Raw genomic sequence first — 72,089 nt, forward strand, 5'->3', positions numbered from 1 at the left:
GTTGATCGTTACTTTGCAACCAAATTCTGAATCATTACTGTTGACGCTTTTAGTGTTTTCATTGTCTCGATCGATGTCTTCGATATTATCTGTAATTATATCAGAATTAGCAGGTACCGGATCAGTATTTATTACTGGAATATCAAAATGGTTTTGATGTACTGTTGTAGATAACGGTGATACGTTATGATTGTTAATAACTTTTAAATCTGTATGCATTTCTGTGTATAATATTTCTTTATGATTTGGTTGTACATTAAAATATTTTAAACTTTTAAAATTAAACCCGTAATTTTTTTCAGTTATATTTTCAAACACAAATTCGTCTTGTATTTTGTTCGAAGCTGTTTTTAACATTTCGAACGATATTGTTGATGTGATTTTATCTTTGTCATTACGGTTTATTTGTTGCATTTTTTTTGAAATATAAAATCTTGCTTTTTTTCTTATAAAATTTATTGTCAAATAATTGTATTAAATGTATAAATAAATAAACAAAATATAATATAATTACATAAAAATACAACTTAGTCCGTCGTTATAAAGTAAATTGTATTATTGTGAATTGAAATAATATTTCTATGTATAAAATTTACAGTTAATATACACAAAAAAACATAAACGTATATATATATATATATAAATTATAAAATATGCGCAGGCGCATAAACATTTATAATTATATCTTGTGTTTTATATATATATATATAAAGGCGTTTTATGTTTGTAAATAACACAGTCGGATTTAAGCACGTCTTCGGACGATTGCTATAGTCCAAATAAAAATGAGTGAATTATAAATTGTTTGTATTTATTTTATTTTTATCACATTACTTATTTTTATATTAATACTGCTATCGAAAACAACTATGTTTTAAGTCACTTTTTATTGACTTTTTCACCATGATACAACGTATATTCATATTATATATTTGGTTTGTACCAACCATATTAATTATTCTAAAATATCTAAACTATAATAAGTTGTTTTTTTTGTTTCAGAATAATAACGATTAAATAATTTAATATGAATGGATTTATTTTATACTTTACCGACAATGTATAATTTGATAGTGCGATGCCGATTCCTGAATAATTTTTTTTTTGAATTCATCTTTTCGAAGACAAGTTTGTTGTATTTTTCAATATAGTAAAATATTATTTTTAATATGTTATATTAATTATTTTAATTTTTCTAGTAAGTTCTAAACATATATACAGACACACACGGTGTTCCAGTATTCAAAACATTGTATCTTCAATTATTAGATTTATATGAAATATAAATAGCTTCACAGTTTTGTACATGAAACTTGCTACGGTATTTATAATAGTTTTTTTTTTTTAATAACTTCTTTATGATAATTTTTAATATTAATTTGATATATTTCCCAACATTTTGTCATAATCTATTGTTTTATTAAATTATAAAAAACGTAATTTTTTAAACATTTAACACATACCTGCAAATATTATTTATTGCTGTAAATGAGTATTTGATAAAATTCAATTATTATAATATTTATATTTTTGTGTTAAACGTTATTTATTCGTACACTATGTTTCTTTTTTTTTTAAAATTGTACTTCGTTACATGACAAACACATATATTGTTTTGTAAAATGAAAATCAATTTGAATTAGCATTTTAAAATGATTATTTTGAACTGATTTTGATAAAACGTAATATCAATTTAGATTATTACATATAAATATTATACTTATGATGTTGTACTAACTTTCTATGTTTTCCTATTTTTTTCAATGAATACTGTTTTTTTTTATTTATTTTAATACATTACAATATTTGTTATTATTTTAGTAGTTAAATTGTATATTAAAATTTATTTTCGTTTATAAATATTAGTATTGTGAACGTACTAAATGTTTTTTAATAGTTAATACTTTTTTGTATGAGATTTAATATATTTCTTCTGATTCTTACTTTTTTGGAACCTATTTTTCTACTTTATATTTTATAATGATTACAGTGTTTTTTTTAATTTAAATATTCAAATGCAAACATTTTTAACAATTCGAATACTTCTGATACAAAAGTATTGTAGTTTTAGTATTATTAAATTTTTAAATTGTGGAGATCTAATAAATTTCTTCTGATTTTTACTTTTTTGCAACCTATTTTTCTACTTTATATTTTATATTAACGTTTTTTTAATTTAAATATTCAAATACAAACATTTTTAGTAATTCGCATACTTCTGATACTAATATTTTTTTTTACAATCTATTTTTCTACTTTATATTTTATATTAACGTGTTCTTTTAATTTGAATATTCAGATGCAAACATTTTCAACAATTTGAATACTTCTGATATAAAAGTATTGTAGTTCTAGCATTATTCAATTTTTAATTTGTGAACCATACAACACAGTGGTCTGATAACGCAAAATAATTTTATTTTATCACGCTATTTATATGTCTCCATCACGTTTATATTTTATGTTCTTTTCATTAAAGTAAAGTTTTTAGATGTTTTTATATTTTATTATTATAATATCAAGTCTTAATGGTTGTGTTTTTTTGTTATTTTAATAATTTAATTCTTATTTTTAATTATATGTTAATTGTAATGTACCATATTTTGAGTTTTATTATTTTATAATATTTTGTGTGTAATGTTTGTAAAATGTGTAATATTATGTACAAATATATAAATTATTACAATAAATAATTTCAATATTATTTCAATATATAAAATTGTTTTTGTCGTTTGAATTTTATTTGAACTAAAGCAACACTAACCCGAGGGCTTAATTTGTTTGTCCAACACGCAACGCGTTCATTAGATAACTTTCACAAATACTGCGCGAACATGCGTATAGGTTTTGAAATAATATTGTCATAGTGAAAAACAATAGGCATTTAAAGAGTATTACAATATTTATTAATAAATACAATACAGAATAAATGAAAATATATATTATATAGAATATCACATATTATTTTCTATCCGATTGCCGTCGTCGTACAATATACAGATTAATTACAATATTAAAAATATAAAACAAAATAGTTATTAATTTTTTTTGTGAGTTGTACACTTATTTATCATAATTTTTAATGAAATTCCGACGGTATAATGTTAATATAATAATATAACTAACACATTTTGCATAAGGTTATATAAATTAAAATATTAATATAAAATGACACATTAATGTTCACGATTTAAACACATCTTGTATAAATTATACTGTTCATTGCGATTATTTAAATCTGTCGATATAAATAAACATTTTATTAAATAAATTACAGAACATCCACAGTTAAAAAGTTTGTCTAACCATAACCCGTATGAGAAAAATTGGTCTAAAACGAAATAACAATCAAAATTAAAAGTTAAAAATTTAACACCTGTAGTTTTTATTATATTTTTAAATTCGAAATAAATTTCCATTTCTTTTGCAAAACATAAATCTGTATATTTCATATCGATAAAATTTAAAAAATCTTTTACGTTACAAAATTTTATTTCGCATAACCAATATTTTATACGCTTTATTGCAGATTTAAAAATTGAATACGAACAGTATTTATATTTGTCAATAATTTTGTATACTTTTTTATAAAAATCGTAAAATATTTCATGTATTGAATATGATTTTATTTGTTGTTGTACTTCCGAATGTTGTAATTCGATTATTGATGATGACGACAATGATGATGATGATGATGATGATGATGTTGATTGAAAATTTTCAACAAGTTCTATTATCGGAACAAACGTGTCATCGTTTTGTTGTTGGTACAGATTGATTATCGGAGGCCAATTAATATCGTAATCAAGCATTGGTTGTTCAAATTGTTCAGTAATTTCTGCATCTGGTCTTTTATAAAAATAATCAATAGTCAACGTTTGAATGTTAAAAACATCGTATGCTTTGATTGATGATCTACACAAAGGGCATTTAGCTCTAGAATGATATAAGAATAAGGTTTTCAAACATTTATGACACATTACATGGTGACATTTTCTCAATTTTACTAACTCCAAATAATCGCTAGTAAAACATATTGGACAGTTTTCTATGACCATAAACCATGTTGTGGGTTTGGATTTAAATAAACTTTCAGATTTAATCATTTCTGTAATTATTTTGAAATGATTAATTATCCGTTTAGTTGACGCCATACGAGCAACATTAGATTGCGTATATGTTTTATAGTTTAAAGCATTTTGTAATTTTTGAATTTCTGTATTTATCCGATTAGTTTCAAGTTCTAATTTTTTAATATTTGTAATTCTCGACCTTAAAATAATTTCTGTGCTTCTTTGTCGCACTTGTAGATTTTGATAATAATTCTTGACATTTTGCTTGTTTGACGACATTGAAAATTTTTTAGATTCTCGATTTAATTCTATCAACTTGTCGTTATTTTTAATACATAAAAGTTTTTCGTGATCCAATTTTAGTTTCAGTAATTTTTTATTTTTTTGATTTTGATTTGCATAGTTATAATATTCTGCGGTTTTAAAATATAAAACGGGATTTGATTTGTAATGCCTGACCATAAGGTCTAAAGTATTTAGCATAAAAAAATTTGCGTCAATAATATCATTGTTATGAGTTAAATTCTTATCGACTAATTCAACAAATCTTATTGGAGACGACAATGATAGTAACGTCGGTTGATCTTGAGACGATATTATTGTTTCGGATTCAGATGTCGAAGCTGACGTAGACTGCAACGATGATGAGCAAGACATTTTTACACGATTAATACTTGTAAACAATAATAATAATAATAATCATGATGATATAAAAAAAAAATATTTTTAAATTTTTAAAATTTATTTAAATGAACAAAATGAAATGTTTTTCACACAAGTGTGTATCTCTTCTACGGTCAAGTATTAATAACACCAAACGATATAGATGTCGAGTTTTTATATACTGACATAATCCATGTGTTTAGTTTATATATATATATATATAAATTATACTTTTATGTGTGTATGCATATTTTACGCATATTTAGTAAAATTATACCTTTGATTCTTGGTATATGATAAAACGTTTGTTTTACCTATTTTGTTTTCAGTTATAATTACCATTTTATAGGATTTCTGAGAATACTGTTATGGATCGTCGGAAAAAAAAACGAGAATATTAAAATATTATTATTATCAACGTTACACTTTTATCATAAGTACATATTACATACAAGTGTAATATTTAAAATATAGTTGTTTGTGATAATGAATAATATTATATTATATTTTTATTATAATTATTATTATTATTATTATTATATAAATTATTTGTTAATGAATAAATAAATAAACCGACGACATATTATTATAATCATTAAATAACTAAAACTGACGATATATTACAAAAATTTATGATCAAAATTAAAATTTAATAGCATTAGTAGTTATACGGTTAAAATTTTTTTATATTTTATCTTGTCGTCTGAGCAAAGTGTTGTGGTTTTCAATCTGCCGGAATTTTATGTATTCTATGGCTATCGCCACATTGTATATATTTTTTATACTCCGTGTTGGTATTATTAAACCGTCGTATTCGGCACACCAATTGTACGCAGAATCGTCCACCAGTATTGCAGACGAAAATCTAACAGTTGGGCCAAAATAGTTGTACAAATGTAGTAAATTTTTACAATAATTGTTGCCGTTATTTTGATCAGCACTCAACACTAGATCAAATTTAAAATCCATTCTAGAAACATAAGTGTCTACATGTAAAGCTTCACCGTGCGACCATAATACAACATGGTTAAAATTTTCTCTAGCCGTAGACAATACACATTTATAATTTTCTAGGAAATCGTCACCTGTGTCTGTTATCAACGTTTCGTCTAAATCAAACACTATAACAGACGTGTATACACAATTTGTTACGTTGGCGTATCGGTGGGCGGCCCATTCTACAGCCGCGTTAACAGCCGTAGGTAACATTGATAAATCTCCACATCTATAAACACACGTACCGCATACTGTAAGTTCTTCAGAACCGTACCAAATAACAAATCTAGGCATTTTGTCATTTGTAGTTTGTGGGATTTGACCTGCTAAAGGTACAACGGCCGAAGTGTTGAGAGGGTCACTTAAAACTTTATTATAATATTTGTCGCTAGATTGATTATTAAAATGATAACGTTCCAAATATAGTTCGCATGATCGAACGTAAACGTCGTCAACTCTGATTACACGAGTATCGCGAAAAATTATATCGTCAGCTGTTAAAATATTATCAAACACTGTTCGTAATCGGTTTTCAAAAGAATTAAATGTACATTTTTTCATAAATATTTGAGATTTAAAAATACCGTGAACAATTAATGTCGGACGCATATTTTTTTTTAACTTTTAGTTAAATTGTATTAGGAAGTAGTACTAGTAGTACTAGTAATAGATACGTTATAATTTTGAGCCATCATACGGCCCTCGATCAGAAATAAATATACAGCTTTAATCTTTGCGTTTTTATTTTCCAAAGCTGGTTTATAATTCGGCCAAAACACGTATTGCATTAAATTGATATGATTTTCTGATAAATTTTCTGGATTTTTGAAACCTATAGGCGGTTTATTATCTAAATATACTTCTAATTTATTTGTTTTTTTTTCCATAGCAAATGCAGCGTATTCATATTCTATTTTATTGGTTAGGTTAGACCGTTTCGGTACTACAGACGGCCATAATATTTGCGCATCGTTCGGATAATTTTTGAAATAGTCGTACATTTCCGAAGCGTCTACTTTATTTATAAATATGTTTAACATAAAAATCATACGAAGTCCTGCGGGATCGGATGTTATATTGCTGTGAGGACTTTTAGATTCAAAACTAGAAAGATAATTGTTCACTGCTCCATTTGATAAATCAGTCAACCATGTTTCATAATTTATTGGATCATTTTCTTTCATACACGGAGTATTAATATTTACAAAGTTTTTAGACAAATTTAAATCATTTGGTTGGCTAGGAACAAGACTTTCAACCGTTTGTTTTACATAATTTATTTTCCAAACATAATCCGATTCGTTTTCGCACACAAATTGTTGCGTTTTCGGATTAAACGGTAAAGCGTCGGTCATAGCAACGCTCCAACGAAACGGCACCACGGCGTCCGGTTTAATAATCGAATCGTCTGGCGCATAACAATATTTACCCAACTTATCGTCTTCGATGTATATCTCTTTGGGCCACGTATGAAAATCAAATGAAAAATCGGTTCCCCACGAATAATTATATTGTCTATGCACATCGGTATTGTTGCAAAGAACCGTAACCGGTATGTCGGTTTCGTCACATGTAACCGCGCCTTTTGTATATTTTATTAAAGAATCTTCATATGTATATTTTTTTGAAAAACAATTTGGCACTTTGCAATAAATTATACCATCAGTGACGGCAACTCCATGTTCACAAGTTTCTACGGTTCCTAAATCTCCAGAACATTGGACATATTTCTTGTCGCTCAATCGTATTCGCGTGTTACCCTGATTGTAACATTCGGATTTTAAAATACAAGCTGTATGTTTTTCACTGTACACAGTGCCATCGGAGCACACGCGTACGTCGCTTTTGGATTCTTTACAGATGTAATATTGATTTTCTGGTAATCGAGGTTGCCCGTCAACTATTGTAAAATTATGCTTAAAACCGTCCAAATGATCCATACACAGATCATAAGTTTTACACGTCATTGTTTTTTCATCCAACAATTTGTTATCGGGACACGGTATCATAATGTAGCCGCCTGACGAATCAATACATTGCACTTTAAGTCTGGGATGTATTTTTTTTTCGTCCGACGTTTCTCCATATGCCGATAACGGTGTATAAAAATTGTACAACTGCAGAGCGTTAAATTGCTCCAAGGCTAACGATTTAATAATTCCTTTTTCATTGCTTGTACATATAGGCTTCAGTTTACAGTTTGGACCTTCATAGTTTTCCGGACATTTGATCGGTGTAGAACTATTTATACCGGAGACCACAAACCCGTTCGAGACTTCGGTTAAAACACCGTGTTTATTGTCTTTAGAAACATTGGTGTTGGGTGTACCTTGTTCGGTGGTCGGAAAAATTTCATAACGTGTTACAAGTTCTATCAAATCGGCGCGGTTTTGTGATTTTTTAGAATACACGTTTTTATAAGCGTTTCGTGATTTTATCCAGCCCATAGTGAAAGCTATAATCGACGGGTCATTTTTCAAAAGTTTTTTATATATAATCATTAGATCGGTAGTAGTGTGTGGTTGTTGGACCGTGTACAATAATATTAATATCGTTATACACACCAATATTAATAAGTTTAATATTACGTCCATCGATTCGACACAACCGTACGGATTCAACATTCATCTACTGTTTTATAAATATTATTGTGCGGATAAGATTTTTTTTATATTTTCGATACAACACTATATTATATCACTATGACTGAAGAAATTGCTGATCGTTTCAAATATGTAGAAAATTTATTCAACGCTGAAAAAGTGGAACTTGACATTAGTGATTGTTTGGAAACTGTAAAATTTACAAAAAAAACAGAAACTGCAGGTATGGACATTGTAAAAAAACAATTACCGGCGATAGACGAGCCAATATCGTCGTCGTATGGTTTTGATTATGTAAAACCATATTTAAAACGGAAAAAAAATAATAATAAATACGTAAACGAAAATTGGAACTTGGATGATAAACTTTACAAAAATCTTGCACCCGACGTACATCGAGCTTTTCCAATCGGAAATGAATTAGAATTTTCTACGAAATCTATTTTCAAAAATCTTAAATTTGAAAACTCAGACGTTTTTAACGTAAATTATACCAGAGAATATTATCAGTTTATGTGTAATTTAGAATTATCGACCGACTACACAGATCCAAAAACACATATATATATTAATCAAGCTTATTGGAATAATTTTTCAGACGAAAATGAAGAAATCGATTGTCACGTTTTAAAATTAAAACCCAGCGAGATAATATTACGGGTCGATCGTTCGACTGGAGGCGTGTTGTCAAAAATAATAGCAGTTACAGCTAAATTACGATTATTCCATAAAAAATATATATATCGTGATTTAATGGATATCACAGTTTCGGTGGCATTCGAAACCGAGTTCCCAACAATTGTTAACGCAGCACTTGACAACGTGCCGTTACAGAATATATTACAACATGCCAATAAAATATATCAAACGCGTTGCTATTATTTGTATTTGTTACACGAGGGCGTTACGTACACGTTTCGAATGGGTTTTCGACAAATTTTGAGATTTGTCAAAGATTCAGATTTAAATGAAGACGTTCAATCGGATCAAAATATTTTAAAAGTGTCTGATACTACAGTAGCGTACGACGATTACGAATTGGACGTGGAATGCGAAAATACTATACAAATTACTGTTTTTGCGCGTTTAGCTCTCGTATGTCAAGACTATATAGCTTATCAATACGTAAAATATAAAGGAATTATAAAAAATTTAAGTTTTTCCGGCCCAATCTGGAACGATTACATAGTAGCCGTTAAATTGGATTCCGGATTGGTACGTGTTTTTGGTACCGAACCTACAAACGAAAAATCTAAAGTTTTGCAAAATCACGTCGTCAACCAAATGTCAAAAAATAAATACGACGATTTGATTATGTACTTAGGATTGTCGAATATGGTGAAACGTTTGCCAGATTTAAAAAATACAATGACCAAACCTTTTTCTGAATTAGATTATTTTAAAAATTTTATTATTAAAAAAACATAATTTGTGTACACATAATATTTTAGTACAATGATTTTTTTTTTTTTTATATACAATGTATAATATTTTATTTTAACTCTTTAACGGACAATAGTTATAATAAAATGATCAATATTTTTTTTTTGTAAACCATTTTAAAAAACCCGACGACTAACGTTAGGTATTATACTATGTGCATTTTATTTTTAAAAATAAACGATATTATATTGATATTGAATAGTAAAACACGTAGTAATAGTATTTACAAAAACTGCTATGATAAAAAAAAAACAAATAAAAACCTCAAATTTTTTGCAAAAATCGTTTTTTTTTTAAAAAGTTAATCAGTGTTGAAAGGATTTTTCGGTTTTTGACTCAATAGCATTTTATTTGCATCTTGAAGAACTTTTGTTAGATCGTCACGAGTTTTTTGATTTTGTACATCAAAATTGAAACCTGTCACCTTTTTAACGTTAGTTTTTGGATTTTGTCTACCGTTTTTTTGTACATCATAATTTTGATCTCCAGAGATTTCCATTTTATGAAAATTAGCCCAATTTTTCGGGTAAAACGATAAATATCTATATATTGATTTGCACGGTAAATATGGCATATAACTGTCTATATTTGTTATTACGTGGTTTTTTGTATCCTTATCGGATATATCCACATTTAAGTTGATTTTTTCGTTAAATAATTCCTCTTGGAAATCGTTTTTAAATTTATTTTGTAAACTAGTAAGTTTATTTCCCGGTTTTTCTCTAAAAGTTATAGTACCGTTTATAGTTTCTAACGCTTCGTACGGACCTAATCGGTGTACTTTATGAAACGACATAATGTTTGTAAAAACAAACTATATAAACCGTATGATTATTATATTGGAGATATAAATGATATTTATAATTTTTAATTTTTTAAAATAATAACTCGCACACAAACAATATAATAATAAAATTAGGGGAGACCTGGGTAAGTTGACGAATCTAAGGTTCGGTGTATTTTTAAAATATACTACCTTTATATATATTTGTAAATTGTACACACATAGATAGAGGTACTTTTGAAGAATGTTCTAAAATTAAAAGTTAGACTTAATTTTTTTTTTAACGGGTTAAAAAAATTAAATAAAAAATAATTTGGAATTCGTCATCTTACCCATGTGCTGGGGTAAGTTGACATTTTGCCGGGTTAAGTTGACAAAGCATAATTTATATTATGTTTTAATGAGTAAATATACTTTTTATAAAATTCAGTGCATATATTTAAAAATTAAAAAATTCGAAGAGTCTTAAAAACTTAAAGACAAATAACAATAAAATAACATTTTTCTTTCAGTCTGAAAATCAAATAAAATAACATAAAATTAAATTGTAACCTTGTTCAGTCTTAATATCAAATACCTATTTAAAACAATAAAATAAAATTGTAACGTTTTCAGTCTTAATATAAAATATATTAAAATATATAAAACAATAAAATAAAATTGTAACCTTCTAAGAGCCTTAATATCAAATATCTAAAACAATAAAATTCCTTCAGTCTAAAAATAAACATTCAGTCTTCATACCTATAAAATATGAAAGTAATATGAAAATCAACTTATAAAATATGTTTTCTGCAAAACTCGCAGGTGAATGTTTTCCAACATTCAACTCCTGCACAAAGTTCGTGAATAAACGTACACGAATTAACAAAAAAATTTAATATAAAATATAATCAAATGGGATAAGTTGACGATAGTCATCTTACCCACGTCAACTTGCCCCGATCGATAATATTGTAATCATGATAATATTTTTGTTATTTTAACATACGTAATAAACATTAATTATACATAAAAATAAAGCTTAAACTATACTTTATTGATTAAAAACAATATATAATGGATTTCACTTTCCTTTTTTCGGAAAAACGTTATTTCAAAACACAAAAAATTAAAGTGTGTACGGTGATAACAGAAAATCGTAAATAAAAACACATGGTCTTTATCGTGATTATTTCTTATCGGTAAAATAGTTGTTCCTAACATTATTCCTTACATTTGTTGTAAAACATCAGCTGTTAATATAATCTACTATCAGTTATTATAAATTCGTCATCTTACCCAGCTCGTCAACTTACCCGGGTCTCCCCTATATATAATATATACATATATAAACATTATAATAATAAAATTTTTTAAAATAATGTTTTCGTCGTTGACTGAATCATCGGTTATTATAAAATTATTAATCGTAGTGTCCATTGTTTTATGTTTTTTATTATTTTATAATATTTACGAAGTTTCAATCGGTTTAGACAAGCGAAACCAAATAATTACCAAACGGATAAGCAAAGGTAAAAATATAGTCAATCTACCAACGTTAGAAGATTCCATTAAAATGTTTAAACACGACTGTAATACTGAATTGATATACAGCGCCGTAGATTATCAATGTGCAGCTTTATGTCAAGGACCTATGAAATTTTTTTCAAAACACGGAGCATGTGTACACGAAGAATTGAGAAATAAAAAATTTAATGAAACGTCCGAGACAGGATGTGATCCAAAATTAGGTTTATTATCGTATTTAGTTGGCGACACACAATTCGGTACAGTCCGTTTACAGTGTTTGAGTATAGACCCGGGTGTTCGTCCAGACAATCCGTCAAAACCAAATAACATATTAAAATATGGAACTATAAATCCCGGAATAAATTATTTGAATAAATTTCCGGATTTTTCCGAAGGGTCATGCGACGATAAAAATAATGTAATAATATCGATACCCAACACTAGAAATATTCGTCCGATCGGTGTGTGCGCAACAAAAGAATATAAACGTATGTTAACTACGTTATATTAAGAAAAACCATGTTTTATATTCTTGCTCACATTATTACACATAAAACTTAATACAATATTATACAATTGTTGACTTGGACAGTATGACATTAATAATAACTACTAATGTTTTCTGTATTATAATACATTATTCATTGACATTATAATTTAACTTAATTTCAATATAGATAGTCAAAAAATCAACTCTAACGAACAAATTACATAAAAATCTGTAATAAATATGGCTGATCAAAACTTTAAAAAAAAATAATAAATGTTCAAGATATTTGTCTACAAGATTTAAATTAAATAGCAGATCAAAAAAAGACAGATACTAAAGTCACTTAAGAAAAAAAAAGCATTCGATGTGAACGCTACGTGTTGTCCGAAAACCATTCGAAAAAAAAACAATATCGTCACCTTCTGTAAATGAAAAAAAAACTAAAAAATAATTATATTTTTCTTATTTTAAATACACATCTTGTTGTCGCGATAAAATATTACAAAAAAACGTCTGTTTTCACGTCAATACGTAAAAAAAAAATATATCATACATAATATACTGATATCATGGAGAAACATTTGAAACGTGTCGTTTTTCTCGTTTCGATAGTTTTGTAGTACAAAAAACGTCTATTCGCGCGGATTTCGACGGTTCCGACAGATTTATTATCAAACGCTCAGCCTAAACGCGTTTGTCAAAAAATATATCAAATCATTATCCTAATATAAAATAAAATTTTTTTTTCGTTTCGGGTCGTAGCAATTACACAATATTACACTCGTACGACTCATCGTGTACCCCTACCCCCCCTCTTATCCTTATACAGACGCCGTCACGTCCGCGTAACCGTCCGCTAGGACCGTATACATGGGCGGAGCTTATATCCCTCCCCTTTTCTAAGACCAATTAAAAATCACGACAGATGGCGTTGTGAATATACATATAGTTTACGAGAAAAAATATAATATAATATTATGTTTGACGATAAAAAAAAATCTAAAGTCAACAATTTATGATCCATGGTAGCCCGACGATTGGTTAATTATTGAATTATATAATATATAATCATAACAACTAACGATATTATAACCGGCGGATGAGAATGTTTGTTTTCTTCAACAATTTTTCATTGTGTTAAAACAAAAAAAAATATTGACAAAGAGACGAGAGAACGCGCACGCTGCGTCGAGTATCAATTCCGGCGCGCGCCACTCGGTCACGTGTTTTTTCTATTTTCTGCGAAACTATCGTGTACGTCCTATTTTTTGTTATTTCCAGAAACGTAATTCTCGCGGCGAACAAATAAAGACCCATACGTGAAAACATATTATTATTATAATATAATAAGTGGTAATAAGACTAATAATTAATGTTTTTCTAACAATTTATAATAATATAGTAAAATATTATTTTGAAAATCATATAATAAATATTTGTATTTCATAAAATGCGTTTAACTAGCGCTGAATTTAAAAGTTTACGTCCTGTACAATGGGTAAATCGAATGACCGACGACGGACAATTATATTATATTCCCGCAAACAGTATATCGTGTAAATTATTCAACATGGATTTGTTACGCAAAATAATAATACCTAGATTTGCTAAACAAAATATGGTTAAAGAAATTTATAATTTTGATATAACAATTCCTATACACATGAGACCAGATCTCACTTTAGAATTACCCACATTGTTTGAAACTATTGTATTTTTTTCTGAACAACAAAATGTTAATGAAAAAAAAATGACATTTTTTACAAGCTATTCGTTAAATTTTACTATAGTTTTGACATTTATAATATATTCAATTTTTATACTGATGGCTCATTTGTCAGAGAAATATCCGGTTTCCATGTTTAGAATATTTTCTCAAAAAATTATTTGAATAATTATTATTTGTAAAAATATACACTACTATACGGTATAGTAATGACAATAATTTTATAACAAAAAAAAATCTGATATAAGAGCGTTACAATTTTGTTTTGCTGCGATGTGTATATTTTTATATTTTAATAATTTTTCTTTTTACACACCCAATAGTTTTGTCGTCTTTCAGACGCGTTATAAAAGTCAATATCGATAAAATTACATTTGTATAATAAATAAAGCTTATTTGGTCTAAATCCAAAAATATTATGTTTGTAACATTTGTATTTCACATAACGACAATTCATTACAAAGCTACGGTCAGACAAATAGCTGTGACGCGTCCGGTTGGACCGATTCAAATGTTTTAACCTTAAGCCCCACCTAACCTTTTTTGTATATTGTATAAATACAAACAGACTGCGTACAATTTCTGCAGTAAGGTTTTCGATATTTTAAATAATCGTAACGGGTTACAAAAATTTATTATGAATTCAATAACGTTAACGGACCAGTCGTCGGTTTTTTGGTACGAGTTTGAAACGTTTTGTAAAAAAATACACGCACCTGAAACTTTGGACTTGAATAAAACTGTGAGTAAAAACAATATACGAGATTACAAAGATTTAGATTTGGATAATCTTCAAAAAATTTCAAACGAAATACCGACAAACAAATACATCAACGTCGACGGGATGAATGAAATTTTATCAAAAATATCAAACGATAATTATCAAAAAAAAATACAAACAGGTGGTGACATAACTGATTGTTTGTCTATAGACGATGTCGAATTATCCGTAAAAAGTGTTTTTTTTTTTGACAATTTTATAAATTGTTTTGGAAATTATTATACGATACGTGTAATTGACGATAATGTCATCTGGATCGAAGCTATTAAACTTTTTACATATTTAAAATATACAGATCCCGAAGACACGTTAAATTTAGTCATTTATAAAGACCGAAGAAAATTAAAAGAATTTCAAAAAATGTCAACTAAATTTACAATAAAAAACACGTTGCCTTCTACAGAAACATTGGACGACGGTTTGGATTTTATAAACCAACAAGCTTGTCAATATTTAGATGAAAAATATGGAAAATCCGAATTGATCAGGTTTTGGAAAAAATTCATCGAAGAATTTTCCGAAACGCGTTCAGATTCGTATAATCGTAAGCGTGTCTGTAAGCAAAACAATACCGATCAAGATATTGTAAACGATAACTGTATCGCGTTTATATGGGACCAGATCCTATCAACATATCGTATATCTTATAATATGGATGTTACATTATTTGATAAAACGTATAAATACGTGTTACGTTACGGAGACGTTTTACCCAAACATAGATTGTCTAACAATTTTATAAAACACAAAAATTCTTCAATAGTCATTGGTAAAGAATTTATTGTAAAAAATCCAAAACACGAATGGCAAATTTTCAAAAAACAAAATCCAGACATAATGTTTGGTTTAGAGATTGTAAATCATGATTTCAATGAATTTCGTATATTAGACGTGTTCAAACTGCGAGAGAAATACGAATTTTTTAAAAACATAAAAGATCGTAAACTTGTATTGAATTTATTATTCAATATGCCTACGATTGTGGAAATAATGAATGCAGAATTGTCATATTACAATCAAATGAACTTGAAAAATTTTGACGAATGTATTGCTCGGTGTTTGACAACTGACATATGGCGACTGTTTAATAATTTAAACAATCAAGTAACCTGTCCGACCGCAGTGATTTTTAAAAATAAAAAAAATATCGGCGGTTCAACTACAACAGTTTGGCAAAATTAAGAAAACTACAAATATTTTTGTAAAAATATATAATTCATAACATTTCTATTGTTATTTTTATATATATATATTGTATATTATAATATAATATTTATAAAATGTGAATAAAACTATAAAATCTATATCTATATTGATAATTCTCTAGTGTTATTTTTTTTTTTATATATATTAATATACATTATAATAAAATAATATTTATATTTTACGTAGCCTTTTTAGTTTCTCTTAACAGTTTTACTTTTTCTGCATTCAATGACCGTTTTTCGTTAGGTTTATAATGATCTTTTACAATAATTGGTAAAGATTCAGGTTTATCTTTGGTTTTTCGGTAAAACGCATGAAATACTATACCCACTGCTATGCAAATTAATATCAGAAATAAAAACGTTATAAATTTTGGCATCAATAATATTAGTAAAAAGAACGATCCTGTTAACGATACAGTCGTATAGAGTAATTCACTAAACGTAAACATATAAGTTTTTCTCGATATTGACCAAACTAATTCTGTTAGTCTATCCATAATTTGAGGAACGTTTATATATTGTTCAGTAGACGTCATTGTTGTTATAAATCTTTTATATCGTTTTCTTCAAATTGTAAAAAATCGTACCAAGTTAAAAAAACTTTATTTTTAATACACTATAGTTACATAATATATATATATTATAACACTATAATATTGCAATCTATTACACTGAACGGTTTACGATTTCTATTTTTTTATAATATTGGTCAGCGACGTGTCGTCGCATTCTGTTATCGCATACTGTTATTTTATACAATCTAGCGATTTTACAGATTTGGGCAAAAGGACCACGCATGTTGAAAACGTGTGTATATCCTTCGTAGTACAATTGTTCTATAGCCGACCGTATGGAAGTCGTACATCCAAAACTGTCACAATTGTTGACGCGAAAATGTTCATAATCTTTTTCACTGTTGAATCGTTTGATTCGAAACCCTAAATTTTTACGTTTAGGTTTTACTATTTCGTGCAACTTATACGCAATAGATATAGGACGATAATTAGAAACGAAATAATTGTATAAAAACAATTGTTTATTATATGATTCGGCGAATATGCACGAGTCATTAGATTCTAATTGTGCACGTACCGACGACGACGCATCGTCTGTTTTCGAAAATAATTTTGATGACATTGGTTCAAATGTTAAAAATTCAAGTTCAGAAATACCAATCGCGTATAATGAACAATCAAATAAAACAAGATATGTATATACGTTATCCGATACAGATTTATCATCAGATTCCAATGGTCTAGTGTGTCGTATTCAAAACGGTCTATATTTACGTAGAGAATCGCGATCCGACGAAAAAATAATATTAACCGAATCTGTCATGGTATCGATAATACGCACTGTTTTATTTATGTATATTTGGCAAAAATTTCCGCGAGAATCAATGTACGATATTGTATACAGTGGGTGTGTCACTCACGAATATACTGACAAAATTTTAGAAAATTTATCTTTAATCGATTTAGTAAAACAATTGGACAGTTTTTTTGGTAAAAACTTTTCGGCCGTTTGTCGTCGGCCCGTGAGTATTGTTTATTACGAATACCGATCGACAATAGTGTATTATAATTACGGAGGTAAAATAGCAACACCTTCGGCGCGAGATTATGTAAACGTTTATCAATTTATCAAAACTCGAATTGCAAAACTTACACCGATCACGGAGTTTATATTGTCGCGCAACAATAACGATTATAAAATACCGTTACAACAACGTGTAAAACATTGTTATTGACCTGTGACAAAAACACATGAGTTATGAGCGTATCTCTGGAATCATGGGAAGGCTTAATATCGACGGTTCAACAATTTTACACTAGAAATTTATTACCGTACTACAACGAAGAATATCTAGCCATGTGTTTAGAAATAATGGGATTATGTATTGGAAATAATATGTTTGATTATGTCTTGACAATAGTATCGTTACCGGAACCGATTTGCATAAACAATAAAATAATAGTAATATCGCTACCAATGTTACAAAACCTTTTAGATCGTAGTGTTATTTTTTCAGAACATAAATTGGAACAAGTAGATAATTTTGATATTTTTGAACAATATAATATTTTACAAAATCCCACAGCAGACGAATTAACTTGTTCGGTAAACGAATATATGATACGTTGGAATAATTATTCTATGGTAAACAGCGGTTTTGACAAAATGACAACGAGTCAGACTATTTCTATGGTTATGGTTTTTAGACTGGTATATTGTATAGCGCATTGGTCTCAACATTACAAATCAAAGACCACGTTTACTCAACATGATAGATTTGTAGATTTACAAGTTGCAGATTTAAAAAATAAAGTTTCAAAACTGTTAAATCCAAATAAAAAATTAGAAAAAGACGATGACGATACCAATGACGACGACGACGACGACGACGACAACGACGATGATAATGTTTTAACAGGTATTTTAAAATTCAAAAACAAATATAAAAAAAGAAAACTTTAAGATGATTAAAAATTAAAAAAAAAATTATATTAAATTTTTAATTTTTAAATATTTTAAAAATTGTAAACCGTTTACCCCTCTCCCACCGTACTCGTTATATTTTTTATCCATTGTTATTAAATATTATAATAATATTATATTATCAAATAATATGATATACTTATTTATATTTAAGTTTTCGTCTATTATTTGCATAAATGAATATTTTCTACAAGAAATTTTTCTTGTACGTGTTTTATTGGTAATGTTAATTCGTCGTCGTTGTTGTTGTCTTTATGTATAAATAACTTATTAAGATATACTTAACATGGATATTGCGCAATAAATTCTGTTAAACAATATTGCACCTCGTTAGTCGTTACTGAGAAAACGATTGTCGATAACGATACCGTGTCAAGCGTACGAAAACCTATAAATTTTACCATATTGCGTACAGAGTTATAGACTATTAAGTTTTAAAGGCCCACTTTCTAATTAATCATTATCGCATTACAGCAGTCAACGACCGTGTGGTTTTTACCGCCATAATACACTATTAATGTTAACATTAATTTTAATGTCTTTAAACCTTTGTATAGTAGAATATTTGTAACATAATTTCTAATATATTATGAATAATTCAAAATTAAATTAATTTTGTTTTATATTTGAAAACATTATACAATTCAGCAAATATGTAATTACAATCATTATAATATAAATAAATTCTGAACCTGATTGAAAAAAAATAATAATATTATAAGACTTATTATAAAATATCAAAATAAAAGGTCATTAATAATTATACAATTACTATTTAATATAAAATATTATACGATAAATGTCTACGATACATAATTAAACACTATTGACATATAAAAATAATTACGAATATTTTGAACATTACAATTTAAGCAATCGGACTAATCGTTTATTATTTGCTAAAATGTCAGCTCGTGTTTTTAAATATTTAAAAATTTCATTTTTATCGGTTTCATCTCTTTTTATTAAAAGCCATTTTAATTTTTCTGTCGGCATGTTAAAACTATTTGTAACATAATCCATAACTATAAAAAATTCTATTTTTGTAGACATACAAAATGGACAACAAGAATTTTTATCTAATTTACTCATACACAGAATACAACAAATATGTCCACAATCCAAATTAAATGTAAAATCTATTATTTTGTACTCATCATGGCAAATGTGACATTTACATAATTTTTCGCTTAATTCTACTAACGGATCTTCTAATAATTTGTTGATACTTGAAAGATTTGTAATTGGCAAATTTTCATCATCAAAGTCTTCCACTTCATTTCTCGGAAAACCATTATCATCGTAATATCGCTGATCGTATAGAAAAAAAAATAATAATATATATTATATTAAATCATATAGTACCATCGTCGTATCGTTGTGTGTACACAACATAAATATTACAAGTATAAAAAGTTGTTAAATATCTACAGATAAATTGTTTGTCGTGATTTATATACAATGTAATCGTATATTATGCAAATATTGTAAATCGTTTAAGAATCTTATAATTTTTAAATTACCAAATCGTAATCTGTAGGTATAGTAGCAATAGAATCAAAAACAAAAGTATTGTTTTCATTTTGTCGTTGAAAGTGTTGCTGCTGCTGCTGCTGATGTGCGTCTCGCGGCTCCAAAACAACATTTCCAGTGATATCCGTATCGATTGGCTGTAAAAAAAAATATTATATTATAAAATATTATGACAATTTTTTAGTAAATAAAACATTAAATGTCCAAATATCTATTTAGTAATTGTAGATTATGCAAATATAATATTGTAAATCATTTGGAGAAACATTTTTAAATTACCGAATCGTAATCTGTAGGTATTGTAGTAACAGGATCGGTAACAATTTCACTTTGTCGTTGAAGGTATTGCTGCGGATGTGAGTCTCGCGTCTCCAAAACAACATCTGTGATATTGTCGTTTGTCTGTAAACAAAAAAAAAAATTATCAATAAAATCCTTCTAACAATTATAAATATTATAATATATGTTTATATTTACCAAATTTTCTTCCGTTGTTACAATTATTGGTGATCCTAATAATTCTAGTCCGTTTGACATATTAATTTCTTCTATTAAAACGTTCGACGTACACGGTTGTTGTACAGTCTAAAAAAAAAAAATAAATCAACGTTTGCTATTATAATGGTTAAAAATTTATATTACTTGGGAAAATAATGTTTCATTTTCCCGTAAATAAAGCATTAAATGTCCAAATATCCATTTAGTAAAAGCTACACTTTTTTTTCGGTTTGTCATTTTATAAGCTTCGACGTAAAGTTTTGGTTCAGAGTAATAACGTTGAGATCTAAGTACCCTTGTAAATAGTACATCGTTTTGGTCTACTGAATTTCCACAAATATTGACAATATCATCTTCGAGCACTAAATATTCCCTGTATAAACCTATAACAAATTAAAATATAATTTATAATTATTTATAATAATAGCTACACAACCGCGACATTAATGACATTAACCTTTACCTTTTTTATAAATATATGTGTGTACTAAAAAAATTTCATTTTCGAAAATGAATTGATATACCGGATACATTTTTTCAAATCGAAAATGTGTATAGTGAAACAAACTAGAGACCAAAGACGTACTGAATACGTTTTATTTTCAACAAGTGTGTTTATATAACAATATAACAATAAAGAAGGAAACGGGTATTATTCTCAGCGCACCAATGAAAAACATATTTCTCCTTTTTTTTTTTAAGTTTCAATCGACTAGGCGGTACTTATTTGTAGTGCATTCAAGACAGCTGGTAATTACTTACAATAACATGTTATATGATAGTACATATTATTATATATAAATTATTGTTATGTCTTGCATTTTCTTTTTCAACAACAATAACATTATAATAACGTTAAATAGTAAATTTTGAATAAAGTATCTAGTTTTTTTGTGTGTATTAAATTATAATTCTGTAACATTACAGTAACGTACTTATTATATTTTGATAAATATATTGATTTTATAATAATTTGTGTGTAATATTTTATCTTTCTGTCTGTGTATATGAAATAATGCTTAAATTTTCGACTTGAAAATGAAATGAGAAATATTGAATTAGAAATTGAGTTTTGTACATAGGAGTAGTGTACGCACAAAATGCACAAAAAAATAAATAATGTATAGAAATTATTAGCTGTGAGCATAGGTATTATAAATGAAATAGAAAAAAACCAATATCTAATCAGAGACAGCAGTAACGAAATTGAAATAAGTTATACATTATGTAAAGTGTAGTGTCTATGGTAAGTATGTAGTATAAAGTAAGTGTAACATGAGCGAGTAAGTTAATTGTAAGTTAGTGATTAGTAAAAAATGAGTTGTGACAATGCAAATAGTGTACCTAGTGTATAACACCAACGTTTTGTCATACATTGAAGCGTAATGACGCTAGTATATGTAATTGCTGACCAACAATTATTGGGATAGAGAACCAGCACTTGACATCAATCAGAAACTTATGTAGCATAGTATATATTAAAAAGCAGTGTATGTAAAGAATTTTCCGTGTACCTACCAAGTATATCAATACTTTTAAGAGAAATTAATCTGTATCCGTAACTGAATATGAACAAAATAAAATTAACTTTTAATTTGTGACTGAACATTGTTAATATATTTAGGAAATAATGTGTTGTGATTGCGAATAAGAATTTATCTTTTTCTAGTTACTTATTAAAGTAAGTATTTGTAACTAATTGAAAATGTATGAATGCAAACAAAGTAAAAAATACACAACCAAAATGTATACCTAGTTTAAGTAGGCAGGTAAATCTACACTGTGATAAGGTTAATCAAATAGTGTAATTAATTATAACAATTGGTAATTGGAATAATGACATGCGTACTTGCTAGCCGATTTTGAGAAACTAAATGTCAATGTGAACATGATTTGTCTATAGTGTAGTGTAATGCAAATGTGAATTGTTCAGTAAAATTAATTAAATATATTACCTACTCAAAAGCCCGTGCGAATGGATTGATGTCCCGTAACAGCCCGTCTAAGTCTTCGAGTACACTTGGCAATAGACGGTGTGCGGCAGGCAGTAATTGCTGCTGGTCCCTACGAATCCGGTTTGCCTCGCCGGATTCGACGAAATACAGCTGGCAGAATCTGCGTTGGATAGGATCGTTCCCGATCAAGTCATTACGTATTGTCCAATATCCCTGCCCATGAACAGTGAACACATTCGGTCCCCGACCTGGCAAGCGCCGTGTGTTTGAGGTCGGTGGAGAAAGCAGCAAATGCCAAAGTGTTGTTATACCGGCGGATGTTATTTCGGTAGTGTCTACCTTCTACCGAATCTTCAACCAACAACCTCTGTAGTAAATGCGGTGCAGGTGTCAACACACGCGGTCCTGAAACGGCCATCAGACCGTTATTGCAGCATGTAGAAAAATGATTCGGGCTTGTTTCCTCGCACTTAAAGTGGCGGGCCCTACAATACTCCTGTCCACATTTCCGTCGGCGACAAAATGCATTCTCACTCTCCTTGGAAGCAACTGAGGATCTCTGCCGGGAGCGTTTTCTCCAGCCCACACTTCTCGCATTGTTCTGTAACAAAGTAACACGGTTTTCTGATTTATTTTACAAAATTGAAATCGATTAATCCTTGTGTAGGTACATGTTTGTAGCGCATACATTGGTGTATTGTTGATGTTCTCAGAAGTGTCAACAACAGAGTCTTATTTAATTGATGCTCACACATAATGTCAACAAAAGTAATGTGGTGGTGTAAAAAAATGAAAAAGAGTAGCATAATGCAAAATGTATTACAATGTAGAATACAAAGTGTTTTGTTTAAATACACTGAGTTGAAGTGTATTTAAGTACATAAGAAACACAAACAAAAGTAATCCGTAGAATTCATTACTCTAACTCTAGGCACGTGTGTTAGTGTTCAATTGAAATGAAATGAGAAATATTGAATTAGAAGTTGAGTTTTGTACATAGGAGTAGTGTACGCACAAAATGCACAAAAAAATAAATAATGTATAGAAATTATTAGCTGTGAGCATAGGTATTATAAATGAAATAGAAAAAAACCAATATCTAATCAGAGACAGCAGTAACGAAATTGAAATAAGTTATACATTATGTAAAGTGTAGTGTCTATGGTAAGTATGTAGTATAAAGTAAGTGTAACATGAGCGAGTAAGTTAATTGTAAGTTAGTGATTAGTAAAAAATGAGTTGTGACAATGCAAATAGTGTACCTAGTGTATAACACCAACGTTTTGTCATACATTGAAGCGTAATGACGCTAGTATATGTAATTGCTGACCAACAATTATTGGGATAGAGAACCAGCACTTGACATCAATCAGAAACTTATGTAGCATAGTATATATTAAAAAGCAGTGTATGTAAAGAATTTTCCGTGTACCTACCAAGTATATCAATACTTTTAAGAGAAATTAATCTGTATCCGTAACTGAAAATGAACAAAATAAAATTAACTTTTAATTTGTGACTGAACATTGTTAATATATTTAGGAAATAATGTGTTGTGATTGCGAATAAGAATTTATCTTTTTCTAGTTACTTATTAAAGTAAGTATTTGTAACTAATTGAAAATGTATGAATGCAAACAAAGTAAAAAATACACAACCAAAATGTATACCTAGTTTAAGTAGGCAGGTAAATCTACACTGTGATAAGGTTAATCAAATAGTGTAATTAATTATAACAATTGGTAATTGGAATAATGACATGCGTACTTGCTAGCCGATTTTGAGAAACTAAATGTCAATGTGAACATGATTTGTCTATAGTGTAGTGTAATGCAAATGTGAATTGTTCAGTAAAATTAATTAAATATATTACCTACTCAAAAGCCTGTGCGAATGGATTGATGTCCCGTAACAGCCCGTCTAAGTCTTCGAGTACACTTGGCAATAGACGGTGTGCGGCAGGCAGTAATTGCTGCTGGTCCCTACGAATCCGGTTTGCCTCGCCGGATTCGACGAAATACAGCTGGCAGAATCTGCGTTGGATAGGATCGTTCCCGATCAAGTCATTACTTATTGTCCAATATCCCTGCCCATGAACAGTGAACACATTCGGTCCCCGACCTGGCAAGCGCCGTGTGTTTGAGGTCGGTGGAGAAAGCAGCAAATGCCAAAGTGTTGTTATACCGGCGGATGTTATTTCGGTAGTGTCTACCTTCTACCGAATCTTCAACCAACAACCTCTGTAGTAAATGCGGTGCAGGTGTCAACACACGCGGTCCTGAAACGGCCATCAGACCGTTATTGCAGCATGTAGAAAAATGATTCGGGCTTGTTTCCTCGCACTTAAAGTGGCGGGCCCTACAATACTCCTGTCCACATTTCCGTCGGCGACAAAATGCATTCTCACTCTCCTTGGAAGCAACTGAGGATCTCTGCCGGGAGCGTTTTCTCCAGCCCACACTTCTCGCATTGTTCTGTAACAAAGTAACACGGTTTTCTGATTTATTTTACAAAATTGAAATCGATTAATCCTTGTGTAGGTACATGTTTGTAGCGCATACATTGGTGTATTGTTGATGTTCTCAGAAGTGTCAACAACAGAGTCTTATTTAATTGATGCTCACACATAATGTCAACAAAAGTAATGTGGTGGTGTAAAAAAATGAAAAAGAGTAGCATAATGCAAAATGTATTACAATGTAGAATACAAAGTGTTTTGTTTAAATACACTGAGTTGAAGTGTATTTAAGTACATAAGAAACACAAACAAAAGTAATCCGTAGAATTCATTACTCTAACTCTAGGCACGTGTGTTAGTGTTCAATTGAAATGAAATGAGAAATATTGAATTAGAAGTTGAGTTTTGTACATAGGAGTAGTGTACGCACAAAATGCACAAAAAAATAAATAATGTATAGAAATTATTAGCTGTGAGCATAGGTATTATAAATGAAATAGAAAAAAACCAATATCTAATCAGAGACAGCAGTAACGAAATTGAAATAAGTTATACATTATGTAAAGTGTAGTGTCTATGGTAAGTATGTAGTATAAAGTAAGTGTAACATGAGCGAGTAAGTTAATTGTAAGTTAGTGATTAGTAAAAAATGAGTTGTGACAATGCAAATAGTGTACCTAGTGTATAACACCAACGTTTTGTCATACATTGAAGCGTAATGACGCTAGTATATGTAATTGCTGACCAACAATTATTGGGATAGAGAACCAGCACTTGACATCAATCAGAAACTTATGTAGCATAGTATATATTAAAAAGCAATGTATGTAAAGAATTTTCCGTGTACCTACCAAGTATATCAATAATTTTAAGAGAAATTAATCTGTATCCGTAACTGAATATGAACAAAATAAAATTAACTTTTAATTTGTGACTGAACATTGTTAATATATTTAGGAAATAATGTGTTGTGATTGCGAATAAGAATTTATCTTTTTCTAGTTACTTATTAAAGTAAGTATTTGTAACTAATTGAAAATGTATGAATGCAAACAAAGTAAAAAATACACAACCAAAATGTATACCTAGTTTAAGTAGGCAGGTAAATCTACACTGTGATAAGGTTAATCAAATAGTGTAATTAATTATAACAATTGGTAATTGGAATAATGACATGCGTACTTGCTAGCCGATTTTGAGAAACTAAATGTCAATGTGAACATGATTTGTCTATAGTGTAGTGTAATGCAAATGTGAATTGTTCAGTAAAATTAATTAAATATATTACCTACTCAAAAGCCCGTGCGAATGGATTGATGTCCCGTAACAGCCCGTCTAAGTCTTCGAGTACACTTGGCAATAGACGGTGTGCGGCAGGCAGTAATTGCTGCTGGTCCCTACGAATCCGGTTTGCCTCGCCGGATTCGACGAAATACAGCTGGCAGAATCTGCGTTGGATAGGATCGTTCCCGATCAAGTCATTACTTATTGTCCAATATCCCTGCCCATGAACAGTGAACACATTCGGTCCCCGACCTGGCAAGCGCCGTGTGTTTGAGGTCGGTGGAGAAAGCAGCAAATGCCAAAGTGTTGTTATACCGGCGGATGTTATTTCGGTAGTGTCTACCTTCTACCGAATCTTCAACCAACAACCTCTGTAGTAAATGCGGTGCAGGTGTCAACACACGCGGTCCTGAAACGGCCATCAGACCGTTATTGCAGCATGTAGAAAAATGATTCGGGCTTGTTTCCTCGCACTTAAAGTGGCGGGCCCTACAATACTCCTGTCCACATTTCCGTCGGCGACAAAATGCATTCTCACTCTCCTTGGAAGCAACTGAGGATCTCTGCCGGGAGCGTTTTCTCCAGCCCACACTTCTCGCATTGTTCTGTAACAAAGTAACACGGTTTTCTGATTTATTTTACAAAATTGAAATCGATTAATCCTTGTGTAGGTACATGTTTGTAGCGCATACATTGGTGTATTGTTGATGTTCTCAGAAGTGTCAACAACAGAGTCTTATTTAATTGATGCTCACACATAATGTCAACAAAAGTAATGTGGTGGTGTAAAAAAATGAAAAAGAGTAGCATAATGCAAAATGTATTACAATGTAGAATACAAAGTGTTTTGTTTAAATACACTGAGTTGAAGTGTATTTAAGTACATAAGAAACACAAACAAAAGTAATCCGTAGAATTCATTACTCTAACTCTAGGCACGTGTGTTAGTGTTCAATTGAAATGAAATGAGAAATATTGAATTAGAAGTTGAGTTTTGTACATAGGAGTAGTGTACGCACAAAATGCACAAAAAAATAAATAATGTATAGAAATTATTAGCTGTGAGCATAGGTATTATAAATGAAATAGAAAAAAACCAATATCTAATCAGAGACAGCAGTAACGAAATTGAAATAAGTTATACATTATGTAAAGTGTAGTGTCTATGGTAAGTATGTAGTATAAAGTAAGTGTAACATGAGCGAGTAAGTTAATTGTAAGTTAGTGATTAGTAAAAAATGAGTTGTGACAATGCAAATAGTGTACCTAGTGTATAACACCAACGTTTTGTCATACATTGAAGCGTAATGACGCTAGTATATGTAATTGCTGACCAACAATTATTGGGATAGAGAACCAGCACTTGACATCAATCAGAAACTTATGTAGCATAGTATATATTAAAAAGCAGTGTATGTAAAGAATTTTCCGTGTACCTACCAAGTATATCAATAATTTTAAGAGAAATTAATCTGTATCCGTAACTGAATATGAACAAAATAAAATTAACTTTTAATTTGTGACTGAACATTGTTAATATATTTAGGAAATAATGTGTTGTGATTGCGAATAAGAATTTATCTTTTTCTAGTTACTTATTAAAGTAAGTATTTGTAACTAATTGAAAATGTATGAATGCAAACAAAGTAAAAAATACACAACCAAAATGTATACCTAGTTTAAGTAGGCAGGTAAATCTACACTGTGATAAGGTTAATCAAATAGTGTAATTAATTATAACAATTGGTAATTGGAATAATGACATGCGTACTTGCTAGCCGATTTTGAGAAACTAAATGTCAATGTGAACATGATTTGTCTATAGTGTAGTGTAATGCAAATGTGAATTGTTCAGTAAAATTAATTAAATATATTACCTACTCAAAAGCCCGTGCGAATGGATTGATGTCCCGTAACAGCCCGTCTAAGTCTTCGAGTACACTTGGCAATAGACGGTGTGCGGCAGGCAGTAATTGCTGCTGGTCCCTACGAATCCGGTTTGCCTCGCCGGATTCGACGAAATACAGCTGGCAGAATCTGCGTTGGATAGGATCGTTCCCGATCAAGTCATTACTTATTGTCCAATATCCCTGCCCATGAACAGTGAACACATTCGGTCCCCGACCTGGCAAGCGCCGTGTGTTTGAGGTCGGTGGAGAAAGCAGCAAATGCCAAAGTGTTGTTATACCGGCGGATGTTATTTCGGTAGTGTCTACCTTCTACCGAATCTTCAACCAACAACCTCTGTAGTAAATGCGGTGCAGGTGTCAACACACGCGGTCCTGAAACGGCCATCAGACCGTTATTGCAGCATGTAGAAAAATGATTCGGGCTTGTTTCCTCGCACTTAAAGTGGCGGGCCCTACAATACTCCTGTCCACATTTCCGTCGGCGACAAAATGCATTCTCACTCTCCTTGGAAGCAACTGAGGATCTCTGCCGGGAGCGTTTTCTCCAGCCCACACTTCTCGCATTGTTCTGTAACAAAGTAACACGGTTTTCTGATTTATTTTACAAAATTGAAATCGATTAATCCTTGTGTAGGTACATGTTTGTAGCGCATACATTGGTGTATTGTTGATGTTCTCAGAAGTGTCAACAACAGAGTCTTATTTAATTGATGCTCACACATAATGTCAACAAAAGTAATGTGGTGGTGTAAAAAAATGAAAAAGAGTAGCATAATGCAAAATGTATTACAATGTAGAATACAAAGTGTTTTGTTTAAATACACTGAGTTGAAGTGTATTTAAGTACATAAGAAACACAAACAAAAGTAATCCGTAGAATTCATTACTCTAACTCTAGGCACGTGTGTTAGTGTTCAATTGAAATGAAATGAGAAATATTGAATTAGAAGTTGAGTTTTGTACATAGGAGTAGTGTACGCACAAAATGCACAAAAAAATAAATAATGTATAGAAATTATTAGCTGTGAGCATAGGTATTATAAATGAAATAGAAAAAAACCAATATCTAATCAGAGACAGCAGTAACGAAATTGAAATAAGTTATACATTATGTAAAGTGTAGTGTCTATGGTAAGTATGTAGTATAAAGTAAGTGTAACATGAGCGAGTAAGTTAATTGTAAGTTAGTGATTAGTAAAAAATGAGTTGTGACAATGCAAATAGTGTACCTAGTGTATAACACCAACGTTTTGTCATACATTGAAGCGTAATGACGCTAGTATATGTAATTGCTGACCAACAATTATTGGGATAGAGAACCAGCACTTGACATCAATCAGAAACTTATGTAGCATAGTATATATTAAAAAGCAGTGTATGTAAAGAATTTTCCGTGTACCTACCAAGTATATCAATAATTTTAAGAGAAATTAATCTGTATCCGTAACTGAATATGAACAAAATAAAATTAACTTTTAATTTGTGACTGAACATTGTTAATATATTTAGGAAATAATGTGTTGTGATTGCGAATAAGAATTTATCTTTTTCTAGTTACTTATTAAAGTAAGTATTTGTAACTAATTGAAAATGTATGAATGCAAACAAAGTAAAAAATACACAACCAAAATGTATACCTAGTTTAAGTAGGCAGGTAAATCTACACTGTGATAAGGTTAATCAAATAGTGTAATTAATTATAACAATTGGTAATTGGAATAATGACATGCGTACTTGCTAGCCGATTTTGAGAAACTAAATGTCAATGTGAACATGATTTGTCTATAGTGTAGTGTAATGCAAATGTGAATTGTTCAGTAAAATTAATTAAATATATTACCTACTCAAAAGCCTGTGCGAATGGATTGATGTCCCGTAACAGCCCGTCTAAGTCTTCGAGTACACTTGGCAATAGACGGTGTGCGGCAGGCAGTAATTGCTGCTGGTCCCTACGAATCCGGTTTGCCTCGCCGGATTCGACGAAATACAGCTGGCAGAATCTGCGTTGGATAGGATCGTTCCCGATCAAGTCATTACTTATTGTCCAATATCCCTGCCCATGAACAGTGAACACATTCGGTCCCCGACCTGGCAAGCGCCGTGTGTTTGAGGTCGGTGGAGAAAGCAGCAAATGCCAAAGTGTTGTTATACCGGCGGATGTTATTTCGGTAGTGTCTACCTTCTACCGAATCTTCAACCAACAACCTCTGTAGTAAATGCGGTGCAGGTGTCAACACACGCGGTCCTGAAACGGCCATCAGACCGTTATTGCAGCATGTAGAAAAATGATTCGGGCTTGTTTCCTCGCACTTAAAGTGGCGGGCCCTACAATACTCCTGTCCACATTTCCGTCGGCGACAAAATGCATTCTCACTCTCCTTGGAAGCAACTGAGGATCTCTGCCGGGAGCGTTTTCTCCAGCCCACACTTCTCGCATTGTTCTGTAACAAAGTAACACGGTTTTCTGATTTATTTTACAAAATTGAAATCGATTAATCCTTGTGTAGGTACATGTTTGTAGCGCATACATTGGTGTATTGTTGATGTTCTCAGAAGTGTCAACAACAGAGTCTTATTTAATTGATGCTCACACATAATGTCAACAAAAGTAATGTGGTGGTGTAAAAAAATGAAAAAGAGTAGCATAATGCAAAATGTATTACAATGTAGAATACAAAGTGTTTTGTTTAAATACACTGAGTTGAAGTGTATTTAAGTACATAAGAAACACAAACAAAAGTAATCCGTAGAATTCATTACTCTAACTCTAGGCACGTGTGTTAGTGTTCAATTGAAATGAAATGAGAAATATTGAATTAGAAGTTGAGTTTTGTACATAGGAGTAGTGTACGCACAAAATGCACAAAAAAATAAATAATGTATAGAAATTATTAGCTGTGAGCATAGGTATTATAAATGAAATAGAAAAAAACCAATATCTAATCAGAGACAGCAGTAACGAAATTGAAATAAGTTATACATTATGTAAAGTGTAGTGTCTATGGTAAGTATGTAGTATAAAGTAAGTGTAACATGAGCGAGTAAGTTAATTGTAAGTTAGTGATTAGTAAAAAATGAGTTGTGACAATGCAAATAGTGTACCTAGTGTATAACACCAACGTTTTGTCATACATTGAAGCGTAATGACGCTAGTATATGTAATTGCTGACCAACAATTATTGGGATAGAGAACCAGCACTTGACATCAATCAGAAACTTATGTAGCATAGTATATATTAAAAAGCAGTGTATGTAAAGAATTTTCCGTGTACCTACCAAGTATATCAATACTTTTAAGAGAAATTAATCTGTATCCGTAACTGAATATGAACAAAATAAAATTAACTTTTAATTTGTGACTGAACATTGTTAATATATTTAGGAAATAATGTGTTGTGATTGCGAATAAGAATTTATCTTTTTCTAGTTACTTATTAAAGTAAGTATTTGTAACTAATTGAAAATGTATGAATGCAAACAAAGTAAAAAATACACAACCAAAATGTATACCTAGTTTAAGTAGGCAGGTAAATCTACACTGTGATAAGGTTAATCAAATAGTGTAATTAATTATAACAATTGGTAATTGGAATAATGACATGCGTACTTGCTAGCCGATTTTGAGAAACTAAATGTCAATGTGAACATGATTTGTCTATAGTGTAGTGTAATGCAAATGTGAATTGTTCAGTAAAATTAATTAAATATATTACCTATTCAAAAGCCTGTGCGAATGGATTGATGTCCCGTAACAGCCCGTCTAAGTCTTCGAGTACACTTGGCAATAGACGGTGTGCGGCAGGCAGTAATTGCTGCTGGTCCCTACGAATCCGGTTTGCCTCGCCGGATTCGACGAAATACAGCTGGCAGAATCTGCGTTGGATAGGATCGTTCCCGATCAAGTCATTACTTATTGTCCAATATCCCTGCCCATGAACAGTGAACACATTCGGTCCCCGACCTGGCAAGCGCCGTGTGTTTGAGGTCGGTGGAGAAAGCAGCAAATGCCAAAGTGTTGTTATACCGGCGGATGTTATTTCGGTAGTGTCTACCTTCTACCGAATCTTCAACCAACAACCTCTGTAGTAAATGCGGTGCAGGTGTCAACACACGCGGTCCTGAAACGGCCATCAGACCGTTATTGCAGCATGTAGAAAAATGATTCGGGCTTGTTTCCTCGCACTTAAAGTGGCGGGCCCTACAATACTCCTGTCCACATTTCCGTCGGCGACAAAATGCATTCTCACTCTCCTTGGAAGCAACTGAGGATCTCTGCCGGGAGCGTTTTCTCCAGCCCACACTTCTCGCATTGTTCTGTAACAAAGTAACACGGTTTTCTGATTTATTTTACAAAATTGAAATCGATTAATCCTTGTGTAGGTACATGTTTGTAGCGCATACATTGGTGTATTGTTGATGTTCTCAGAAGTGTCAACAACAGAGTCTTATTTAATTGATGCTCACACATAATGTCAACAAAAGTAATGTGGTGGTGTAAAAAAATGAAAAAGAGTAGCATAATGCAAAATGTATTACAATGTAGAATACAAAGTGTTTTGTTTAAATACACTGAGTTGAAGTGTATTTAAGTACATAAGAAACACAAACAAAAGTAATCCGTAGAATTCATTACTCTAACTCTAGGCACGTGTGTTAGTGTTCAATTGAAATGAAATGAGAAATATTGAATTAGAAGTTGAGTTTTGTACATAGGAGTAGTGTACGCACAAAATGCACAAAAAAATAAATAATGTATAGAAATTATTAGCTGTGAGCATAGGTATTATAAATGAAATAGAAAAAAAACCAATATCTAATCAGAGACAGCAGTAACGAAATTGAAATAAGTTATACATTATGTAAAGTGTAGTGTCTATGGTAAGTATGTAGTATAAAGTAAGTGTAACATGAGCGAGTAAGTTAATTGTAAGTTAGTGATTAGTAAAAAATGAGTTGTGACAATGCAAATAGTGTACCTAGTGTATAACACCAACGTTTTGTCATACATTGAAGCGTAATGACGCTAGTATATGTAATTGCTGACCAACAATTATTGGGATAGAGAACCAGCACTTGACATCAATCAGAAACTTATGTAGCATAGTATATATTAAAAAGCAGTGTATGTAAAGAATTTTCCGTGTACCTACCAAGTATATCAATACTTTTAAGAGAAATTAATCTGTATCCGTAACTGAATATGAACAAAATAAAATTAACTTTTAATTTGTGACTGAACATTGTTAATATATTTAGGAAATAATGTGTTGTGATTGCGAATAAGAATTTATCTTTTTCTAGTTACTTATTAAAGTAAGTATTTGTAACTAATTGAAAATGTATGAATGCAAACAAAGTAAAAAATACACAACCAAAATGTATACCTAGTTTAAGTAGGCAGGTAAATCTACACTGTGATAAGGTTAATCAAATAGTGTACCTAGTGTATAACACCAACGTTTTGTCATACATTGAAGCGTAATGACGCTAGTATATGTAATTGCTGACCAACAATTATTGGGATAGAGAACCAGCACTTGACATCAATCAGAAACTTATGTAGCATAGTATATATTAAAAAGCAGTGTATGTAAAGAATTTTCCGTGTACCTACCAAGTATATCAATACTTTTAAGAGAAATTAATCTGTATCCGTAACTGAATATGAACAAAATAAAATTAACTTTTAATTTGTGACTGAACATTGTTAATATATTTAGGAAATAATGTGTTGTGATTGCGAATAAGAATTTATCTTTTTCTAGTTACTTATTAAAGTAAGTATTTGTAACTAATTGAAAATGTATGAATGCAAACAAAGTAAAAAATACACAACCAAAATGTATACCTAGTTTAAGTAGGCAGGTAAATCTACACTGTGATAAGGTTAATCAAATAGTGTAATTAATTATAACAATTGGTAATTGGAATAATGACATGCGTACTTGCTAGCCGATTTTGAGAAACTAAATGTCAATGTGAACATGATTTGTCTATAGTGTAGTGTAATGCAAATGTGAATTGTTCAGTAAAATTAATTAAATATATTACCTACTCAAAAGCCTGTGCGAATGGATTGATGTCCCGTAACAGCCCGTCTAAGTCTTCGAGTACACTTGGCAATAGACGGTGTGCGGCAGGCAGTAATTGCTGCTGGTCCCTACGAATCCGGTTTGCCTCGCCGGATTCGACGAAATACAGCTGGCAGAATCTGCGTTGGATAGGATCGTTCCCGATCAAGTCATTACTTATTGTCCAATATCCCTGCCCATGAACAGTGAACACATTCGGTCCCCGACCTGGCAAGCGCCGTGTGTTTGAGGTCGGTGGAGAAAGCAGCAAATGCCAAAGTGTTGTTATACCGGCGGATGTTATTTCGGTAGTGTCTACCTTCTACCGAATCTTCAACCAACAACCTCTGTAGTAAATGCGGTGCAGGTGTCAACACACGCGGTCCTGAAACGGCCATCAGACCGTTATTGCAGCATGTAGAAAAATGATTCGGGCTTGTTTCCTCGCACTTAAAGTGGCGGGCCCTACAATACTCCTGTCCACATTTCCGTCGGCGACAAAATGCATTCTCACTCTCCTTGGAAGCAACTGAGGATCTCTGCCGGGAGCGTTTTCTCCAGCCCACACTTCTCGCATTGTTCTGTAACAAAGTAACACGGTTTTCTGATTTATTTTACAAAATTGAAATCGATTAATCCTTGTGTAGGTACATGTTTGTAGCGCATACATTGGTGTATTGTTGATGTTCTCAGAAGTGTCAACAACAGAGTCTTATTTAATTGATGCTCACACATAATGTCAACAAAAGTAATGTGGTGGTGTAAAAAAATGAAAAAGAGTAGCATAATGCAAAATGTATTACAATGTAGAATACAAAGTGTTTTGTTTAAATACACTGAGTTGAAGTGTATTTAAGTACATAAGAAACACAAACAAAAGTAATCCGTAGAATTCATTACTCTAACTCTAGGCACGTGTGTTAGTGTTCAATTGAAATGAAATGAGAAATATTGAATTAGAAGTTGAGTTTTGTACATAGGAGTAGTGTACGCACAAAATGCACAAAAAAATAAATAATGTATAGAAATTATTAGCTGTGAGCATAGGTATTATAAATGAAATAGAAAAAAAACCAATATCTAATCAGAGACAGCAGTAACGAAATTGAAATAAGTTATACATTATGTAAAGTGTAGTGTCTATGGTAAGTATGTAGTATAAAGTAAGTGTAACATGAGCGAGTAAGTTAATTGTAAGTTAGTGATTAGTAAAAAATGAGTTGTGACAATGCAAATAGTGTACCTAGTGTATAACACCAACGTTTTGTCATACATTGAAGCGTAATATCAAAATTTATTTTACCGTTGGATTTTTCGATATCCGAAGCTGTGGCAAAAATGGCAAACATAAAAATATATTCTAAACCGCATAAACGTGACGTAAAAGGAGCAGAAATACGGTTTTCAATACCCGTACTATGTCGACTAAACAAACGGTCGGTTGTAAATTATGTTTATAACGTAGTCGACAGTGCGGATAAAATTTTAGAATTTATTTCAAAATGTTGCGGACACACAGCTAAACACATAAACACTTCGGCCAAACAACTTCAAACGTATGCAAAACTCACAGACGTACGTACGACACAAAATACAGAATTTGCCGCAGAATTTATGTTTGCAGTTATACCGATGTTTTCGGTTTATATGTTGGACGATCAAGTGATAGTCGGTCGTTGTTTTGCCGAGACAATGTTTTGTTTGAGTAACGCCGAGAGAAAAGCTGCGACAGAAACACAACCCACGAATGAAAATCCAAGAGCTTTTGAGGAATTGAACAAATATTATTCGGCTATAGAAAAAACTCTATAAAACATTGTTTATATATATATATACGTTTGTAACACACACACACACACACACACACACACACACACACACACAAATACAATGATGAAAATTAAAAAAAAATTGATTTTGAAGCAATATAGTAATATAGTATCGTAAAAAAAAAATTGTACGTTTTTTCTGATAAGCTAATTATTTAAATTTGTCAAATAAACGTGATAAAAAAAATATGGCAAATTCTGTAACGCCCGGTGGTCAACTTTTGTTAACCGACGAACCTTGTATAAGAATACCTTATGTTTTAGGTATAGTCGTAGGTATAATTGTGGTTTTTGTTTTAATCATTTGGATAATGATGAGAGTAAAATCAGCAATATACGTATTGAATAATGTACCCGAAAAGAAAGAAGAAGAAAAAGAAGAGAAAAAATCATCAGAGATACCAAAAGCATAATCAACACATCATTACAACTCAATATTGTAAAATATAAAATTTTTTTATTAAATAAATTGTATATACGTATTATAACATTATATATTTTTAAATTTTATACTAAATAGTTAAACATTTTTGTTCAACATTTAATAAAAATCATTTTTTTATTTTAATAAAATATTTTACAAAAACAAAAAAAAAATAAACAATATTTAATTAAATTATGAATACGACAGATATTATATTATGTATTTTATCAAAACATGATAAATGACGACATTTTAATATTAAAAAAAAATACAATACCGGAATTGCCGGTGTTAAAAGTTAACGTTATTCAAATGCGCACAATTTACAAGTAAATCGTTTTTCTTTTAAACATTTATTCATATTTAAATCATTAGGTATGCATGATAGTCCTACCCAACGACAACACCGATAACAATGTAACCATTCGGTTTTTACGTGATTATCATATAAATTACTACAATATAAACACATATATAACAACGCGTTTGAATTTTTAATAATTAATTGTTTTAAAAAAATCCTGTATTCCGAAGGATTAAATTCGTCGTTAATCGTAACTATTTTTGAATCCGATTCTATTTGTTTCAAACGAACAATCATCATTTGTACATAATATAAAACATAAACTCCACAATTATAATTATCTGTTTGTATTGGAATTTTTAACGCACTATTCATAGGTTCCAAGTACAATTCCGGAAAGTTATTGTTCTTGAGCAATGTAGACGTTTCCAAAGTGTGGACACGATTAATAAACATACAAGTATGCGCTATCATGCTCATGATACTGTTGAAAAATTTTCGATTTTTAGCGTATGGATTTTTAGGGTCTATAATCGTGCAAGTTAACTGTTTGTAATTTAAAAAAGCTATAATCCAATGAATTCGGTCGATATTTATTGGAACAATGAGGACAGTGTCTTCGTGTATTATAAACTTTTCGCTGTTTATCCAAGGATCTGGTGTTTGTTTTGCGGATAAAAACGCTGAAATCAATCCGCACGACAATGTTGCAAATGAAAACTTTTCTATTTCCGATGACGTATTTTGTAAACTTGAAACGTTAATAAATATATCTATGCACGTGTCTATGATAAAATTATTTAACCAATTGTAATTTGTCAAAGTATCAAAATCGTCTATATTCAAAGTTTTCGTCGAAAAATCTATGACAGACTGATGATTTTTTTTTTCTTGTTGTTTTTGTCGTCGTAGTCGTTCTAAAGATATTAAATCGTGACATGTATCGTACACAGTCATTGTGTATTTTTTTTGAATCGGCATATCGATATTTTTATAATAATTAATATCTTTTGGAAGACCATTATGCGAATATAGCGGAATTTTAGCAGAAACGTTCACGTTAAACGGTTCGGAATACATTATATTTTTTAACGCCATTTTATGTTTAGAATTATACGTATTACGTGCCAATCTTTGTGGCGTAGAAACAATACAATCATGATATAATATCAACGAATATGATATAACGACTATACAAGAAATTATTATCGATAATAGTATTAATACACTCGTATATTTTTTCATTGTTGTGGAAAAACAATCAATTAAAGAGTTTACAATTATTATTATAATTTTATATTACTAAAACCCTATCAGTACTTTAATCTTTTTTTGTTATTGTGCGAGGGGAGGGGCATCAGTATACACACATATATATATATACGAGTGTGGGTATGTGCGTACGTAACACAAGTTTCTTTTTTTTTTTGTATATAAACAGCTGAAGAGACTTTATAAATATTATTGTCAAAGAAAATAAAGTCTCTCAAACCTTATAAGTTGCGTTTTTAAACGCGGTACATTTAAAATTACAAATAGTTGATATTAATTTACATTTTAAAAACAACGATAAGTATTATTTTTAAAAATGAATTTAAACAATACAACTACAAATGATTCATCAATCGAACCTACAACGATTGCAAATACTACTACTACTACAACAACAACAACAACAACAATTGCTGTTATTCCAACGGTCGTAAACAATAACGGTATTTTGGCTGGTGTTTCGAAAATTATGGTAAATAATAAATTAAAACGTACTCGTCAAAGCTTTTTAGTAAAACCGTATTCAACTAAACCGTATCCTATGGCTAAAGAAAAAAAAGAATTTTCTTCCGACCGATTTAAACATTCAACAAGATTAAATATTTTGAAAAATTTTTTAATAAAACTCGATAATCATAAGAAAAACAATTCAAATGAAAATCGTTCGGTGTCTAAAAAAAAGGTAATAGAGAATTGGACGGTCAACGATCAAACACTATTTTTTGAAGAAAATCCAAATTTGTTAAGATTTAAGAATTTTCAAAAATTTATAACAAATTTTGATATTTCAAAAGTTGAAAATCATGTAACCAGCAGTGTATGGTTTTTGAATGCAAATTTTTGTCCTGTATGCATGGATTCAAATATTGTAAAAAAGTTTTCTAAAATCAATCATTGTCAACACATCATATGCAAAGAATGTTTAGACAATATAATATCTCTTAGTACGACGGTTTTAAGCACTTGTCCACAATGTCGAGGCGATATAACAAGTTACGAAACGTATGACGCAGATAGAGCAAGTTTAGAGTATAAAATAAACGTATCCCCTGTTCGTAACTTTTCTTTAAAAAAACATCTCATAATACCTTCGACAATTAGAAGTTATAATACCGATTTATTTTCGTTTGAACCAATATCCATAATCCCAGAAAATTTTACTGCAAATTCGTTACAACTTCGAGCCGTTGGATTTTTATTGATTAATGAAATAATTCAAAAATTTGCAGAAATATTGTTAAAATTGTGTAATTGTACGGTACGTAATGTAAAATTTATATTACAAAGAATAAAAAATCTATTCAAATCTCCAAAAATGGCAGTAAACGTTTATATATTAGCTGACGAACAATTTTATAGAAAATTTCCCGTAAACGTCGTCCCCTTTATGCGAGCTTTTATGTGGGTTCTTAACCATAAAATAATTCTAAATTATTACAATAAAACTGTCGGTGGAATTGTATATAATTTAATAAATGTTCGTGAAGAATTTATACATGTACACAATTGGTTAGTAGATTTTTCAAGAATAGACCGAGTGCGAACGTTAAACGATAAATTGAAATCTTTTCGCGCACAAGACATACCTCTTTCGATATTAAGACCGGATAATATTATTGATAATTATTTAATGAATATACATAATTTATAATATTTTTATGTTTGTATTTTTTTTTTTTTGTTAAACGTATATAGTAACGTATATAGTAACGTAATAGTAACGTTTTTATTTTGTTTAAATTTTATTTTTTTTTTTAGAAAATATGATTGTAATATATTGTACTTTTTTTTTATAAAACACAAATAAAAATTAATAATAAAGATCTGTAAAAAGTTGTATTTTTTTCGTTATTGTTTAGTAAAAAAAAAAAATTATATATATATATATATATATAATGTACAATATGTTTGTAACACGTTGATTTATTAGAAATAAAACGTATAATTATATCGCTTTATTCAGAATATAGTAGTATTGAAATAATAAAGGTAAAAAATTTTAATGAGTATTACGTAAACAGTACTACTAATTAGCAAAATAATGAGTTTATTATTTTCAACAAATTTTGTACCTCAAACATCTGAAAGTAGTGAAAATACATATTCTGTTATTCAAATACGTTTAAACCCTGATCTTGACGTCCAAACCACAATAAATTTCATAGATACTTTACAATTAATTAAAGACCTAGAAATCTCAATAGAAAATATAAACAAACACGTAACGGAGTTTCGAACAAACATTATTACCGTTCAAAACCGTTTTTTGGATGCGTATCAACATAAGAAAGTTTCCACACAAATTCAAGAAAAACTAGACGTGTCCGTAAATATTACTAAACAAATTTTTTCAGCAGTAGATTTTTGGATAAATATTTATAACGATTGTGTAATAGACATTTACGACGCTATTCGAGCGTACGACCGTGTAAAAAATGATTTAATAAAATTGCACCATGACATAGAAACTAAACAAAACAATGAAAATTATTTTAAATTATTAGAATTTGACAAAAAACAAACATTGATGAACCGTATAAAAAAAGAAACTGAAAAACTTTTTGAAAAAGACCAACGTTTACATAACCACGTTAAAGAACTTGTAACTCTTGTGAAAGAATTCAATCGGGGACACATACCAACAAATAAAATATCCGGTAATTATGTAAATATTTACGCTATAAACGACGTAATGAAATCCGTTTCTGGACAAAATATTATACCTTTAGAAATTTTAATCGCAGGCATGTACCAATATCAAACTGACGATAAATTATTAAATAGTGTATACGGTTTAAATATCGATACTCGTAAATGGAATAACGTCAAACCTGATACATTGTCGGATATAAATTTTCAATCTAACAACACGACAACTTCTGCCGAAGAAATAACGAAACATATAATAACGGATTTTAACGACGTTAAAAATAAACTTGACAAATTTTCGGCTATTGCCAGTTATGCTAATAATACTTGTTCGCAATTATTTGGTAACAAAAATAATCCACCTTTGCCCAATACTGATTTACATTCCCACCAAATACAAGAAATTTGTAAACTTGTAGTAAATCATATATTAGACACGTACATGAAAGATAAAAAACCAACAATAGTCGAAAAAAATTCTATACAAAAAACATCACCACCACCACCACCACCACCACCACCACCACCACCAAGTATTGACGACCGCCAACCAAATCGTAAAATTATTACAGCAAAAAAACCGTCAACAATTAAAATCCAAACGATGGACAAGGCTGCGGTAGAAACTTTAAAAAATAAAATAAAACAATTAGAAATGGAAATACTTGGCTTGAAAGAGAAACACAGTAGAGAGCAAACAGAAAAGAATGATTTAATAAGAGCAATAACTGTAGATTTAGACAAGAATGAAAAAAAATATGACAATTCTGAGCTGCATATGCAAGAACGTAACAGAGAGAATTTAGAAAAGTTCGCGGAAGAACTCAAGGTGAAAAAAAATGAAATACAAAAATTAAAAGATCAATTATCCGATACACGACAGAGTTTAGATGGTTGTAACAAAAATCGTTTAGAACAAAAACAAATGTATTCGGAAAAAATTCAAGATTTAGAAAAACAAATAAAAGAGTTACAAAATACAAATGTAACGGTGTTGCAAAATTCCGAAAATTCAAAGATTATTGAAAATTTAAATATAGAATTGGTACAAACAAAAGAAAAAATGACAAACGACGAAATGATATCAACACAAACTATATCACAATTACAATTATTTATAACGCAGTTACAGCAAACCATAAGTGAATTAGGTGATAAAATTGCAAAAATTTATGAAAGACCAGAATTTAATCAACATATCGAGCTTATAGAAAAATTGATAAACGAACGCGATGCTCTTCAGGAAAAAATAAATAACACAAACGAATCTATGGATTTGGACCAATTAGATGTAAACGCTGTGGCACATGAATTGTCAACATTCGATTCGGACATGTTTAATAACATTTCCATGTCTTTACCACCAGTACAGCACGGTAGCCGCCGTAAAAATGAAAATAAAATTTCTTTACAAAAATTAATAGAAGACTTAATGAATCAACACCAAGAATACGAATCTTATACCAAACAAATAATAATTATGCTGTTAAACTATATTGAAACTGATCCGAACGTTTCAAAAGTTTTTGAAGAACCTTTAAAAGCGTTATATAAGGCACGAGTAGCTTTGAAAAAGACTCACACCCGGGTAATAGGAAAATTAAAGTTTCTACAGGGTAAATTGTTTGAAAAACAAAAAAAATTCAAGAAAAAAAATATACGTAAAATTAAGAAATTTTATTTACACAATTCTGACAATTCGGAAAATGACGAAGACGACGCCGACGTGGATATTGAAAGCCAACAGTCGGAAATTTTACAAATTGAAAACAATACTGATAGACAACAACAAGGATCTAGTTTACAACCGCAACATATTGAACTATCACCAACTTTATCGTGGCCTATTTCAGTAGAAAATGATACAAATTTCAATATCGCAGACGTTGCAAAAACATGGAAATTTAATAACGACAGTGATGATGATGATGATATAATAACTGTTAATAATTCAAATACCGAAAACGCACAAATCGCACACCGACAGCATATTGAATCTAATTTACCGTTAATGCCAGAAACAACATTGTTACCAATTTCTGAAAACAGATTTGAAAACGCAATTTCCTTATTTTTAAACTCTGATGAAAATATCGACGATAACATAAACATACAAACGGAATCTAATAATATCATACCGTCAACAATGTCTGAAAACGAAAAAATAGAAATTAATCAAAATATTGTACCACAACAGGAAATATTACCGAAAAATAGTGATATAAAAAAAAGGAGTGGCATTTTTATAAAAGATACTAAACCTTACAATAAAGATTTAAAAAAAGATAAAAAATCAAAAGACGAATTTTTACTTAATAAAATCATATTTAAACAAAGTCCTTTGGATACGGCTCTTTTGATTCCAACCGAGCCGTCAGATTTAAATTTGCCAATATTGTCAGATGACGATCAACCAATGTCAGATGTATCAGATTTACCGTCCGAGTCATCAAACGTAAACGATATAGCTGTGGAAACTTGTAAACGTAAAGTAGGATCTGATCTTTGTTTAGATATTTCCGAAAACGAACAAGCCAATCATATACCAAAAATGAGATCCATAGTTTATAACGAAAAAAATAATAAAAAAAAATCTTTAATAACGGCTGAACAAGAAGAAAAAAATAAAATACTAAAATTATGGGATAATGACTATTCAAACACGGATTCCGATACTAACAGTAGTTTATCTAGTATATCGACAAATCAAAGCAATTTACAACGGCAATCTTTTAAAAATATCGCAATGCCTGCGATAATCGAAGAAACTAATTTTAACGATATACCGGTTAAATGTTTCACCAACTATGATGATTTTCTAAATTTTGTTAAACTTCAAACGGTTGCTCCTCCCGAAACAGAATATCCCCCGGTAAACAATACATGGCCGTTCGAGTATAACAATGACGCTTTGACCTGTAATGAAAAAGAACAATTATGTGATTTAACAATGAAAGATTATATAAACGAAACTAGTAAGGAAATCACGTCACTAAATCGGCTGGTATCGATTTTTAATGTTATATCTCATAGTTGGGTATATGATGACATTACAGCTTTGTTTATACACACCATTGCGGCTCGAATCGCAAGACATTTAAAGTCTCATATGTTACCTGAAGTATTTACTCAAGATCTGGAGAGAATGGTAACAAAATCAAAAAATGAGGTTAAAAAACATTTTGAATATGATTTAATAAAAAATCATAACAATATAGATTTCTTAACAAGTGATGTTCACCATTTGAATTCTATTTTAACTCAATTACCAGATCATCATTCGTTTAGAGATTTTAAAAACTATTTACAACTTTTAAAACGCAAATTTCTAAAAATTTTAAAAACAGAACACTATGACACTCTTATGGATTCAAATAGTTCTGCAGAATCTATATCGGATTGATATTTTTTTATTTCATAGAAAATATCACAACATAGAATACAAAAAATTATATTCATATGTCGATCATATTTTTTTTATAACATTGTCCTAAATGTGCAACTATTGCAACTTAATAAAAAAAAACAAAAAACATATTTGAAATAAATATATTTTTTATTTCGTACATAATACTATAATATTAATTAAGACGTATCAATTGAACAATGTCTTTATTCGGTACGTTGTACCAAGAATATGTGACAATTACTATTTTCCGATTGTCCATGAACACTGGTCCGGATAATAATTCAGCATCACGACTTGAAACAATTTGAACATTTGTAGCATTAAATTGATCTTTGAACTTTTTACGCTCGTATGCACTGGTTGCGTAAAATAATAACGCAGGTGATTTACAATATATGTAATTGTATAACTGTTTGAAAAAAAAAAAATGTAAACACAATAAAATAATTAATTAATCATTGTTTTGATTTGGTCAAAACACACCTTAGGGTTCTGATCGTATAATTTTCGACGACGTACGGCTGCTGTTTCAAACGGTAATCGGTTGACATTTGCAGACATTATTATTCACGTTTTTTAATTTAATGCGTTTTTTCAAAACGTATTCAAAAATATCAGAAATTATTTTAAACTACAATTTTTAAAATTTTATGCGAACGTTTGTCAAAAATGCATAATGTCCGTAGACATTTTTTGTCTTTAAGCAAATTTATAATGTTCAGATTTTACAACTCGTATTTTTACTTATAGGTGGGGATAGTAAAAAAAAAAATAGGAGGTGGAATTTTAGTTATTTTTTTTTTATAATAATAATAATAATAATATCATCGTCATATTAAATTCTTTTAACATAATAATTTCAAGTCGTTGGTAAAAAAAATTATTCCGACACTACGCTTTGTCGTTGTTGTTATTATTATTATTATTATTATGACTTTATATTGCGTACTTTTAAACGTAAACACTCGATCTTGTTTTTCATTTAAACCGCAAGAAGAATTATTTAATTCAAAACGTATTTTTTTATCTAATACTACTCTGTTACCACAGTCTGGGTCATATGATATTGTGTTTTTACATGGAACTCAAGCGTTAGAAATTGTAACGCGTTTTGAAAAAAATGTGAGTCGTTGTCGTTTTTTATTTTAATATAAGAAATGAATAATATGTATTGTGTGTATTATAACGTCATAGTGAGAATATAATTTAAAATAAAATGTCTTTATATAGTAATAATAATAGAATCTAATGTTGTTATATGTAGGAAGAAGAACAAACACCTCCAGTTTTTGACGCAGAAAACGTGACAAACACAACGTTTGGTATACAAACGGAAAACGTTTATACAATTTGGAAAGTTCCTATATATAGTTATCGTAGCGTTGATTATTCTAAAGAGTTTATTACAAAAACACAGGCCAAACACGTTTACGAGTTATTACAAAAATATAAAGTATTGTATTTCACTAATTGCGACGATAATTATATAGAAAGTTTTGAAAATGCAATCAACTTCGTTTGGAAACACTAAGCTGGGTGCTAAATTAATACCAACTGCTTGTGAAAAAGCATGGAAACCTTTAAGATTTACCATGAGTTTGATTTTAATATTATGCATAATGACCAGCGTTATAATAATAAGTTGTTATTTGTACAATTATTATAAAGTAATTACACAAGGTGACGAAAAAGGTATGGCCGCAAAATCTAAATTATTGTACTTAGGCTATTATAGTAGTATGACAACAAGTTTGCTAACAGTGGCCGCAATGTTCTACGCCATACCAAATGTCAATAAAATTATATCATGCCCGGCCATAAATGAATAAATTTTTACTTATTTTTTTTTTTGTCGTTTTAAGTATAAAAAGATCGACAAGAGACAGCATATGCACAGTAAACAATTTGACATAGGACAATCATTAATTTTTTTTTTCACGACATCGGTCGTTTACAATATTGTAGATTTACTTTTTTCCACTACAGTCGTTGTCGTAGCCACAATTACACAATATGGACGGCGAAACAATAACGCAAAATCAACGACGCGTATTACGTTCTGAATACGAACGCGAGAGTACGTTGCGTTTACCCATACACAAAGACTTGTTTAAAAAAGTACACACTTTGTTTCAAGATTCAGTCAGTGCAGAACCAATAAACAACAGTGATACGGTTTCACAGTGTGTTTGTGAAACTTTACACGATAAAAGTTATGTTTTTCGAGAAACTGTAATATTAATTTTTGACGACGGATCACGGTTGGCGTCTAGAGTGTATCAAACAAAAAAAATCGAAACTCGTGATCACGTAGCTGTATTGTTTGACGGTAGATTTTTTCCAATTTTACGAACTCAAGCCATAGAGACATTGTTACCGTTACCAAAATCGATGAAAAATTTGGGAAAAATTGTAAAAAGTATTTATCGAATAATACTCACGCCAATATCGTCGTCCGATGAAACAACGTCAGAGTATAAAACACGATTGTCGTACAACAAAGAAATCGATGAAAATGGAATTTTCTATAACATTGCGTGCGAAACGGAATACAATGTAGATACAGAATACGACATGTTAGTAAAATTGGAAAATGAAATGCTTAAAGAATTTTTAAAATTTTTAAAATATATAAAATGTCCGATAGACAATCAAAATTTAAACGACTTGTTTGCATGTGTTGTGCCAAAAGTTCAGATATGGTCATGCTTTGATCCTATAAAATCTTATAAATGGGCGTACAAGTGGAATGGAGTAAAAGCAAAAATGATGATTCAAAACGATATGGCTTTTGTGTGGCCAGACGCCGACGCTGTTCATACAAAACCATATATCGGTAACGGTTTAAAATTATTAGATTCTATCAATTTTCAAGTAGAATTAATGTCAATGTGTATTGTATTGGTACAAGCGATATGTGTGTCGTTTTTTGATAAATTATACGTCATCGAACCGTCTACGAGTGTAAAATTTTTAGATCATTTGAGACCGTTGTTGACGGACGCATGTGCCGTGCAAAGTCTTGACAATTCTACTTATTTACCAATATGTGTGCAAACATTTTACGATTCACCTAGACCTGACGATTACGATAAGTCTCTTTACGATGGTTTTATATTAACGCAAGACACCATGTTGATTAAATGGAAACAACCCACAATCGATGCAAAATATTTAGGAGCAAGAAAATTTATGGTCGGTAACGGAACAAAATTGATAACTATAATTGTAGATGCCAGTGAACGTGCAGAAGAAAAATGTGAAGTGGATTGTATATATGAACTTTCGCCTAAACTATCAATTTTACGAAAACGTACAGATCAATTATTGTGTAGTACTTATAGAGAATACGAAATTTTTGTCAAAAGTCTAGAACTCATGTGACTATATGAAATGATAAAATGTATTTGTAAAATAAAAGAAAACAATTGTTTGTAAAAAATTATTAGTATTTATTTGAATAGAAAAAAAAACGTTTCGTTTATTATTATTACATTATTTATTATATTTTTTTTTTCAGGTAATGTTTGTCATTTGTAATTTTAGACTATATTATACGCATTACGTTGCATTTTGTTCTGCACAATGATATTATTTTATATTATGTTAAAGATATAAAATTAAACATTGTCAATAAACACTATTAATAATAAAAAAAAAAATATATTATAAAAACGTATGTGTTTTAATTGATTCCAATCAGACTTATATTATAGACTTATCGTAAAAATATAAAAAGTCTTGTTCGGGTACATTTATTATACGGTTATCCAAGATAAGTTCACCAAAATCATTACGCATTATTATCGAACGTTTAGATTTATCCATCACAAACCAATTACGTTTGTCTGATGCAAAAAACTTAGACACTCTAAAATATAATTCGTTAGTGATATTTATATGATATTCAGGTTTCAGATAAGCCGATTGTATAGTAAAATATTTTAACATTATAGCCATTTCAAAATCTGTTAAATTCTCGTTAATTGTTAAAACTATTTTTTCAGTTATGTCAAAATTAAATTTTTCTAATTTTATTATTTCTGTTTCTTTGCCGTTTTCCGCACATTTGTCTACGACCATTATAGACTTGTGAGAATAAGTGTCTCGTGTTCTACACCGAGAAGCGTCCAAACTATATATGTTTATTTTTGCACAAGGCGTAATGGGGTTTAAACTAAATCCAGATTCGTTTGGCGTACAAACAGTCATTACGTCTATACCGAATATATCGCCAACTATAAATTTGTCGGCACGATTGAATACCGATATGGGTTTATTATAGTTTTTAAAAACATTACAATCCATGAAAACGCTCTCGTCAAAAAACGAAGAACACGTCGGTGTGGCGTTAATCATTTTTTTTTATAAAAAAAATACAATTGACAAAAATTTTCGTTTTGTATTGATTACACTATATTATTATTATTATTAATATATGGACGCTGGGGTTTGTGTTCAGAAATAAAAAAAATATTATACATTATTATATAAAAATATATTTTTAAACAATATGTAATATTGTTTACAATATTACGTTACATTATTACAAAATTTTTACATAAAAAGAAATAAAATTAAGTATTATTTCTACGTATTACATTAAATAAAAATGAAAATGCTATTAATAGAAATAAAAAATTTTTACATGCTTGTTTATATTTGTGTCGTGAAAATAAAATAATAAAAATGTATTACCATCAAATAAAAATGCAACATGTTATTAATATAAATATAAAAAAAAAATTATTTAATTATAATACAAAAAAAAATATTTATACAGCCATAATATATTTGGGTTGTGGAAAAAAAAAAATCATTTAAAAAAAGTGTTTGAATACTTCACAACGATTTAAATAAAAGATGTATTTCACCGTACACCATAGATAAAAAATTATTGTTGATATAGTTTTAGTTATGTTTAATACGTAAAAAAAATTAATAAAAATATATATAAAAGTATAAAAACATAGAAAAAATTTGTAAATTAATCGCATCTGTATTTTAATCCCATAAATAAAATAAGACTGTAAAAATGATAAAACATTTACTGGATATTACTGACATTACTACTATATCGAGTGAAATTTATTTTTGTGAATTACTCAATATAAATTATTAAAAAAAAGTATTTAAATGTTTATTAATTAAGTAAAAATTAAAACCTGAATATTCTAAAAACTTTAATGTATAATTATTAGAATAATTTTATCAAAAAAAAACTAATATATTCAATTGACGGTACAGATTACTAAAGATATTTATCTATTATTACGGGTTAGTATTGAAAATGTTCATTAATTAAGGATAAGAACTGAATACACTAAAATCTTAAAGTAGTAAAACTTTGATGTATAATTATTATATTATCAAAAAAAAAAACAAGTATATTCAATTTATTTATCAAAAAAATGAAAACGCAACGTATCAAGATATACTTTTTGATAAAAAGAAAAACCAAATATTTAATTTACTACTAACGAGCGGCAATCACTACGAAACAATTTCGGTGTTAAAATTCTCAATATACAAAACAAGACAAAACATGTAATTAATGTTAAAGATTGTAATATTCTAATATTGATTTTATTGAAATACAAAGTACATAATAATGCAAATAAAACGAGTTGTATGTAAAAGAAAAACAATTAAGAACAATTAAATGTATGTATTAGATCGAGAACGACTTGCGTTAATAGAAATAGATAATATTCAAAAGACAAGAAAAAAAATATAAACAGTAAAAAGATCTACTATACGTTTTTGGGTATTGATATGGGATTAAAATACAATATTATAAAATAAATAAAACTTGTTAGTATATTAATAATAGATTTCATTTGAGTTACTTTCAAAAACTTAATATGTATACAAATATGCGATCTATATTTGAAAAAAGATTGTAAAAAAATTTTATAAACATATATACTAAATATATCATAATATAATTGAAGTCAACAATATTAATGATATTATAATACGTTGCGTTCAAAACATATTATGTTAAATTCAAAAAGGTTTTAAACATATTACATAATATTGATTACAGTCCAGTTTAAAATATTAAAAAACATGAATTAAATAGAACTAAACTATCCATTTTGTATCGATTATGTATTAATACAGTAAACGCGTATAGTGAAACTATATAATATAATATCTTTGCAAAATTGGGGATAATATTAAAATTTTTTACTGTTATTATTATTATTATTATTCATAGTTTTTTTTTTAGAAAATTACAATACGTTAATATATATAATATAAATTTTTCAAAATAAAAAAAATTAGTAAACAAACGTATTAAAGATATGGATGTCGAATAATACTATTATATAATATAAATAAATTATCAAAAACTTGTTTAAAAATTTTTACAATTTAAATTAAACATATTGAAGAATATGGTTTATTGTATGTTATATTTGTTATTATATGTTTAAATGTTTAAAAAATGAATTAAAAAAATATTGAATTAAACCATTTTACCCGATTTCGTACAGTGTTTTACAAAAACTTTAATAAAAATTGAATATGTTTGGACACTGAAACAAAAAAATATGTACATTATAAATCATTGTTTTGCTCAGAATTTAAAATAACACTCACCGATAAATACTTAGTACTTTAGTAGTCTTTTAATTTTTTTGAATTCGCTGTCTTTCATGCACATCATCATCATCATTCTAATCAAATTGTACATTTTCAGTTAATCATTCATTGACAATGTAGATTTATAAAAACAAGACAATGCAAAATAAAATATAAATAAAACACAAACTTTTGCTTTTTTTTTCGAAAAATAAAAACTCAAATATTTACATTTAATTAAGTTTAATGTAAATATTTTAGAAAATATCCATTGTAACAACGCTTGGATGTTCGATTGTATAACTGTGACTTACACTTACTTACTTACAGTATTTATAGTCTATTACTCAACAGATGTTACAATTACAATTTAAAAAAAGTGGTGGTGGTGGTGATAGTTGTTGTTGTATAATATTTACAAACAAACGGTTTATTTCATTTTTGTAACGTTTTATCACATACATATTGATTTAATTCAGTATTAAACGAAAACGTTACATCGGTCTTATTTATTTTCAATACTCGATATAATTGTTCGTCTGCCAAGTCTTCAAAAGACGCTATAATCGGAATATTGTCAAGATTCATTACATATGCCGATCCTTCTTCGTGTTTGTAAATCGATATAATATTTGAATAAATCAACGGAAACGTTATATTGTAATCAATTTGTCGTACTTCGGTTTGACCGTATAAATCGTATTCTATATGTATACTTTTTTTATTTTTTCTTTCAATAGTCAACGTTGGCCGGTTTGGCAGAACGTATTCCAAATCGACGTCTTTGCTTTTATTCACAATATCTATGCGTAAAATTATTTTATTTGTTTCGCTATTCATTACTATGTACTCTGTAACAGTATAATTTCCAAATTCTGCAATTTCATAAGTTTGATACATAAATCCTAAATTTTTGTAATGCATCACGAAAGAATTTGCAGATACGGGTAAATTTCCCACTAAACTTTCGTTTTGTTTGACTTGGGCCGTAGGTGCGTTGGGAACAGACGTTTCGCCAAACAAACCTATTAAGCCGGGCATTGGATATTTAAGTTGTTCCTCGACAGATTCTTTTGTGTGTACAACACGATATTGTACCCAAAATCGAGCTAAATACCGCGTGTTGGCGTTTGATTGACAATAAGCCAAATGCGATGCTTGTGCTCGTACGTTAAATTGTCTGTCTGACGTAAAAAACCGTATATACCGGGAAAACGGCCGAACACGGATGCCAAACGGAGCGTCTGGTTCTATAAATGATTTATTTGTAGTTTTACACCCAAAAAGCCCAATATTGCCCAGAGGTATAGTGGGATGTAGTAATATTTTATTGACAATCGGCCAAACATCTTTTAATGTTTGTTTATCGCGTAATGAATTATCCATGTAATAATAATAAAGAGTTTTTTCAGAAATAGTTTCTAAAAGCGTGCAATACGTTGGAATTGGTGGTTTGTAACTGATCCAAGAACCGTCTATATGCAATCCGGAATCGTTAACTTTATACGTAATCGTAGCTAAAACGTTTTTACGAGCATTTATGTATTGTTTATTTTGAACAGCCGTGTCCAAAGAGTTGAGAAAATAAGATGCTAATAACCACGGTCCGAGTAGTTGTGCCGAATGGTACGAATGACGATTTGTGTTAAAAACGTGCGCTGGGTCCGGTATTATTTTCATTATTATTTCTGATATCTTTTCACGATTAATCGAATCTCTGAGCAATAAATATTGTGCCAAAAACGAGGCCATCAATACAAAACTATATAGATTTTTACCCCAAGGTTGTTTTTCAAATTTTGCTGGACTTTTAACGTCAAAAACCGTTAAAACTCTGCTAATAAAATCATCAACGTACGCTTTTATTGTCGAAACTTCAGACTCGTATTCTGAGATATTTTTTAATTTTTGAGTATGTAAAAATCTCACGGCTTCCAACATGACCGTACATATATTAGATCAATCTTCACTTTTGGTGTTCCAATCTTTATATATTCCAGTGTTTGTCAGAGTCTCGACATTTTGTATTTTATAACCGTTTAAATTTGTTGGTAAACGAGGGTATTGTGGTATATATCGACGGGCTCGGTTCAAATCTAACACGCGATCGATTGTCATGTTTTCTGTAAATTGTTGATTATTATCGAAGATTATTTTATTTAAAGTAAGCGACACGTCTTTGTTTACCGATATTATTGTACTGTTTTCGTAAATTTGTTCCATGTTATTTTTCGAATCAACGTCTATAATTTTTTGTCCGTCATCGGTCGGATGTTTTTCTGCTATCGGATTTACCGTCAAAACGTCATTGTCGATTGATCTTTTAACGTTATTTTTTTCTTCATAATCTTTTGCTTTGACTAGTTTTATATATTATTATTATTTTGTATACATTTTTCGCGATGTATTACATTTCGAGTATTATCCATATCCATATATTTATAATAATTTATATTCTATTCTGCAGTTATGGATTACGTAACACGAAAACGTTTTCGTTAATCAGACTAATCTATATTTGTGATGAAAAATGTAATGTAATGTATTGTTGATTTAACGCTATATTAATAACGAATATTGTACTTTTTTTTTTTTTACATCAAATAATCAAGTTGTTACAGTTTATCAAATGCGATTATTTTTAATAAAACAATAATGATTATTTTATGAGTTTAATTCAAAAAAAAAAAATATTGATTAAGTTTTGAAAAAACCAGGTTGGTATCTAATTATTACCGGATATTTATCAAATTTTGGATCATACGGTTGTCTCAAAGTGCAATTAATGTAGAATAAATAAAGTATGTTCCGAACAGGGTGAGACTCTCAGCGATTTTTATGCTTTTCGATTGACGAAAAAAAAAAAATAAAAAGTCTATAGACATATTATGAGAAGGAGGGGTGAATTGTTGCGCGGGAAAGGAACGGCGCAAGCGCGTACCGACGACTGTCAAAAAAAAAGTGGGGACGACGTCGACCGTCGCGCGCCGGCGGAACCGGTACGCGGCGTACGTACTCTTGTCCCCTGAAAAAAAGACAGTACGTAGGTCTCTTAATTATTAAGGTAATATTACATGAAATGTTAATTGTATATGACAAAGAGAAATATTACATTCGGCATGTCGATATTGAGTATATTAATATTCTGAACGTAACACGTGAAAAAAAATATTTTCAGTTTTTAGAGACAGTACGTAGGTCTCTGAAACCAAATATGATAAATTTAGATTTAATTCTGTACTAAATTTTTACGTATCAATATTTATAATAATAATAATAATAATAATAATATGTACTTAACCAGTGTATAATGAAACTATTAATTAAAAAATATAAAAACAATTTTTTTAACTTTTGGAAGACAGTATGTAGGTCTCTAAACGTGCTAAATTTAGATTTTCAACCTTATTTGTAAAAAAAAAAATATTTTTACATAATATTAATTGTACGCACACAAAGACGTTTTGTAATTCTCTATAATAAAATTATAGATCGAAAAGTATAAAAAAATTTTTTAACTTTTGGAAGACAGTATGTAGGTCTCTAAACGTTCTAAATTTAGATTTTCAACCTAATTTGTAAAAAAAAAAAATATTTTTACATAATATTAATATTGTATACACACACAAAGACGTTTTGTAATTCTCTATAATAAAATTATAGATCGAAAAGTATAACAAAATTTTTTAACTTTTGAGAGACAGTATGTAGGTCTCTGAATCTGTTAAATTTAGGTTTTAAAGACAGATATTTTTAACATGTTATTCATCCGGACAAAACACAAAAATACACAATCGCCGAAGCGTAAAGCATTGTTTAAATTGTCGTAAACATATATTCCTTATGTAAATATTTTTAATAATATGTTTTTTTTTTGTTACAATATTATTATTTTATTTTTTGTCACAACAGAATCAACACGCACGACAATACTATCCACTATTATCGTACAAGGAGAGACAACAACGACGACGACACTGACGACACACTTTTTTTTAAATAATAAAAAATTAAATAATTATAACAAATACAATTTTATTAAATTATATTATAATAATATAGTCTTTCAATATATGAATTATTTTTTTTTTGTTTAAATGTTTGTATTTTAAAAAAAAAAAATATCTTATAAACGTCTAAATAAAGCTATATCGTCAATAACATATTATATTATAAATTATACATTATACATGTTATACTTTTTTACACACACACACACAATAATAATATAATCAGTAGAGCATATTTTTAATATTTTGATAAACGTAAAAGTTTATAATGTAAAAGTATAAAATATAATTATAAATAAAGTTTATATTTATTGAAATTTTCATTGAGTAAATAATTAATATTACTATTTTTCGTCTTCAGACTCATCAGAATAGTCTTCGTTGTTGGTATTTTCGATAAAACTGTCTGCATCACTATTGTACGTACAATCATTATTAATGTTTTTGTCTTCGTAATCGTTTGAATTCTTAGTCGGTATTGTAAACTCAGCACTTTTTATTAACAAACCTGAAATGGGTTCTGCAATAGTTGCCAATTTTGGTACGTCTAAAATAATATCATTGTCATCGTCGTCACACGTTAAACTCGTTTTATGTTTTTTCACAATTTTGTTCACATGACTTTTAATCATAGATCTATAGACAAAAGAACTATAATTTCGTAACGTCAAATCTTTTGTAACCATGGAATTCGGCATTTTTATTTGTCTGTAAACAACGTCTGCGGGTTTTATTGTTGGTGTTTTTAACATCCATCGTTTCAATATTGTCGAAATTGTATCGATTGCGTCTCTTTGATTACACGTATCGTCCTCGTCAAACCAAGATAAATCTATAAAATCGTATAACCGTGTATACATTCTATTTTGAAAAAATGTATAAAATTTCCAATTGGCTCTTTCCGAGTCAGAACCCATGTTTCGAGTCAAATGTGTATTGCGACATCGGACTATGTTGCTATCGATAACGGTCAAGATATCTAAACGGCAGCGAAAAAATTTATAAAAATTTGTGTCTTTTAGATTATCAAAAACGTCATCGAAAGAATCGAAAAATTCAACATGTTTTTTATTCTGAAGATTTGGAGTTGTATTTCCAAATTGTTTTACGTACGCGTCCATGAGTTTCCACAACAAATGCCATTCTAAAACGTTCAACGGTGATCTATCCATCACGGTTACATTTGTACTTTTAAGTACATCTAACATACCGGCGCATACGTATCCCATTGTTGACGGTGCGTAAGTTGTACTGTTTACAATGTTTCTAAATTTTTGAACTTTTAACACTGGGCCGTTTGTAATCGCTTGTAATATTGATGATTTTTTACAACAAGAAGTTCCGTCTAAACACAATACGTTTGTTTTAGAGTTTTTTATAGTTTTATCCAATATAGTTTCGATCCGATTTAAAATTGTTTTATAAGATTCGTTTGACGACGACGACGACGACGACGACATAATATTAGTAGGTTCACACATTTTACGTATATAATTACGATTATATAATATAGAAAACTATTTCGACGGATTTTTTTTTCAAATACACTTATAAGTAATATAAAATGGAATATACTTCCGTAGATCACAAGAATGCAGAAAAATACGCGGAATATAATTTTAAAGTAAGAATGTTGGAACGTTTGTTAAAAAAAGCTCCTCACTTGGCCAGCTATTTAGAATACACTGTGCGTGACGCGACTTCTGCAGATTTTTATATACCAATTTCACTGAAAAACAAATGTAAAATTATTGACATTAAAATATCGAAACGATTATGCGAAAAATTATCATGCAATAAGACTCGTGAAAAAGACATGTGCACACCCGATCATATAGCTTCTTATTACCGAGTCGGCGACGATAAATGGGACGTACAATGTCAGCCCGCGTGTTTTAACATGACGGATAAACCTACGTATGAAAAAAATGGAGAAGCTCGAACCGTCACACCTTGGTTGAACTATGCGTTTGGGGAATGTCGTGTGGTACCCCAAGAGACTGTAAATTTTTTAGAAAAACCATTTTATCGAAGCGATGTTCAATACGAAAAACGTGTAAACGACATGCCGACCGGTTATTCTAGAATAAAAGACACTTCTGACCCATACGGTTGCGGTTTCACGTACGTAAATAACGAAACTTATTGTAATTATTACGATACCGTTATGATCAAAGAAGAAGGTAAACAATACGGGCCGTGTTCGTACACGGGGACAGAACACGTTTTGGACGTGGTTGTTGGAATGAATCTCATCAATACTGTAAAATCAACAGTACGTAGTTACGTAATTAACCAATCTAAAGAACCTTTCGCTTTGCCTACAGATCTAGTAAAATTGCCCGAAAAACTCGATCCGTTATTAACGGTCAAAGGTTGGCGGTCGGATGTCAACACAAATTTTAAATTACCACAGTTAATGAATGTTCCGTACGAAAAACCTATTAAATCAACACGTTCCAAACGCAATGTCGAAAAAAAATCATCTACACAAATAATTGACAACAACACCGACGACGACGACGACGACTACGACGACAACAACAGGAACGACGTAGAAAACAACGAACCTATAATGACTACATCTGAAAAAGTTGAAAAAACTATACAAGTTACAATAGAATCTTTGATACAAATGGTTAAATCGCCAGAGCTTTGGGAAAGTCTTGCAATAAATCTGGCGTTCGAAACGACTTTGTCTGAACTCAGAAAATTTTGTGTAAAAACCATTGAAACGCTTCAACCGGTGCTGACAAAAAATATGATAACATTGATGGAAAAATCTTTTTCACGACCAGTAATCACGGCTGTGGTGCGAAGTATGGCTAAAACTATGGTAACCAGAGTAGTGTTAAAAATCGCCGCAAAATCTGCATTAATGTTGGCCAAAGTTACTTTGTACGCGACCAACCCTATAAGTTGGATTTTACTCGTAGCTATGGCATTAGATTTTGCTTTTGGTTGGTGGGATCCTTATGGATATCAAAGCATAAACCCAGTCGATTTTCCGATGGCTTTTATGCGTAGCGGTGAAATTGAGCAACGGCAACGTTTTAACATGGCAACGGTTGATTACAATTTTCAACATCTTGTTGATTTGCTACTGGATTCTGATGACATTTTGGAATTTACTATTTTAGCATTTTTTGAACGTGCGGTGTACATAAATAGTTTATCGACAAATAGTGACGGTGTTTTTATAGATAAATCTGAAGTATATGATCTCTCTCAAGGTATGGATATAGATTTGAATGAGATGGCTACGAACGCGAGTTTACGTGAACTTGTAAAAAGATCTACTTTTGACAAAAAAGACTATGACGCGTTTAATAAAAAATTTCTAGACAGAGTGTCCATTACGGGTAGCTGTACCGACTACGCGACTTTGATGGCTATAGGTGTGTTGGTTTTTGCTTTTTCAGGTGTATACTTGTTGGCTTTTTTATTCTTAATAGTTTTGTTGATTTTGTTGGGTATAAATAGACATTTAATTAATGACGATACTGTTATAAAACTACGAGATTTATTTATATCGCAATCAGTGACCGCATGACCGCCTTGGCTCGTACACGTGACAATTTTTTTTTTTTACAACAATATACAGTTTAGTGCATATTCAATTGTTTTGGAAAATGGAAAATTCCGAAGTTTATAAAAAAATTGTCGATAAGTTAAATATCAACGATGTCCCTAAACCCGAACCGTTAATACCAAAATGCTCGCCGACATATACGATATTAGACTTGGAAACCGGAGAACGTTACAAAATACCGTATGGTTTAAAAATCAAACATGAGTACTCGATGTCGAAAACTACTCCGGAAAAAGACATTGAAGACATACGATTCGAAAGACAATTATACGCACGTAGTAATCTCAATAAAGAACAAAGTGTTGTTTTCGATTACGTGATATCTCAATCCAAAGACATTGTAATTTTGCAAGCAGGCCCGGGTACTGGTAAAACTTTTACAATGTTGACGTTGGCTAATCATTTATCGTTAGTCACTGGAATCGTCCCAAATGTCGTAATTTACAAACGTGATTTATTACATACTTATAGATTTTCTGCTAACGGTTCTACTACGGCGTCGTTTATAATGCGTTTATTGAAAATAAAATATTTCACATATCAAACGCTTGAAATGCAACTCAGTAGTTGCATGAGTGTTGAACATTTTATAAACGCTATTGTCAGTCTTTTGAAGATTATTGATCTGAACATACTTTCCGAAGACTTTGTCAACCCGTTATTGATTTTAGACGAATATACCGTAATACCGAAACCTTTTTTGTTTTTAATAATGATGACATTACGTAAATACAATATTGGAGCGGTGATATGTGGTGATCGTTATCAATTACAAAATATACACAACTCTAGTCACGCTGGTCAATGTTCTGCATTCAACATCGTTTCGGCTTTTTCCGCTAAAATATTTCATTTGTCTCGTAACGAACGTTGTACCGATCAATCGTACAATGAAAAAGTAAATTTTATCGGAACTTTATCGTCGGAAAACATTTTAGACGACTGGGGTTACGCATTGATAAGTGCCATGTTTTATGAAAATATGACACAGAGTGTAAACACAGACGACACGATATTGTCAATGTACCACAAATATCTGACAGACAAAGTTCACGCTCTTGTACACGAACACCAAATACCCACGTCCGAATGGGTTATAGAAAAAAAACCAAGTGTAGATCACGAGAAGATATTCGGAAAACGTTTCTGCAATTCTGGTATGTATTTACCAAACCCGACGTTTAGATATCATCAAGCCGTAGAACTTATTAATTCGGAAGGCGGCTCATCGTCGTCAATCAAACCTCTGAAATTGTTAAAATTTTCCAAACAATGGTGTCCCGGTAAATATCTTCCATTTTTACCACTCGTCGTGGGTAATATATATTTTTTGAATCAAATGACTGAACGTTCTCTATGCATTTTGGAAAAAATAGAATTTCGTAGCGATGAGCCGGATACCGCGCAAACTTTGGTTGTACGTTTGAACAAGACAAAAAAATTAATAAAAATTCAACGCGGAAAATGTTCAAACGTTGTGTTTGAAAAACATTTAAGTTACATGTTAAATGACGGAAACGATACACAAAAAAATATAATAGATCGTGGTGACCTGTTTAATTTTCCTATATACCCTGCGTTTACTATGTCAATTTATATGAGTCAAGGGAGAACTATATCTAATAAAGTTTCTTTTTTACTACACGAATCGACGTTTCAAAGTCTGTACGTTGCAGTTTCTAGAGTAACGTCTGCAAAAAATATCAATTGTGTCGAAATTCCAAATCAATTGAAACATTTGGTGTCGGTATTGTTAAATTTTAACGTTACTGATCTGAAACCAATAACATTGGACGAAATACGCGAAAAATTGCTCTACGGTAATTATTTATATTACGACGTTCCGGTAGGAGCAAATGACATAATATTTGCAGCCATAAATTCTAATTCTAAAGATACTTTTGAAGAAAGATGTAAAGCTCGTGAACATTTGCAATTTTTAGTTTACAATCAACGTGTGCCGACACGGGTTTTGTCACGCGATCAGAAACAAAAAAAAAAAAAACTCACATACAGTACTACAATGCCGGTGTTGTTACGCATGAAAAATACAATAATGAGTTTAGCCAGTCTACCGCTCGTTGAAAGTCGTGCTTGGATTCACGAATGTCTAAAAGAATCTCGTATGCAAGATGCATTATGCGCTAATAAAAATGATATATTCGTACAAGACAGAGATCTGATACGATTCGAAATTGTTAACAGGGTTTGTGATTTGACAAAATTTAATACGTATGCCGCCAATGAAAATACAAAACATTTTTTAAAAACAATCGCTGAAGAACAAACGTTTGAACAAATCACTAAAAAATATCCGGAATGCGAATTTGTAGAAATAACTGCGGAAAACGGTATGAAACAATATGTCAACGCTTTTGTCTACGCGTTAACGGTCAAGTTTGACGATTGTGACATATATTCTAAATTAAAACGGCGACTGAACGATATAAAAATCAAAAAATCAAAAGAGGGGAAAATAACAACAGCCGTGACGAATAATTTGACACCATCAGAAAGTGTTAAAAGAGATTTGAAATTTGCAATACCTAACCAGTTCGAAAGACACGGCACTAGTCAACAGTTGAGTATAGAGCCTTTTATCAAGAAATTAAAAACCGATTGAAAAAAAAAATAAACTGTTTACGTTATTTTTATTTATAAAATTATATTCTATATATAGTTTTTTTCTAGTTTGTATAATAATTATTAACAATGCGTTTTTCTACATTTATTTACGCATTTTTTTTAATTTTTCCGTCGATCTATACGACTAAACGAAATTATATAGAAAATAATCTATCTGCAAATATGAAACGTTTCAATAAATTAATCCAAACAATGACAAACGATATGGAAATCGTATCGGATACCAAATCAAATATGTTCACTACTTGTGAAACGTGTAAATGTCTAATGAATTCGGTGCAATGCCATAAGATTTTCAAACCTTTTGATCGTACAATTTTATTCAACGTGACGGACATTGATATTGAAATAATATCGTTTAGAGGAGAACGGTTGATGAGACATAAAACTTTGTTAAACACAAACAACAGAGTTAGATCATTCAAACTCACATACAGCGAGTGTTTAAAATACTTGCCCGAAGCGTTATTCAAACACGAATATAATTTAGAACATATAAATATTTCGCACAATTGTATCAAGCACGTAAATACATTAATGTTTGTTCACCAATTTAAATTGAAAACGTTGGATTTATCATACAACCCATTGTTGGTGTTGAAAAGTTTACCATTATTCGACGTATCATCGATGAAAAATTTAATAACGTTAAATTTAATGATGACAAACGTTTTCAGAGAAACTGTTCAATTGGGAACGTTGAAAACGTTGTCAGAAATAAAACCATGGTTTTTGTTATGTATAACATACGAAGACTTCAATGATACTCGAGCGATAAGTTATGTTTGTGATTGCCAACAAAATGTTTACTATTTAAATTTGTTTTTAAAAAAAAACATTTCATGTGGACACGTAATGTTTTTGAATAAAAATAATACACTATCTGCTGAATGTTCATCGACAAATATGCAAAACAAATCTGATGAATTAGTTGTCCAAGAAATAACTTGTTTGGACGATTTGTTATTTCCACCAAACGCGTTGAATGAAAATCGTATAAAACAATTGGTTAGACTCGACGAAGAATATAATATAAAAAATACATATTCTGATGAAGATTTTGAATTTTTTCCAATGACGTTTCAAAATTATTATTTGTATTTAATATGGACCTTGGTAATGTTTTGTATAATTATGACAGTGTTTTTGTTCATTTCGTGTATAGCGCTGATTTGGATTATATATTTTCTCATAAATTTACAACTTCAAAAAGACAACCACGACACGTCTTATGGTCGTTGGACAGCAGACGGTGTAGATGAAATAAAAAACAATAACAATCGAAATGTTTTACACAACGAATTCATTTGTTATAATGATGATGCAGTTGACGTGATCGTAAATAATAGAGATTACAAAAATAAATCAATAGATTATGAAGAAAATCTCTACACGGAAATATTTGAAAACAGTTTGTAATTAGATTATATATATATATATATATATATATATAGATAATAATACTATTTTTAAATTTTTTTTACGTACGTTGTATTTTCATTTTCAATGTTTACAGTGGTTATAGTTTTAATTGTATTTTTAATAATTATTTTACGAATCGTATTGAAAACATATAATCATCAAAATGAAAATAATATATTCGAAGTTGTTTACGCTGATAATGTCAGAACTGTTACAATGTAACAGGACTAAAACCTATGAATTTTAACATTGAAATTGTATTGTATTGAAAATTGTATTTTTTTTTACAACAGTCAAATTTATATAATATGTTTAATATTTTTTTTGTCCATAATCATCATTGTAAATCAACAATAACGATTGCATATTTTTTTAATAAAAAAAATTATTATTTGTATCTGAATGTGTTATGTATTTTTTTTTCAATATAGTTATTATAATACAAATTTACAAGTTTTATAAAAAAAAAAAATTAAAAACAATGTCTTCCTTTTGTAAATTAAATGAAAAAAGTTCAAAATTAACGGATGATTTCTTTAAAATTAACAATGTGACTGTAAAAATAGTTTCAAAAAATGATAATAACTCGTCAAAAAAAATAAAAACTTTAATTCTAAACCAAGAAAAAGGTATAAATACTCGCGAGTTTACCGGTTACATAAATGTACCAAAATCTTCTAAATATAAATCTATAATGTCTATGGTTTATTTATGTTCTAACGACAAGATTAGATTTACTAATAGAATCTTAAATTATCGTAATCATTTTTGTTTATACACCTCCGATTCTGAAAACACAGTGGTAATCGTACGCAGCGAAACTACTTCAAAATTAGCCAACAGTAAAGTACATTGTACATACGAGGTTTTACGATTGATTGATCGGTCGGTCAACACTTGTTGTTCCGACAAATGGATCGTATCTTTTGATAAGTGCGAAAATTTTACAGAATGTCCCGAATCCTTTATACCTTATACAATGTGTTGTTCTGGAGAATGGTGGTATTACGATCACGGTATCATTTTAAACGGGACCCACGGTAAATATTCATGTCTTGCGTATTATGAATTACATCCAGACTTGCAGCCACAGACGTCGTTTACTAGACCCACAACATTGTTTGCAAATCATCGTGAACACGACGAAACTAGCTCTGTAGTACATCCACCAATACTTTCAATTCCTAACTCTTTTAGACAAATGGCCGACGTAGACAATGAAGAAAATATATTTTGTAAACAACAAATGTGTGAACAAAATTTAAAAGACGTAAACCATTGTAATCTCAATGAAAATTACATATCGTCGTCAGATAAAGGTTGTAAAAATTTAGGAAAATCTATTGGTAAATCTGTAAGATTTGAAGAATCACAAACCAAGACAAATATAAAACAAAATATGGTTCCTAATTTATCAGATTTTATAACGTCTTACAAAATTGACTCACCCGAAACAAAAAAACAAAATTCTGATGAAAATCAATTTATAAAATTACCACAGTTAAACGTTCCGAATTTTCCACAATACGAAACTATAAAAGTGTCTAATTTTAACCAATGCACCGATTCACGTGAGCCATATTCACGATCGTCTACTACAGATGTACGATTTTTAAACAAAGAATTAACAATAGAAACTTTGATACCGTCCGAATGGTGGTTTGTAGAAAGACATGAAGAGTTAAATAAAGGAAACATACGATATTTTTTACCCAAATAAAAGAAAATATATTTTTTTACTTTACCAATACTCGTACTTTGTTGTATACACTATATCGAATACATTATTTCATAAATCTTAAGTTTTAACATAGAAATTAGAAATTTTTAAACCATAATGATTATTGTATTAAATTGTAAATTATTTATGTTTTATCCTTGTGTAACAAAGGATTGCAACTTTTAGCATAAAAATATATTATAATATTACCAACAAAAAAAAACAATGAATATTATATAATATTATCATATTAAATTTTATTAAATAAAATAATAAAAATTATTGCCCGTTAAATAACTAAAAACTAAAATACAAATACTATAATCTAATAGTAAATAAAATACAATAGAGTTAAACGTATTGTAAATTATTTATAACTTTTTGTGTAACAAAGGATTGCAACTTTCAACTTAAACATATTATATCATAATATTACCAAAAAAAAAAAAATATTGAATAAAATAATAAAAATTATTGCCCGTTAAATGACGAAAAATTAAAATACAATTTTTTTTTTTTAAACAATTTTACAATTCTGTTGTTTTTATAAGCGTTATTGGATTTTCCGTAGTAATCGATGTGATGTCATCGTCAACTGTATATAAAGTTGATGAATATGTTGTAGGACGTAGAGCTTCGTAGGTATTAGGTCCATCGATTTCAATGTCGGGTCCGGGCGTGTAATTCATTTCCGTGATATTTCTGTAAAAGTTATCTGCAAAATATTTTCCTATAAAAAAAAAAGCAATCAATGTACTTATAATTGTTAACAAAATAATAATAAATTCGAGAAAACATATCAAAACAGATTGTTCTAGATTTGTCGCAGAAGATGTCGCAACGACGTCGGTTTTTTCTGTTGATGTTATATTTGTTTTTGGTAAAAAAGAACGAAATTGTGTAGGTGTATCCGAATAGTTGTTGTCTAAATCTAAATTACGATTATTTTCTTTCCACGTTTCATTTATTGTTGGCGAAACAAATATATTTAAATTATTTGATTTATCGTCTATGGCTGTAAGAAATTGAAGATTTAAATTTTTCTCAACTTGTGGATTCATATCCGAATTATTTTCATTGTAAACACGATCAAAAACACTTTCCGATTCGGTTTTATTTTCCGTGTACGACACGTTTGTGATCGTTTCTATTTCTTCTTTTTTAAATTGATCGTGTAAAAGTGTCTTTTGAACAGTATTGTTATGTATTGATGTAATTGTATCAGATTGTGTAGTCGTATTTAAATGTATTTGTTGTTCAAAACTACGATTATCCAAATCGGTACCATTCACGGTACCGCCGAACGATTCGTTTACATAAATAACTGGACTAATCTGTGTAGTTGAATTAAACTTGTAATCAGAAACGTTTATAGTTGATAATTTGTCATTTTTTGATGTATTATTGCAGTTTAAAATTGATAATTGCTTTACAGTTGTATTTGTATCTTCACAAACAAAATTCTTAAATTCAGTGGTTAAATTCAAAAATAAAGATTTACTTGGTAAATATGGAGTTGCAATAACTAACGTGTCGAACAATATCTGATGCATAGTTTTTGTTTTGAAATTATTGATTCTTGTTTCTACCACCACGTCATTAGTGTCGTTGAAATTTTTTTTTTGTAATAAGTTGTAACAAAAAATATTATCAAATTGTTCACGATTTCTTATAATATAAGAATATATTGTCGTTGTACAAAAAAATTGTACGTTTTTTGATGTATAATAAGAAAACATATTTGAATCACACATTGTACAATTATTTTTTGACGTAACGATAAAATGTTTAGATGTATATAATACCAAAGAGCTTCGATTGATCATGGATTGTATAATTGGTTCATCGTTAAAAGAATAAGATTCAAATACATCTAAATATTTATCAATAACTAATGTATTTTGTATATCTAAAACTTTTAAATTATCTAAATCTGATAATGACGACAAAGATGCCGATTGTAAAAACTGTGGTTGTAATCGCAAAATAAATGTTTTGTCAAAAAATAAATCCATATTATTTGAAAGATTTAAAAATTGTAATTTCTTTAAAAATTTAAATGTATCCATTTCTATAAAACTAATTTTATTATTAGATAAATCAATTGTTTCAATTGATTTTTCGCATTGGAAAGTACAGCGATTTACAATTTCCAAAAAACTGTATGTTATCGTTAACGATTGAACACGATCGCCGGTGTTTAATAAATTTTCAGTTAATTCTCGTTGTGTAAAATTTATGTATATAATTTTAAACCGTTCAAAATTATACATTGTCGATGTATTAAAAACATTTACGGAATTTTCACATATCAACACGTCTTGACTAGGAACACAACTCGTTGAAACGTCGTAAGAATTTCGCTCATTATTTTGAAAATAAATTTGTTTTTTTAAACAATTTTCCGTACAGTTTGAAACAAAGCAATCAATACGCAAACTTGATACGTATAAAATAAAAATTACACGATATAACACAATGTTGGTAGTCATTATTTTGAACGATAAAGAAAAAATCGACTAGTTAAATATAATAAAAGATATTATATAAAATGTATACGTTAATATCTGATAGAAAATATTATCTTATATAGTCAATCGGTGTAACAAAAACAAATTAGCAAAAGGTAACGCCCTATTACCACCGGTTTGTTATTTTATACAAAATTGATTTTGAATAGAATTGAGATAGTAGAAGGGGTTAAAATTAGAATATAAAGTCCACGATTTTGACAATACACAAACAGTTTCGACAAAACAACTATCGTAAGGCCGCCGATTATTTATGTGAGTTCTTTTTACATTATGACTGCAAAAAATCCGCGAACATTCAACGAACAAACACGCTCGAAATTATGGGACGTTTACGATAATTTTCAAGACGTATTAAATTTTCAACCTTCTATACGTTGTGACAAAATATCCACCGAAGAAATGCCAAACGAAACTTGTGTCTCTAAATCAATAGACGACAAACGATTGACGTTGCAAAAATTACAAAGAAAAATCATAGATTCTGTAGATTTTTGCCGGGACCGGACAAAACAGATTGAAATCGAAGAAGAATTCGACATAAAAGTCACCAACGAAGTGTTTTCGGAATTGTTTAGTATACAAAAACAAGATAAAATGAATTCGTCCAGTGCTCGCGTTATAAAAGTACAAGATTTTAAGTCTGTTCTTTTCGTACACAGTAGTGTTCAAAAAACAAAAAATGGTATTTTTCGTTTAACACCGCCAATGTTTACTATAAAAGTACCTAGATGTTTACCAAATACTGTTCAAAATTTAAACACCGGGTACATAATAGAAATACCTCAAAAAATTGAATCTCGACAAATTTTGGATGGTAAAATCATAAAAAAAACCAATACTGCTGAACTCCAAGAACAATTTATAATAATTCCACAAATATCTTGCTTAGATCCGACAATTGTACCATCTTTGCAAGCACGTGACGCCGACGACACGGGTCAGTTTACTGTCAACATATACAACAGGTTGGGTAATGAATGTACTATATATGTACGATTACACGCTTTTACAGTTGTTAGAATGCCTACGGAATGTGTGAGGTTTGTAAACGGCGATTCGACAGATATTACGGCGTTCAAAACAAAAGACACCAAGGAAAATCGTTTTGTCTACAATCTTCAAACACGTCTGCTATTCAGTGAAGCAGAAATAATGAAACGTTGTTTACGTTTAAAATGTTACGATCCTACAAAGTCGGGTCACAATAATTTATTAGACAAACAATTGATTATTGACAATGTGACAGTATTTTTTTCAAGTCGCAAACGCGAATGGACAGATCCTAAACTTTTTACAATATCTGGACTATTCCGACCATTTGGTCGATCAATATTACCACGAGTGTCGAAAAATTCTGAATTTGGCATCAACACACATTGTTGCGCATTTATAAAAAATCGTTCAGTTTTATTCACGGTTAGCGGTACGTTACAACCTTTTCACTTGTGTATGAACGGTGCATTGTTTGATATACTGAAATACAAAGAACTGAAAAAAGCAGCCGGAGTTTTGGCCCGTGATGCCAAAACAATGCGTACGAAAGCGAGAATAATAAAACAAACATTTGATGAACGAGAATACGACAAGAAACTTTTGATGAATTTGGTAGATTATGAATATCAATTACACGTAGATGAACGGTTCAAAGATATCTATAATAAAGCAGAAGATCACGAATTTTTATTCAACAGCACGAGTGACACTGTTAAAAGAGCAATATCGTCTAGAATGTTTAACAATTTTAAATTTTTAGCTTCTGTTTTTTGTACAAATAATTTAAAACGTAAAAACATTGACGGTTCCGACAACTATGAAGAATCCAAGAGAAATAAAAAAAAATAATATTTGTATTACAATATACAAATATGTACTAAAATGATTGTCTTGTTATTTAATATTTGTATATTTGTATCCGTATAGACTGTTTACTAAAATAATTTAATAATATCTAAATAAAATTATTCAAGTATTTTTTTTTTATTTTATTTTGTCAATATATTATTTACAATATTATTATGTTTATAAAACAAATAAAAACAAATGTCATCAATTGAAAAAAGTTTTTACGCCAAGTACACGTAGTTTTTATACTCTAAGACACTCTACAAATATTATTGTAGAAAAAAAAGATTAAACATAGAAATATGTTATATAGTTGTATAATTTTTACAAATGTTGATTTCTTTTAAATGATTTTATAATGTTTGAAATCTTATTAATAATTTACACGTTAATAATTTCAATATTTATAATAATTTATGTTTATCATTTAACGACTACAGACAATAGGATCGACGACAATTTGTCAGAAACAAATATATCAAATACTTTAAAAAAAACACGACAAATTATTTATCCTGACAACATAAGTACAAAAAATACTCTATGGTCAATCGAAGAAGAAAACAATGTACAATATGACGTAAAACGAAATACTCGATCGGTTTTACCATCAGCTATTGATGAGCCTATCGATGATACGTTTGACGTATTAATACATTATAATTGTGAACATTTTGAAAATTTACCTAAACAATTGACAGCTTTTGTAGATCGTGTTGATTTTATAAGCATAAACGCTTTGAAAAAAACAAATAAACGTTTTGAAGAACAACAAATATGTCAGAAATTAATAGAATTCCATGCAGGTAAAGATTTTTTAGCCGTAAATCGAACAAAATTTCTAACGTCTACACAAATTAGTACTTATTTAAAAACCACTACGTTTATACCTAGATCACCTGTAAACGATTATGAACGGTATTCCACGTCACCGCTGTATATGACTGAAAAAGAATATCACGTAGTCGTAGGTCAAGATTTTGATTTCTATAACGACGCTCGTATGACCATTTGTAAATTAGAAAGATTAGTTGACTCAAAATTGTTCTATTATATAAATTTTGTACAGGAGTTTAAAAAAGATTTTAACAACACGTCATCTTATTTGCAAATAATAAAAGCCTTGAACACAATACGTGAACGTTATTTTGATTTACCTTTTATTCTATCCGGTACGTTTAACGTGTGCAATCATTATGTATTATTATGCAAATATTTAGATATAGAAAAATTTCATATTTGTGACTTTAAAACTATGCCGACCGTGGTGACTTTTAGCAATGAAACCGTACCGTCTAACGGTATAGTTGTGTCTAAAGAATTATATAACCGTGTTGAATATCGAACAGAATTTAACGACGCTTGTTTTGAACAAAAAGGATCGTTTGTAATTCATTTGAAAATGTATATAAATCATAAATATCCAGGTACGTTTAAAAATAAAGACTGGTCATTACGTTTAATAATGAATCGAGTAGTAGCTGCGCCTGTCGATTTAGATAACTTACTTTTAGAAAATGTTTCACAAATATCAACTGATCAAATGATGGTACGTATGTTATCAGAGTTTGACGATAATGACCAATTTGTACCAACAGCACCGACAATCGAATCTTTATCCGACGTTGAGAATGATACACTTGTAACACAATCTATTGCAGTCTCGCCGCCACCATATTCAGAATTGTTTCGTAAAAAATATAATTCTGTAAAAAAAAAATTAACGGCTTAAACTATTCAAAAATGAAAATTGATTATGTTGTAAAACAAAAAAAAAAAATTTAAATATTTTTTTTACAATTTAACCGACCAAAGTATATAATATTCTATTGTATTATTTTTTTTTTTATTTAAAATGAACAATTATTATAATCTACACAAGTATTTGTTTATATATTAATTTACAAAAAAAAAATAATTTAAAAATACTATAATATTACGTTATTTTTATTACAATTATTATTATTATTATTATTTTTTATTTCTACAAATCTACAAACAGTTTATATTGATAGGATATTATTATTTTATTATATAATATATTATAATAAACATTTATACTATAAAAGTAATTTTACTATTTCAATTATATTTTTACCATTTTACACTATTATTTTAATGATATTTTCTAAATTGAAATTGTTTTTGTCGTTGTGATTTTTCTTTTTGTAATTTTGGAGGCGTCATGATTTGTTGTTGGCCCAAAGATTGTGTTTGAACTGGTGCTGGTGGTTCTATCAAAAACGATGTCCCCAATAGTAATTCTGGTTGACGCTGTTGCTTTTCCGACACGTCCTTGTAATCGTCGTCATTGTCAGTGTTTGGTGAAATATAATTATTTTGATAAACATTCGACGCATGTAGATTTTCAAAGTTTGTCATAGTATTTGCATATTTTTCCAAAACGTTTAATTGTAATTCATATAAAGATTTAATCTTATCACGTACTTTTGAAATTTCAGACACGATTGGCGCTATTGCTGAAGTTTGTACTATAGACGGCGTTTTTGGCCAAAATAATCCTCGATTCACGTAAATCTCTTGATTTCTCAGACTTGGTAATACGGTCGACACAATCCAATTGCGAAAAGTAATTGAACGTTCCGAGTTTACGAACGTCAATAAATCATATAATCCGCTTTCCGAAATTAAAATAGTTAAATCTGTCCAATGTAAAAATTTATTCATAAAATCAGCACGTTGTTTAGAGATGTGATCAGGATGTTTGTTTTTCTGTGATGAAATTATTACGGTAGAGATTATATTGGCAAATTTAATACGTTGATAATTGTGTAAGTTATTCAACAGAGAATAATTTATAGTGCCCAATAAATTTTTTAACAAGTCCACACCGTCAAACCAAAAACACGTATCCAGACCGTTATGAGAAACGTGTGAAAAAATCCAACAGTTGTACACGTCGAATTTTTTAAAATTATTATTTTTAATCGCGTACGTGTACGGTAACAATGTAAAATTCCACGGAGAACGAAACATCTTGACCGTCGGATTTTTCAAAACTGACTGACGACGACAGTAGCGTGCACACCAATATTGTTGTTTTATACAACAACAGCAACACTTGTCGATCGATATTTTATACGACTATAATTTTCATCATAATGAGTATTTGAGTTTACAGCCACGGACAACGTTAAAAATAAAATCAAAATCTTTTTTTTATGACGTTTCTCAACAATATTATGATCTTATCGAGAAGTCTCGTTACAAATTAATAGTAAAAATATTACAGCTTTTTTTTCTAAAGTACATATTCCTGAAACATACTGTCTTTCATCGATATTATCAGTTCTATGCATTGTAGTTGTAAGACATTTTGCATAGATTCTTGTGTAAA

General features: G+C 29.7%; 2 protein-coding genes across 2 annotated transcripts; both read left to right on the top strand.

Annotated features, from left to right (window-relative positions):
* Positions 1 to 38,632: 38,632 nt before the first annotated feature.
* Positions 38,633 to 46,203, top strand: LOC132947400 (uncharacterized). Its single transcript, XM_061017677.1, has 8 exons — positions 38,633 to 38,759; positions 40,821 to 41,372; positions 41,538 to 41,950; positions 42,092 to 42,553; positions 42,638 to 43,113; positions 43,303 to 44,113; positions 45,865 to 45,970; positions 46,043 to 46,203. Exons 1-8 carry the CDS (start codon positions 38,633 to 38,635, stop codon positions 46,201 to 46,203), a joined length of 3,108 nt encoding a protein of 1,035 aa, XP_060873660.1.
* Positions 46,204 to 56,539: 10,336 nt separating this feature from the next.
* Positions 56,540 to 58,528, top strand: LOC132947407 (uncharacterized). Its single transcript, XM_061017686.1, has one exon. The coding sequence runs from the start codon at positions 56,540 to 56,542 to the stop codon at positions 58,526 to 58,528; it is 1,989 nt and encodes a 662-aa protein (XP_060873669.1).
* Positions 58,529 to 72,089: the final 13,561 nt, after the last annotated feature.

Source organism: Metopolophium dirhodum, chromosome 1, assembly GCF_019925205.1.
Source record: "Metopolophium dirhodum isolate CAU chromosome 1, ASM1992520v1, whole genome shotgun sequence".
Taxonomy (NCBI): Eukaryota; Metazoa; Arthropoda; class Insecta; order Hemiptera; family Aphididae; genus Metopolophium; species Metopolophium dirhodum.

Bases quoted from the DNA above. Each gene is read 5' to 3' on its own strand.
- LOC132947400 (XM_061017677.1), top strand. From the start codon at position 38,633: ATGAATTTAAACAATACAACTACAAATGATTCATCAATCGAACCTACA. The intron at 38,760-40,820 runs GTATTTTGGCTG...TTAAATTATTAG, and splicing joins AACGGTCGTAAACAATAACG to AATTTGACAAAAAACAAACA. The intron at 41,373-41,537 runs GTAAACTTGTAG...AAATTATTACAG, and splicing joins CCACCAAATACAAGAAATTT to CAAAAAAACCGTCAACAATT.
- LOC132947407 (XM_061017686.1), top strand. From the start codon at position 56,540: ATGGAATATACTTCCGTAGATCACAAGAATGCAGAAAAATACGCGGAA.